At 42.8% G+C, this 72,089-nt stretch overlaps 2 protein-coding genes and 3 pseudogenes across 2 annotated transcripts; 2 read left to right on the top strand and 3 right to left on the bottom strand.

The window, feature by feature from the left end:
* Window positions 1-29,498: 29,498 nt before the first annotated feature.
* Window positions 29,499-31,153, bottom strand: LOC128588358 (tripartite motif-containing protein 43B-like). Its single transcript, XM_053595109.1, has 2 exons — window positions 31,091-31,153; window positions 29,499-30,067 (listed from the first exon to the last, which is right to left on the bottom strand). The coding sequence occupies exons 1-2, from the start codon at window positions 31,113-31,115 to the stop codon at window positions 29,574-29,576; spliced, it is 519 nt and encodes a 172-aa protein (XP_053451084.1). The 5' UTR covers window positions 31,116-31,153; the 3' UTR covers window positions 29,499-29,573.
* On the bottom strand, window positions 31,119-36,609 carry LOC128588773 (tripartite motif-containing protein 43-like; the record flags this gene model as incomplete). The annotated part of the gene is made up of 5 exons (XM_053595587.1): window positions 36,156-36,609; window positions 35,421-35,516; window positions 32,620-32,850; window positions 31,708-31,730; window positions 31,119-31,188 (listed from the first exon to the last, which is right to left on the bottom strand). Coding segments are annotated over exons 1-5 (831 nt in total), but the record flags the coding sequence as incomplete, so codon positions are not given.
* Window positions 36,610-40,519: 3,910 nt separating this feature from the next.
* LOC128588772 (forkhead box protein K2-like) lies at window positions 40,520-42,613 on the top strand (annotated as a pseudogene).
* A 9,884-nt stretch (window positions 42,614-52,497) lies between these two features.
* LOC128588353 (serine/threonine-protein kinase RIO2-like) lies at window positions 52,498-54,118 on the bottom strand (annotated as a pseudogene).
* A 4,068-nt stretch (window positions 54,119-58,186) lies between these two features.
* On the top strand, window positions 58,187-59,604 carry LOC128588771 (cyclin-dependent kinase 16-like; annotated as a pseudogene).
* Window positions 59,605-72,089: the final 12,485 nt, after the last annotated feature.

The following is a 72,089-nucleotide window of genomic DNA, read 5'->3' as shown; positions in this document are numbered from 1 at the left end:
TAACCTGGTAAGCCAAAGTTGGCATCTAGCTGTGCTTCTGATGTCCATTTTCCGGATTATTAATAAGGCTTAGGATCTGTATATATTTCTGGGCAATTTATGTTTTGTGTGAAATGTCTGTCCTATACTTTGCCCCCTTTTCTATTGGATTATTTTTCTTGCTGATCTGTAGGAACTCCTCACATATCTGGCTACAATTCTTTGACAGTTCTGCCAGAAGGTAGAACATTGTTCTAATGTTTTCTCCTACCAATGTTTTCTCCCAGTTGGAGATTTTTCACTGTAAGGTATTTTGATAAACAGAAGTTGATTTTAAAGTAGTGAAAAAATATCAGTATTTTTTCTTTATGGGAAATAATTTTTGTATTTTAAGAAATCTCATCCCCTAAGTCATATATTCTCCTATATTTTCCAAGTATTGTGATATTTGTCTTTTGCATTTAAGTCTTTTACCCAACCAGAACTGATTGTGTGTGTGTGAGGTAGGGGTCCAATCCAATTGAATAACTATTTTTCCCCCCCACAATACATGCAACAGAATTTCCTTTCCCTTTTGTTGTACCATTGCTACTTCCTATACACGTGACTGTCTTCCTGGGCTTTGTTTTGTTTACTATCTCCAGAACAATGACGATCTTAATTACTAAAGCTTTATAAGTTTTTTTTTTTTTTTTTTTGTAGAGACAGAGTCTCACTGTACTGCCCTCGGGTAAAGTGCCGTGGCGTCACACGGCTCACAGCAACCTCTAACTCTTGGGCTTACGCGATTCTCTTGCCTCGGCCTCCCAAGCAGCTGGGACTACCCGCCACAACGCCCGGCTATTTTTTTTGTTGTTGCAGTTTGGCCGGGGCTGGGTTTGAACCCGCCACCCTCGGCATATGGGGCCGGCGCCCTACTCACTGAGCCACAGGCGCCGCCCGCTTTATAAGTTTTAATATGCAGTAGAGCAAGTTCCCTAAATCTCTGCCGGAGTGCCTTTGTTATTCTTGGCCTTTTATCCTCTACATAAATTGAGAATCAGCTTCCCAAGTTCAACATCCATCTACAAACACTCTATTGGAATTGCATTGAATGTACAAGTTGACTTGTAAAAAATCAACATCTTTGAGTCCTTATCCAAGAACATGACATGTCACTTCATGTAAACAGATTTGGTATCTTTCAATAAAATTGCATAGATTTTTCCATAAAGAGCTTTCATATATTTTGTTAGATTTGTCCCAACATTCCTTATACAGAGGGTACCAAAAATATATACACATGTTAAGAAAAGAAAATCTTGTATTAAAATTGTAATGTTCAGGGTGGCGCCTGTGGCTCAAAGGAGTAGGGCACCAACCAGCCCCATATGCCAGAGGTGGGGGGTTCAAACCCAGCCCCGGCCAAAAACTGCAAAAAATAAATAAATAAAATAAAATTGTAATGTTCAATATGTACCAATGACAAGATAACTACAAGTCATGTTTGAACACCTCCTATAGTTGCAGATGTCAAATGTGACTTGAATGTAACAATTTTAATACAGTTTTTTCCTTTCTTAAAAGCTGTATCCTTTTCTTTTATAATATCCGGTATATATTTTCTGTATTATATTCTTTTATAATATCCTGTATGTATTTTCTGTTGCTAGTGTAAATGGTATCTTTTACTTCTTAATTATATTTTTTGGCTCAATGTTCCTTTATGGACTTTTTTTAGAGAGAGTCTCACTTTGTCACCCCTGGACTTTTTAATTTTTTTGAGACAAAGTCGCTCTCTTTCCCTAGGCTAGAGTACAGAGGTGTGATCACAGCTCACTACAATCTCGAACTCCTGGGCTCAAATAATCCTCCCACCTCAGCCTCCTGAGTAGCTGGGACTACAGGCACACACCATTGTACTTGGCTAATTTTTGTATTTTTGGTAGAGATAGGATCTCACTATTGCCCAGGCTGGTCTTGAACTCCTGAGCTCAAGCAATCCTCCTGCCTTGAAAGGTGTAAACGATGGCACCCGGAGATGCTTCAGGGGAGATGTTCAGGCCAGGTTTATTAAAAGGGGAGGGTGACCCACCTGGGCAGTGCAAAGGTGGTATCTACACTCAGGGGCAGTTAGAGACCCCTTTTATATGGGGCCCTAGGGAGTGGGCAAATTAAAGTGAAGGTCTTTTGGCTAGAACTTCTCAGGGGGTGGCCAGATCCTTTGTGTCTTTGTCTTAAGAGGAAAGGAGGAGGGGAAGGGGAAAAGGTTTGTGTGTTGCTGTCCACAGTGCTAGGGTTACAGGAGTGAGCCACTAAGCCCAGCTGACACTTTTTATTATGAAAATCCTGATCTCTACTTTGCCTCATACTACAGCCATATCAACTTCCCTATGATTTGTGGGGTTTTAAGATCTTATTTATTTATTGAGACAGCCTTACTCTGCCACCCAGGCTGGAATACAGTGGCATCATCATAGCTCACAGCAACCTCAAACTCCTGGGCTCAAGGGATCCTCCTGCTTATGCCTCCTGTGTAGCTGGGACTACCATCATGCACCACCACACCCAGCTAATAATCTTCAACAATCTGTGTCATTAAAGTATCTTTCATATACAGCATATTTGTATCTTGCATTTTTATCACAGTCTAATAATCTCTGCCTCCTTTAGTTGGAGTTCTTGGACATTTATATTGAATATAATTATCAATACATGTGTGCCTAAATCTATGGCTTCACTTTTTCCCCCCATTTGTCCCAAATTTGTTATTCTTCCTGCATTCCTTTAGATTAATGTAGTATATTTCAGTATTCTATTGTTATATATCTTTGTTGCTTTATTTTTTGGTGGTAGCTCATGGTTTACACCATGTATCTTTAGCTTATCTTTGTCTACTTGCAAATAATAAACCACTTAACTTACATTGTTGGAAACTTAAAAAGGTACACTTCAACTTCCTCTCCATTCTTTTCACAATTACTGTCATCAATTCTCTTCTACACGTATTATAAACACATGATACTTAGCCATTGGTTTTTGCTATTTAAAGCGTACTTTTTTGTTGTTTTTTACTTACCACTATACAACTAAAGATAGCAGACTATCTTTTAAATTGTCAAATGTTAAATTTTGTTTGGAAGACAAAAAAAAAGTCTTTTATATCTGCCCACATATTTACCATTCCCATTTTTCTTTATTCTAGTTAGTTTTCTGCACTGGTCCCCCTCCACGTCTCCTCTCCTGTGATTCCAGTCACACGCACGTTAGACTGTGGATATTGTCTGAAGGCTCACAGCTCACTGAAGCTTTGTTGCCTTTTTTTTGTTTGTGTGCTCCAGTAGGGATGGCTTCCATTACTATGGTTGCAAGTCCTGTTTTTTCCCCTTATTGACATGTGTAGTAATTTCTTTTTTTTTTTTTTTTTTTGTAGAGACAGAGTCTCACTTTATGGCCCTCGGTAGAGTGCCGTGGCCTCACACAGCTCACAGCAACCTCCAACTCCTGGGCTTAAGCGATTCTCTTGCCTCAGCCTCCCGAGTAGCTGGGACTACAGGCGCCCACCACAACGCCCGGCTATTTTTTGGTTGCAGTTTGGCCGGGGCCGGGTTTGAATCCGCCACCCTCGGTATATGGGGCCGGCACCCTACCGACTGAGCCACAGGCGCCGCCCCTGTGTAGTAATTTCTTAATTGGATGCTACATACTTCAAATGTTACACTGCAGAGTGTCTGGATTTTAAAAATATAATGGGCTCCCCAATGATGTTCAGACCACAAGCAGCAGTACAGACCGTAATAAAAGGAGGGAGTTTGTGGGAAAAAAAAAATAAAAATAAAAAAATGGGGTTTTCTTCTGGTTTTCAGTTAAATTAGTTGCAGATCAGCTTGATCTTTCCGAAGCTTATTTGTAAGCTTTAAGGTAACTGCAAGTAGCCTTTGCTCCAGGGATGGGTTAGCCCTGCTCTTAAGGTGTGACCCTTGAACTGCTACTGAGTAACTCATGGGACCTAAGAGGCCTGTCTAGTCAGAGCTTGAACATCTCTGTCCTGTGGAGCTCTGGAAATAGTTCAGCTTAAAGCTGCCAGGTCACCCTGTACTCAGACTCACCAAGTCTCACCCTATCCTTTCAGAGCTGAGTAGTGAACAAAATTTCTTTTTTTTTTGTAGAGACAGAGTCTCACTTTCTGGCCCTCGGTAGACTGCTGTGGCCTCACACAGCTCACAGTAACCTCCAACTCCTGGGCTCAAGTGACTCTCCTGCCTCAGCCTCCCAAGTAGCTGGGACTACAGGCGCCCACCACAACGCCCAGCTATTTTTTGGTTGCAGTTCAGCTGAGGCCGGGTTTGAACCCGTCACCCTCGGTATATGGGGCCGGCGCCCTACCGACTGAGCCACAGGTGCCGCCCTAGTCAACAAAATTTCAAGGGGATCCCTAACGGGAATGCTAGAGCTCTTTCTATATAGCTCGCTCTCCTCTGCGGGGCCCCGCCCTACAATTTGCAGCCTCCTGTCTTTCTGAACGTGGATCTCTCTCATCAACGTAGTGGCACCGCTGTTCTCAGCTGAGGTCTGTCTCTTGCACGTGGTCTAGAAAGCGCCTCTGGGCAGCAAGCCAAGACAACTGTAGGGTTTACCCACTTGTTGCTTCCCCTCTCTCAGCAATCACAGTCCTGCACCACCCATTGTCTGAGTATGTTCAGTTCTTTATAGCAAGGGAACAAGTCAGGACCCTATTATTCCCATCATGGCCAGAATCAGAAGTCTCTTTTTATCTCTTAATATGGTAAATGACATTCATTGACTTTCTAAATAATTTTCAACTTTGCATTCCCTGCATACTGGCATAAACCCAATTATCAACTTGGTCATATCTTTTAACATACTGCTGGGATTTAACACAGCAAAGAGATAGTCTAAGATTCGTAGTAAAAGTTGGTTGGCCTGTAATTTTCCTTTCTTGAAATGTCCTTGTCTGATTTTGAATTTAAGCTTGTGCTGCCTTATAAAAGGAATCAAGGAGTTTGTGTAGGATTAGAATGATGTGTTCCTTAAATGTTCTGTAGAACTAGGCTGTCAAACTGACCGGGCCTGATGATTTCTTTGTGGTCATATTTTTAAACACTGATGAAATTACATTAATAGTTACAAGATTATTCAGATAGTCATCTCAAGTATTTTATAAGTTGTATGCTACAGAATTTATCCATTTTATCTTATTTTTCAAATATATCGCATTAAAAATTTGTTCATAATATTCTTTTGCTACCACTTTAACTTCTGTTAGATATGTAGTTATGTCCTCTTTTTCATTATTCATTTTTTTATCTGTTTTTCTCTCCCTCGCTCTCTGACAGAATTGTGTCTGTTCTGGTAAGGTTTTTTTAATGATCAAATTTGCATTTTATTATACTCTACAGCAGTATTTTTCAACCTTTTTTTTTTTTTTATCTCACAGCACACTTGAACCTATAATTAAACTTCTATGGCACACTTAAATTATGTTCATTAAAAAATATGTACTATGCTTTGAAATTCTTTTGAAAATAAATTAATGATCTTTAAACATTTTCACTGCACAACTAAGATCCTCTCATGGCACATTGGTTGAATAATCACTGCTCTGTGGGGTGATTAACTTCTGTCATTAATTTCTAGTTTTAACTTTATTTTTCTTTCTTTGTTTTGAGACAGAATCTCACTTTGTCACCCTCTGTAGAGTGAGTGGCGTCACAGCTCACAGCAACCTCAAACTCTTGGGCTCAAGCTATTTTCTTGCCTCAGCCTCCTACATAGCAGGGACTGCAGGTGCCCAGCCATTTTTAGAGACAGGATCTCACTCATGCTTAGGCTGGTCTCAAACCTGTGAGCTCAGGGAATCCACACGCCTCAGCCTCCCAGAGTGCTAGGATAACAAGTGTGAGCCACTAAGCCCAGTCCTATTTTTTTAAAGATCTTTTTAAGCAATTTACCAGAAATGTCGCCATGGACAAGATTCCTGATGGCCACCTGGGTCCCCTTCCCCACCTGGACCACAAGAGCCCCAGAATTCATACTTCATCAGCTGTGATGACAGCCCCATTTGGTAGTAAACTGGAAGAAGACAGGAACTGTTTCCTGCAGTCTCAGACCTGGACAAGTTTGCTTCCCCTAAGTTCATGTTTCCTCCTTTGTAAAAGGAGCTCCTGTTGGTCCCTATGGTCACTTGCTACTGATCCTCTGCAGAGATGCCCTAGCAGCTCGCAGGGTTTTGGCATAGCCTTGGGGAGAAGTCCCACCTGGCCCAGGAGGTAGACCTGCAAGAGACAAGCTTGCCAGTGGTCCATTGAGGCTTTTCTCCCATAACTCCTCCCCCTCTGAGATACTCCCCCAGCTGTGTGCCTGAGAATTATGAGGGAAGCTTCTTAAAACACACATTCTCTTAGCCGGGCGTTGTGGCAGGCGCCTGAAGTCCCAGCTACTTGGGAGGCTGAGGCAAGAGAATCGCTTAAGCCCAGGAGTTGGAGGTTGCTGTGAGCTGTGTGAGGCCACGACACTCTACCGAGGGCCATAAAGTGAGACTCTGTCTCTACAAAAAAAAAAAAAAAAAAAAACACATTCTCATAGGCACCTCCACCTGATGGCCAGAGTCAGAGGCCTGGGTGGAGCCCAGGAATATGCATTTCTAACCAAGACCCTGGGCAATTCTCACTCAGATGGCTGGAAGAAACATAAGGAAGACTGGAGAGGAAGGGCTTTGTGAGCAGACACTGGAAACTTCCTCCTCTGGACACACTTACATCTCTATTTGGGTTCGTTCTTTTCTTTTTCTGAAAAAGTCTCACTGTCGCCCACAGTACAGTGCCGTGACATCAAACTCCTGGGCTTAAGCAATTCTCTTGCCTCAGCCTCCCAAGTAGCTCGGACTACAGGCACCTACCACAACACCCAGCTGTTATTGTTGTTTAGCAGGCCAAGGCTGGGTTCGAACCTGCCAGCCCCAGTGTATGTGGCTGATGCCCTAACCACTGAACTACAGGTGCCGAGCCAAATAACTCTCCTGCAATCAAATATCCCACAAGATGCAAGCATCATACACACCCTGGTGTATATGGCCCCACTCTGTCATTTCTTCACAGGCTGCCTTACTCTCTGGCTGGTTGTATTCACTGTCCCCAAGGCTGCATGTCACAGCCTGGCAAAAAGCACAACTCCCTACTTCCCACTGTCTGACGTGGCTGCACTGCCCTGCCAGGGAGTAGAAATTGGTCAGGAGATTCTCCTACCACCAGTGGATCTGATACTCACTGGCACAACACCATTAGCAAGTGGACAGTTGCTAACAGGTGACATGGGTGTGTGCCAGGGACCTACTAGACTGGAGATCTCAGTTGTATCATTCCAATTTTATGGAACTTTGTCATTTATCTTTCCACAGTGCTTACTAAATTCATCCCCAATCCCTCTGTCAGGCAGTCTATAAAAATGTTTGGCTTGAATGAAATTAAACCAATCAAGATCATTCTTATAGGTTCAAGTTGGTGTTTGAATAAAAAACAAAGATTTGGGCAGCGCCTGTGACTCAGTCGGTGAGGCGCTGGCCCCATATACCGAGGGTGGCGGGTTCAAACCCAGCCCCCGCCAAACTGCAACCAAAAAATAGCCGGGCGTTGTGGCGGGCGCCTGTAGTCCCAGCTGCTTGGGAGGCTGAGGCAAGAGAGTCGCGCAAGCCCAGGAGTTAAGAGGTTGCTGTGAGCCGTGTGATGCCACGGCACTCTACCCGAGGGCGGTACAGTGAGACTCTGTCTCTACAAAAAAAAAAAAAAAAAAAAAAAAAAACAGGCACGTAGATCAATGGGATAGCAGAGAACCCAGAAATAAAGCTATATACCTACTCATCTTCAACAAAGTCAACAAAAACATACACTGGGGAAAGGACACCCTATCGAATACATGGTGCTAGAAAGACTGAATAGCCATATGCAAAAGAATGAAAACAGATACTTACCTCTCACTACATACAAAAATCAACTCAAGATAGATTAAAGACTTAAATGTAAGACCTAAAACTATAAACACTCTACAAAAAAACCTATGAAAAACTCTTCTGGACATTGGCCTAGGCAAAAAATTAATGGCTAAAACCTCAAAAGCAAATGCAACAAAAACAGAAAAAAGGGACTAATTAAACTAAAAAGTATCTGTATAGCAAAAGAACTCATGAATAGAGTGAATAGACAACTTACAGAAAGGGAGAAATCATTTGCAGATTATGTATACAACAAAGGACTAATATCCAGAATCTATAAGGAACTCAACAAAAAAACCCAAACAGCCCCACTAAAAAGTGGGCAAAGGACATGAACATTTTTTAAAAGATGACATATAAATCACCAAATAAGTATATAAAAAAATGTTCAACATCACTAATCAGAGAAATACAAACTACCCTGTTTCCTAAGACAGTGTTTTATTTTAAGGTGTACTCCCAAAGATGCGCTAGGTCTTATTTTCAGGGGACGTCTTATCTTTCCTGTAAGTAGGTCTTATTTTCGGAGGATGTCTTATTTTCAGGGAAACAGGGTAAAAGCACAATGAGATACTGTCTTACATAAGTCAGAATGTCTATTATAAAAAAATCAAAAACTGTAATCCTAGCACTCTGGAAGGCCTAAAATAATGGATTGCCTGAGCTCATAAGTTCAAGATCAGCCTGAGCCAGACTGAGACCTCATCTCTAAAGATAGCCACTCGTTGTGGCAGGCACCTGTAGCCCCAGCTATTTGGGAGACTGAGGGAAAAGAATCGCTTAAGCCCAAGAGTTTGAGGTTGCTGTGAACTGTGATGCCATAGCACTGTACAGAGGGGGACAAAAATCAGACTCTAAATAGCAGACGTTGGTAAGAATGTGGAGAAAAGGGACTACTTGTATACTGCTGGTAGGAATATAAATTAATACAGCCTCTGTAGAAAACGTGTGGAGATTTCTCAAAGAACTAAAAATAGAACCACCATTCCATCCAGTGATCCTGCTACTGAATATCTATCCAAAGGAAAAGAAATTAGTATATCAAAAAGATACCTTCAGGCCAGGTGCAGTGGCTCACACCTAGCACTCTGGGAGACTGAGGTGCACGGATCACCTGAGCTCAGGAGATCAAGACCAGCCTAAGCAAGAGTGAGACCCTGTCTCTACTAAATATAGAAAAACTAGTTGGGCATTGTGGTGGGTGCCTGTAGTCCCAGCTACTTGTGAGGTTGAGGTATGAGGATGGCTTAAGCCCAGGAGTTAGAGGTTGTTGTGAGCTATGATGTCACAGCACTCTCTCCAGGGTGACAATGTGAGACTCTGTCTCAAAAAAAAAAAAAAATACCTGCACTTGAATGTTTATCACAGCACAATTCACATAGCAAAGATAACCAACCTAATTGTCTATCAATAGATGACTGAATAAAGAAAATATGTTCTGGGCACAGTATTTCATGCCCGTAAACTTAGTGCTTTAAGAGGCCAAGGCAGGAGGATTACCTGATGCTATGAGTTTGAGATCAACCTGGGAAAGATAGACTCCTATGTCAGTAAAAGTCTGGGGTTTTTTTAATTGAATGAGCATGATGGCATATAGCTGTAGTCCCAGCTACTCAAGAGGCTGAGGCAGAGACACAGCTTGAGCCCAGGAATTCAAGGTTACAGAGCAAGACCCTATCTCTTAAAGAAAGAAAAAAAAATATGGTGTATATCTGGAATACTACTCAGCCATATAAAAGAATGAAATCATGTCTTAAGGATGAACTGGAAGCCATTATTTTAAGTGAAATAACTCAGAAACAGAAAGTCAAATACTACGTGTTCTCTAAGTGGGAGCTAAATAATGTGCACACATGAACTTAAAGAGTAGAATAGTAGACACGGAGACACAAAAGGGTGAGAGGGAGAGAGGACGGGATGAAAAAATTAGCACAATGTAAACTATTTGGGTAATAGTTACACTAAAAGCCCAGACTTCATCACCACACAAAAGAGCCACACAAAACATCCATGTAACAAAACTGCACCTGTACCTCCTATATCTACAGAAACAAAGTTTTTTCTTAAGAATGGGCATTGAGGGCGGCACCTGTGGCTCAGTCGATGAGGCACCAGCCCCATATACGAAGGGTGGCGGGTTCAAACCCGGCCCTGGCCAAACTGCAACCAAAAAATAGCTGGGCGTTGTGGCAGGCGCCTGTGGTCCCAGCTACTCGGGAGGCTGAGGCAAGAGAATCACTTAAGCCCAGGAGTTGGAGGTTGCTGTGAGCTGTGTGATGCCACGGAATTCTACCGAGGGCCATAAAGTGAGACTATGTCTCTACAAAAAAAAAAAAAAAAAAAAAAAAAAAAGAATGGGCATCGAATAGATGTTCTTCTGAGAACACAGACAAATGACCAATAAGCACACGAAAAGATTTTCAACATCAGGAATCATCAGGGAAGTGTAAAACCCGTAATACGATACCATCTCACACCCATTAGGATGGCTACTAAAAAAAAAATAATAATAATGATAAGTGTTGAAAATACCAAGTGTTCGTGAGGATATGGACATACTAGAACCTTTGAGCCCTGTTGGTGGGAATGTAAAATGGTGCAGTGTGGAGAGTGGGCTGTGAGACTGACAGAGCCCTCACAGCCTGGGGAACATTCAGAGAATGAACCCCCAACTGCTTTGCTTCTGTTCCCAAAACAGCCATATTCCTTCCTTCATGCTCCCTCTGCCAGAAGTCACATAGCCCTTTCTTTGTGTAGTTAACTACGCAGAGATCTTTGAGATCTCTCCTTTCTTTCTCTTGTCATATGCTAACAAAGTTAAGTAGTAAACACTAAGTCACATAGTTCTTTTTTTGTTAACTATGCTGGGATCCTAGTGATCTTTCCCTTCTTGCTTCTTGTCATATGTTAACAAAGTTGAGTAGAAACCATTAACAAGATGGTTTGTCTTTGTTAAAATTATTTACATTTTCCTATTGTACTGTAAGACCAAAACTATGTCTTTTGTTTATGCTATTTCCCCTTGTTGTCTATGCTACCTCCCGCTGGACAACCCTGTAGAGATTCTATAAAATAAAGCTGATTTTGTGCTTTGGTGCTGGCTGCAGCCATCAGCTCAGTCAGACCTTCTGATCCCTTCCTTTGATTCTGTCTCTTCTCTTATGCTGTATTTTTCTCAGTCCCCACCAATTCCATTCCGGTTCGCTCCCTTTCACTACACTAGTTCACAACAGTGCAGCTTCTATGGAAAACAGTTTAGCAATTTCTCAAAAAATTTAAAAATGGCATTACCACATGCTCTGGCAATCCCACTTCTGGGTATACACCCAAAAGCAAGCAAGGTCTGTACACACGCCCATGTTTATAGTGGCATTATTTACACAAGTCCAAAGGTAGAAGAAACTCAGGTGTCCAATAGTGGATTAAAAGATGAACAAAATTTGGCATATACATATTGTGGAATACTATCAAAGGAAATTCTGGCACATGCTACAGCATGAACCTTGAGGACGTTATGACAAATTAAGTAAGGCTGTCACAAGAAGTAGCATACTATAGGATCCCACTCGTAGGAAGTACCCAGAGCAGTCACATTCATGGGGACTGAAAGTAGAATGATGGCTGATGGGGGTAGAGAAGAGGGAACCAGGAAATTATTGTTTAATGGGCACGGACTTTCAGTTTGGGAAGACGAGTTCGAGAGATGGAGTGTGGGGATAGTTGCACAACAGTGTGAATTACTTTCTGTCCCCATGAATGTGACTGTATGTAATGCCACTGAACCACACACTTAAAAATGGCTAAAATTACAAATTTTCTTATGTGTATTTTACAATTAAAAATTTTATTTAAAAAATCATTCAATATAGGAATATAGATTTGTATAAAATTTTTAAGAAAACTTTGGCTATCTTAAATCTTCATGCTTTCCCCTGGGGGCAGAAGACTGCCTCACCACTTGGATCTAGCCCTAAGGACATACCTCTCCACGCACCAGCAGTAACCCAGATGTACTGCCCCCCTCCCCTTCTCTTTCAGATGGTGGGGCCCTAACCCACTAGCGAGGCAATGTATCTCTTGAATTTTCTTCTCAAAATGAAGCCCCCAGCATCACGCACCTTCCCCACCACGCCCACCCCCCTCTGCTGGCAGTCACCCACCACCCAGATCTCAGAGTACTAGCCTGCACCAATGTCACTGCTCAAAGCTGACATCCCTCCCCATGGAGACACTGGTGGGTTAAGGTGGGACAGGTTTCCCTGTTCCTCACCAGCATCTTCATCCAGGCCCCTGGCCCATGGTCAGCACAGAGCCGGAATCCCGCTGGTCAGAGCTTCTCTATTTATCCTCAGCCACAGGCTCACCAGATTTATTTCATTAAGTTTTTCTCTTCCTTCAAGATCAGTTTAAACCATATTGAGAAGGGAAATAATTCCCCTTATAACAGTTTGCCTCATTCTCTTGTCTGTGGAGTCCATAGGCTCCGCAAATTGTGAAGAAGCCTTTGGTATCTTCCCTGCTCTACATGGTATAGAACGAAAGCTGCCTTCACGGGGCACGGTGGTGAGTGCCGGTAATCCCAGCTAGTTGGAGGCTAAGGCAGGAAGATTGAGCTCAGGAGTTTGAGACTAGCCTGAATGACACTGAGACCCTGTCTCATTAAAGAAAAAAAAGAAAGAAAAAAAACTGCCTTCAATGTCAGATCTGTTATTTGAGGAAAAGCTCTGAAGTTGATAACATTCTAACTTTGGAAAGAGATTATCCACAGGAAAGAAGGTTTAGCATTTTCCCTAAGGTTCTTTTGTTTAGTTCATTCACTTAATAAGCATATCTACTATGTACCAGAAATATACAATTTTCTATTTATAAAGCCCCTTCAACATCACAGCATTTCAGATCTACAAACTGCACTGGACTTGAAATAAGAAATACCTTCAAATCCTTGTTTTGCTGTTAGAAGTTAATACAATCTCTCTGAGCCTCATAGTTCGTATTTTAAAATGCAGTAAGACTCCCTGCCAAGTTTACAAGACTATACTGATCACCTGAGAACTACAGAAGTGGGGAGTAGGGTGGCGCCTGTGGCTCAGTCGGTAAGGCGCAGGCCCCATATACCGAGGGTGGCGGGTTCAAACCCGGCCCCGGCTGAATTGCAACCAAAAAAATAGCTGGGCATTGTGGCAGGCGCCTGTAGTCCCAGCTACTCGGGAGACTGAGGTAAGAGAATCACTTAAGCCCAGGAGTTGGAGGTTGCTGTGAGCTGTGCGATGCCACAGCACTCTACCCAGGGCCATAAAGTGAGACTGTCTCTACAAAAAAAAAAAAAAAAGAAGTGGGGAGTAATTTTGTCATTGTTATAGTTAGGGTGGGGTAAAAGATCTACTGTTAAGAAGATGGAAAGGTTAAGCCACCTGTCAGGGCAGAAGCAGTTCTAGAAACCTGTTCTCATAGAATCCTGGGTACAGAATTGGTGCAGACATCCTTCCTCTCCTCCTCTCTGGGTCCTCCCTAAGAGATTAAACACAATGCCAGCCACAAGTTTCATTAACTCAAATTGAACCGTCAATTTTAGTGCCTGCCTTACCAAAAAGTTTAGTCTAATGATAACTATGCAGTCCCGGGTGGCACCCGTGACTCAGTGAGTAGGGTGCCGGCCCCATATACAGGGAGTGGCGGGTTCAAACCCAGCCCCGGCCAAACTGCAACAAAAAAATAGCTGGGCATTGTGACGGGTGCCTGTAGCCCCACCTACTCAGGAGGCTGAGGCAAGAGAATCGCCTAAGCCCAAGAGCTGGAGGTTGCTGTGAGCTGTGATGTCACAGTACTCTACCATGGGCAACAAAGTGAGACTCTGTCTCTAAAAAAAAAAAAAAAAAAAAAAAAAAACATGCAGTCCCTAGCCCACCTTCACTGCCTTTTCGGAGAAGCAATTCTTGGCTTAACTAGGTGTTTGGAACAGGGGTAGGGCCTCCTATCCAAAGATAGCTAGACCCCAGGCTAGCTGTCCACTCACAAAGTAGCCTGGCATCACTAAATGGCAATGATGGTTATTTCTGAAGTCGATCAGACCACATCCCTCATATCTGGCTGGGAGGATACTGAGCCATTGCCTATCACATGAATGGTGATTGAGAAAAAGGACCTATGGGTGGGGATTGGGAGAGGTTCAGCAGAGGTAGAGGGAGGAGCCTGCCCCAGCGCTGCCTCAAGGCCTATGGTCTAGCTCCCCTTCCTGAGTTTCCTAACAACAAACGTTTCTCCCCTTGAATTAGTCTGAGGTAGAGTTACCTTAAAGGGAATATGACGCTAGATAGAAACGCCTCTAAAAGGCTGGGCACAGTTGCTCACACCTGTATGATCCTAGCACTCCAAGAGGCCGAGGTGGGTGAATTGCTTTAGATCACAGATTCGAGACCAGCCTAAGCAAAGCAAGACCCCTGTCTCTACTAAAAACAGAAAAACTGAGGCAAGAGGATCATTTGAGCCCCAAGAGTTGGAGATTGCTGTGAGCTATGATGCCACAGCACTCTAGCCAGGGCAAAAGCTTGTGGGAAAAAAGCCTCTAAAAGAGACAATTAGAAAAAGCTCCACCAACACAAAAACTCAACCTGACTTATGTGCCCAAGAGTCATGTTTCTGGAATACCTATACCAAAAACACTCGACAAAAAAATGGCTGAACAATGAGGCACCAAAAAAAAAAAAAAAAAAAAAAAAAGATAGATATAGGAGAAGAAACCAGTTGCATGTTGGTGCTACTCTAGGCCAGGATGATCAGAGATAAAAGTTGTCAACATGAAATACTGTAAAATTTGTAGCTTTGAGGTGGGGGTTGGGGAGTTGGGGAGAACAGCAGGGGAGGCCGCCACCAGCAGGTACTCACTCCCAGCACTCTGACAGTGTCTGCACCCAAGGATCACGCTTCTGCTGGATCCGGACACTAGTGGGACACATTTGTTGGTGTATCTCCCACCAAATCTAGTAGAAGCTACCACTCTCTTCTTGGCCTGGGAGGGATCCTTTATAATCAATAAGCAAGACAAACCAATCAAAACCTGGCAGCAGTGCTAAAAATAGCCGGGATACAAAAGTGAAACTAGGAAGACAGAAAACACACATTAAACCACTTCATAAATCCCCTAAGTTAAGCATTTCCATGAGGTCATGTGCTCATACATGTGATGACACAGAGGTGGGTCCACGCAGACCAACACATAATCTTAGGCCCATTTCCTTAGCCTAGTGAACAGAAGTTTTGTGGACACAAGGCTAAGCTACATTCAAATTAAGGGTCAGAGAATTAATTGTGCTTTAGTTCGGCTCTTTAATTTGTGAAAGAAACCAACCCAAGAAACATTGAATAGTTGGAATCTTTTTAGGCATTATTGAACACACCTCTATTCTAGAATTTAAATATTCAGCAATTTGGTATTCTACTGGTGTCTTTCCTTTTGGCCTCTTACCTCCAACCTCTCCAGGCAGAGAGGATTCAACTGGGGCTACAGCTTTTAATCCAGGCATCACAAGATCCCTGGCCCAATTATCTATAGGCACATTTGGTTTATGAAGATAGGGCTAGCTATGAGATTTAACGGCTTTTCTGGCAAAACTGCCTTCCTCTGTCAGAGACCTACAGAATAATTTAATCTACCTGGGCAATGGCAAGAATAAAGCAGTTTAGTGAAAATACATCTAACCAACCCTAAGTCACGGAGTTACAGAGAATTCTGCCCTGTAGGGCTTCCATTCTGGCCCCAGCTTTCTAGCCTTGCCTTTGTTCTGCTTTTCTTACCTTCCTAGGTTCTTGCCCCGGGATCAGTCATCACTCGCACGCCATGCACTGAACCTTGCTTAACTTCCTTCCCTGGTGATTGACTGGAAGGCATCGGGAAGCCAAGGCCACTTCAGTAGCAGCAGCGCCAAGCGGAGACCTAGAGCTAGGCCCAAGTTCAGCGTCCCTGCCTTGCTGGTGCGAAGGGCACCATCTCGGGCAGTAAGGGGAAGCCGCAGGTGTGGCCTGGGAATCGCCTGAGGAAAGACTCTTGAAATAGTTCAATAACTACCTCTCAGGTGCACAGCTCTTTCAGAGTACTTAGGGCACTTTCACTTCTATTTTTCTTTACTTTCATCCTCAGGAGTCTGTAGAGGCTGTGTGTCATTTGCCTGCCAGGTTTACTGGATGAGGAAAGCGAAGTTAAGGACCCACCCAGGAGTCCCTTAGAGTCCTCTCCCTTTGTTAACTGATACTAGTTTTCAAACTCCTCATAGGTGTCCCTTTTAAACCACAAGATTCATAAACACCAGAAAACAAGCTAAAAATACCCCGTTCTCTTCGACGTGGGAGAGTTCAGCGTCCTGCTTTGACATTTTTAGAAGTTTGAGCGAGCGCGCTGCACAGATCGAAGACCCCTGCGGCGCCCACCTTCTTCCTCAGGGAGCGACACGCGGCCAGACTCGGCCGCCGCCGGCTGCCCCTCCCCACCGCCGGAGCGGGTTCCTTCCCTACCGCCCACAGCGCGCCACCCCGGCTCCCTGCGCGTCCCCCACATCGGTGTTCTTTCACTCATGCAGTGCTGGGTTTATTTTCAATTTTTTACCTTTCTTTACAAAACAGAACCCCAAAGCGCAGCGCGCAGGGGGCGTGTAGGTCCGGCTCCGCGCGGCGGCCGAGGCGGCCTAGTCTCCGGCCCGCGCACGGTCCAGCACGAGTAGCGGGATCTCCTCCAGCCTCTCCGGCTGCTCCCCGCGCCGCAGATAGCGGCGCCGCAACGTCGCCAGCCTCTGCAGCAGCCGCCGCAGGCTCGAGCGGCCCCACAGGCCCCGCTCCTCTGCAGCCTTGCACGGCCGCGCGAACTTGGCCTTCTTCCTGCGCGAGCCGCGCGCCGCGCTCCACCGGAAGAGCCGCCGCCAGCACCAGCAGCCAGAGCAGGAGCGTCCGTCGGGGGCGCCCGCGCACCGCCACGCCGCGTCCGCCTCCGCGCGCTGCGCGCCGCCGCGCCGGGGGCCGCTGGGCCGCGCGTCCGCCATGCTGGGCCTGGGCCTCGTCTCGGGCCGCGCCGGGCGAAGGGCCGTGGCCCAAGTCTAAGGAACTGCGGGGCTCGGGAAGCCCGCGGCGGCCTCCAGGATTCAGAAAGGCCCTGGCGACCTCCCCCGGGGATGTGCCTGAAGGCCGCCCTCACAGGTTTAGGCTGCCAGGGAAACCCGAACGGTGACCCCACAGTGCCCAACAGAACCTCCCACCCTGTGCCACTGACAAGAGTCACCAGCATCCAGGGACGCCGGACTTGCTGAGTGATTTCAGACGTGGCCTTAGGAGGACAAGAAAGGGCCTTACCTGGTTTACTGAATACCAGGCTTCTAGCCGGGAGAGGCTACGCGGCCTCCCCGGATTAAGGTGCGGCTTTGGGCCTCAGGCTTGTGTTGCCCGGGCGATTTATATATTTTATGAAGTGGTTGCAGGTGTTCCGTGCTTTTCTGCCTATAGGGAACCAGAGTTTTGGGAAGACTCTCAAAACCTGATTTTCTTCATCCGCCTTCACCCAAACCTCTCTTGTCTTCTTGTGGGATTATGAGTGATACTTTTCCCAACATTTTTTGTCTTGATTGCAAATGTAAGATTTGTGGAGAAAAATGGAAAATACAAATACAGTAAAAAAAGATAACACCTTTTTTCCTGCTTTCTGTTTTTGCACCTGTAGATTTTCTCAAGTTCAAGTAAAGTTAAAATAATAATAGCTGCTATGAGTAGACCTTCCATTTGATCTTCTGTCCCATTACTAGGTATCTACCCAAAAGAACCAGAAGTATGTGTGCACTACAATGTTTAGCAGCCCAATTTACAATCGCAAAGACGTGGAAACAACCCAAATACTTTTCCACACATGAATGGATTAATAAACTGTGGCATATGTATACCATAATACTATTCAGCCATTTAAAAAAAAAAGAGATTTTTTATTTTTTTGTGAGATCCTAGATGGATTTGGAGAACACTCTCCTAAGTATCACAGGAATGGAAAAATAAGCATGCCTGTGCTCAATACTAAATGGAAACTAGATTAACAACTACGTGCTCACTTGAGAGAAAAACTCAATTAAATCCAAGAAGGGAGTAGAGTTCAAGTTCCCACCACCGGGGATGGAACACTTTCTGGGTGAAAGGAAACAAGTAGAACTGGACTTAATCTTACAAATGCAAACAATGTAACCTAATTGTGCATACCCTCATATTAATCTGAAATTTAAAAAATAATTGTAAAAAGTAGCTGTTATGTATCATACCTATTATGCACTGTGCATTCTACTTAACATTTTGCTTAACGTCTATAATTTTGTAGCCCTCTGACAAGTGAGCAGGCTATGAAGTGTGTCACCTTGAATTTGAATTCTGACTCCACCGTTTACTAGTTATAAATTTGGGCAAATTACTTAACCTCTTAGTGTCTGTTTATCCATCTGTAAAATTGAGATTACAGCCTACCTCAGAGGCTTCTTGTGAAAATTAGATAACGTATGCAAAGCCTTGAGCATGTGATTGGCACATAGTAAGTGGCCAATGAATAAATTATTGCACAATCTTTACAACAACTTGGATAAAGTGGTTCCTAAGAAAAGTGATAGTCTCATTTTGCTGACTGAGAAAACAACCCCACGGGTAAAATCATTTACCTGAGCTAACATAGCTTTTAAAAGTTAATGAAAGGTGGGCGGTGCCTGTGGCTCACTGGGTAGGGTACTAGTCCCATGTACCGAGGGTGGCGGGTTCAAACCCAGCCCTGGCCAAACTGCAACAAAAAAATGGCCAGGCACTGTGGTGGGAGCCTGCGGCCCCGGCTACTCCAGAGGCTGGGGCAGGAGAATCACCTAAGCCCAAGAACTGGCGGTTGCTGTGAGCTATGATGCTACAGCACTCTACCGAGGGTGATAATGTGAAATTCTATCTCTACAAAAAAAAAAAAAAAAGTTCACGAAAGGGTTCAAAATGTCACCTCAAAATATGCCATTTTGGTATGCTGACTATTTGGTACTAAAAGAAATTAAGAACCATCCAATTCAAGAAAAGCTCTTTGCCTCCCTCCCAGTTTCCTAAAATAAAGTACAAATTCCCTCTTTTATAAAGGAAATTTACATTTATAAAGGAAGTTTTCATTAGCGAAGTATCTGCACCAGGAAGAAAGCTACTCCAAGATTTTAATCACCTGAAAAACTTTTTTTTTTAGACAGAGCCTCAAGCCGTCACCCTGGGTAGAGTGCCTGGCATCACAGCTCACAACAACCTCCAACTCCTGGGCTCCAGTGATTCTCCTGCCTCCGCCTCCCAAGTAGCTGGGACTACAGGTGCCCACCACAACTCCCAGCTCCTTTTTTTTTTTTGGTTGCAGCCATCATTGTTTGGCCAGCCTGGGCTGGATTCGAACCCACCAGCTCAGGTGTATGTGGCTGGTGCCTTAGCTGCTTGAGCCAGCTTTTATCTGCATACCTTTGTTCACCATAAAGTTTCTCCTCTCACCTTCCCATAACTGTCTCCTCTTCCACCTCCTAGAAATCCCAATCCTCTACGGACCAAAAAAGAAGAGGCTGAGGCACAAAGTCTAATTTAAAGGGTTTACTTGAGACAAAGTGAGGTCAACTGCCAGGACGACTCAGACCCGGGTATTGTCAATTAAAACTGAGGCCTTATGAGCAGATTTTTAAAGGTCACAAGGGGTGGCGGAAGAAGTGGACTTAATACAAAGTTGTTTGTTTAGAGCAGTGATTTGCAACCAGTGTGCCATCAGAGGATCTTGGTTGTGCCAGGAAATTTTTTAAAGATCATTAACTAAATTATTTTTGAAAGAAGTTCAATGCACAGTAAGTATATTCTTTCTGATACTCTTTTTGTATTTGATCAACATTATTTATTTATTTATTTTTTATTTTTGCAGTTTTGGGCTGGGGCTGGGTTTCAACCCGCAATTTCCGGCATATGGGGCCGGCACCCTATTCTGTTGAGCCTCCCTGATCAACATAATTTAAGTGTGCCTCAGAAGTTTAACTATACGTTCAAGTGTGCTGTGAGATTTAAAAAAGGTTGAAAAACACTGGTTTAGAGTAATAACATTGATTAGTGATTGGCTAAACATTGCTAAGCTCTAGGATATAGGTTATGGTGTCCAGGTATGGCATTGGTAGGTTAATTTTAGGTTAGTGAGGCAGTTGTCCTCACTCTGTCTCATGTAAACCCTTTAAATTAAACATTGAGCCTCAGCCTCTTCCTTTTAGGTCCACAGATTATTGGATTTCTAGCAGTCATGGTGGAGACAATTATGGGAAGGTGAGGGGAGAAACTTTATGGCGAACAAAGGTATGCAGATAAAAGTCTTCCAATTGATTAAAGTCTTGGAGGCTACTTGTGGCAATAGCAGTTTCAAAACATGATTGCGTACTCAAGGGAGAAGTAAGACCAGATTGCTACCTAGGTTTTTTTTTTTTAAGACAGAGTCTCACTTTGTGGCCCTCAGTAGAGTGCTGTGGCATCACAGCTCACAGCAACCTCCAACTCTTGGGCTTAAGTGATTCTCTTGCCTCAGCCTCCCAGGTAGCTGGGCCTGCAGATGCCTACCACAACACCTGGCTATTTTTTTTTTTGTGTGTGTGTGTGTGTGTGTGGTTTTTGGCCGGGGCTGGGTTTGAACCCGCCACCTCCAGCATATGGGACCAGCACCCTACTCCTTGAGCCACAGGCCCCGCCCAACACCTGGCTATTTTTAAAGATGAGGTCTCGCTGTGGCTCAGGCTGGTCTCCAACCTGTGAGCTTAGTCAATACCCCCGCCTCAGCCTCTCAGACGGCTAGAATTACAGGTGAGATTGCTATCTCATTTTAATGTCTCTCTGGGCCTGATAATTTAAAAGGATTCATTCATTAGATAAAAGCTTCCCCCCTCTTATGCCTATTTCTTTCTGTAACCCAGGATGATATTGAAGTCTCAATCATCTGGCCCCTTCCTAGAAACTCACATTTTTGTGGGGTTCCCATGGGTACTTATATATTAAAATTGGTTTTCTCCTCTTAACCTGTCTTAGGTCCATTTAATTCATAGGCCAGCCAAAGAACCGAGATGAGTAGAGGCAATTTTTCCTGTCATACATTAAGGACACATGATTGGAACCCCAGATTCTTTAAAACTGAGGATATCAGGGCAGGGCCTGTGGCTCAAAAGAGTAGGGCGCCGGCCCTGTACGCCGTAGGTGACGGGTTCAAACCCAGCCCTGGCCAGAAATTGCAAAAAAAAAAAAAAAAAACCTGAGACTATCAAATACTATACTGCTGTTGAGCTTTTTTTTTTTTTTTATTGTTGGGGATTCATTGAGGGTACAATAAGCCAGGTTGCTGTTGAGCTTTTAGTTATCCACTTCACCAGTATAGTGTCCCTTCTAGGAGTTTTTATTTTCTGTAATTCTCTTGTGATTCAAGTTCCTAGCCCTGTAACAATTGCTGACCAGAACTTTGTAACTTTCTGTTGTGCTGCTGCGTTTTGAGTTTCTTTCCCAGGAACAGTGGAACCTCCTTGCAGCCCTGAGATAACTACGGAGCCCTGTATCACCTGTTTGTCTAGAAAAGCCAAGATAAACAATATGCCATGACAGATTATGCTCAAGGATCCAAGGACTCACTGAGCCTGTGCACAAGACTGAAAAGAATGACCAATATTAACCCTTGGCTCCTTATAATACTAAAATCCCCTCTCTGGTCAGCAGTTGTTAACTGGAATAGTAACAGGAATGTATCAAACCAAACTGTAACCTGGTTAGCTCAGGCACATTTTCTCAAGCCATTTTTCCCTGGGCTGTGGTCACATACACTTGGCATGGAATGAACTTTATTTTATGGAGTTGGGTTTTTTTTCCATTAATGGTCTTATACATCACCAGAACCTGTCAACCTAGAGGGAAGAGGCTGGAACACAAAATATTAGAGTTTATTTGAGCTAAAGTAAAGAAAGGTGCCTGAGACACACTTAGAAGTTGCTCTGGGGGAGTCCTGTCAGCCTTTGTTACAAGCAGGTTTTTAAGGCAATGGGTCCAAAGAGTGAGCTGATACAATGTTGTTTCACAAGAATTCTCACTGGTTTATAGAGATAACAATGGATTAGCGACTGGCTACACATTCTTGAACTATAGGGTATGAGTTACAGTGTCCAGCAGATGGTGTTTTATAGCTACTTGATGTCAGTCTTGAGCCCACATAGCAAGTGGCTTCCAAAGATAATTATTTAGATCTAGGGGATGTGAGGGTTACTGCTGTGAACATTTTAAATGCTTCTCTGGGACTGATCATTTAAATGAGTTCACATTCCTTAGATAAAAAGTATGTTTTCTCTTTCTCAAAACTGACTAACTCAGGAAAATAGAGACAAGTGGAAAATGATCTTATAGCGCCTCACAAGCTTTCTGGGCCCTCATGTTCCCAGGGGATTGGAAGGTGATTAAGTTACATCCAGACTTAGATTCAGCTGCAATTCAAGCCTGGCCTATGTGGGTTTGTACAAGGTCCCCAGGGTTCTATTTTCCTGCACAAACCACTTCACCTGTTCCACAAATCTTTCTCTAGCTATTGTCGGCTAACTTGTACCCTCCTTCTCCAATTCCTATATATATAAATAGATAGTTTATATATATATATATATATATATATATATATATATATATGAGGAAGGGCTTTATTCACCAGCCGGGAGCTTACAGCATAGAAGAATTCCAAATGGTCATGCTCTCCGACTGGCTTGGTCTTTCCCATTTTATCGACAGTCAAAAAGTTCCACCCCACAGGTACCCTTCTCATTGGCCAGTTTGAATCAAGCGGGAGATGCTTTTCCCGCCCCTACAGAACTACAGGATTTCACAGAATTTGGAAATTTCCAAGTTCCAGGAAGTTAAATTTATAAATTCCCAAGAGCTGAGTCACCATGGAGAGGACCCTGCAGGTGTATCCTTGTGGTCTCCTTGGGAAGACCTTTCCAATTCATATATTGACCCCAAGAACCTCAGTATTTGGCTGTATTTGGAAATAGGGCCTTTAAAGAGGTAATTAAGTTAAAATGAGGTTTTGCCAGGCGTTGTGGTGGGCACCTGTAGACTCAGCTACTCAGGAGGCTGAGGCAAGAGAATCGCCTAAGCCCAGGAGTTGGAGGTTGCTGTGAGCTGTGACACCACAGCACTCTACCGAGGGTGATAAAGTAAGACTCTCTCTCTCTAAAAAAAAAAAAAAAAAAAAGTTAAAATGAGGGTGTGAGGGTGAGCCCTAATTCGGTATTACTAATCTTATAAGAGGTGATTAGTATATAAACACAGAGTGGGAGAGTATAAGAGAACACCGTGAAAAGATAGCTATTTACACATCAAGGCTTCAGAAAAAACCCACCCTGTTGACACCTTGATCTTGAACTTCCAGCCGCCAGAATTGTGAGCAAATAAAATGTCAGTTGTTTCAGACACCTATTCTGTGGTATTTTACGGTGCTGGCCCTAGAAATTAAATACCCTGACTGACTGGCATTTGCCATTTTGTTTTGCCTCAAGCCCCTCTTTTGTTCCATCCTAAAGATCTCAGGAGACAGTTCCTTCTACCCCCGTGCTCAGGCTCTTCCGTGCAAAGTTCCATCCGTGGATCCTCCCTGTGCAACTCCTGATGGGCCTGGGCATCGGCTGCTCCTCTGGGGGGAGGAGTGGGGCCACCCACTGTCCCCACCAGTGAAGGCCTGTGAAGCTTCATTCATAGCCTCAGGACTGACTCAGAGATTTGAGCTTTCAGACACCTGTCACCATCCACAGCAGCTCAGCCTAGTGCCAGAGGACCTTGAGTCTAAGACTGCCAGAAAAATACAGGATTCTCTGCTGAAATCAAATATTAGATAAACAAGAAGTGATCTTTTAATGTAACTACATCCCAACTATTGCATAGGCATACTAAAAAGGAATATTTGTTTACCTGAAATTCAAATTTAACTAGGCATCTTATATTTTTATTTGTTACCCTACCAGGGTCATGGGGAGAGTCCGGTGCGCACCCTATAAATGCCCTTTGGGAGAATTTTCCTTCACTTTCCTCAGAAGATATCCTGGGCCAAAAGCTGCCTAGATGGTGGAGACCTCTCTACGTTCTCTAACCTCAGGCCAGGGGCAGACTCCTTAGGCCCGTGGTGTCTTAACTCGAGTGCCTAGAATAGCACCAGAGATCCAACATCGAGAAGAACGACTCACTCTACAAGGGTATAGGAACCCCATTCCTCCTCCCCAGGGTCTTAAAGAAGTGACAGCAGATTTGGACACAGCTCATGATACCCCAAAATCCAGAAAAAAGAGGCAGAATAGTACATTTTAAAGGTGTAAATTTTGAAGTTATACAGACCTGATTCCATATTACCAGTATGGCCTTGCAATCAATTATAGACCTTGTCTAAACCCCGGTTGTCTCATCAGAATATGGTGCTACTGTTCCTACCTTTCTTTTTTTTTTGGCCGAGGCTGGGTTTGAACCCGCCACCTCTGGCATATGGGGCCGGTGCCCTACCCCTTTGAGCCACAGGCTTTTCCTACCTTTCTTACAGTGTTGCTGTGAGGAGCAAATAAGACAAGGCACAGAGGGCTGAAGACAGTGGCTGACACAAGGGAAGTGCTCAGTGACAGTGGCCTCTGCAGCTCTGGAATCCTCTCCATTTTTCCCTGTTCTCATAACACGAGTTCCAGCAGTGCCTTTGTTTCTGAAGGCTAATGCCAAGCTCTGTGAGCTCAAACTCCTGGAAACTCTCCCAGGAAAACATGGGCCATGGAGATATGTTCTGGAAAAGAACAGATGGCTTCTGTATTTTCAGTAGCATGGACTGCAAAAGGTCAGTGAGCTCTGCAGGGGGGAGCATGGTGCCAAGGGGACCCAGCTCATGGGACAGTGTTCCTCCCCTCTGCACCCTGACCCTGCCCTGTCTCAGCCTCCTACTGACCTCCACCAGGAACAAGTGGAACAGGGCCAGCCAAGCCGTGGGGTTAGGGGATTAAACAACCATGCTCCGTCCCAGCAAGGCTGGGTCAGTGACATGTCGATATGTGAACAGGGACACAAAGTGAGAGAATGAGATCACCCACAGTGACACCTGCCATTACCCAGAGAACTGGGCCAGAAGTGGGCTGTGGAATTGGAACCAAAAAGGACATATTTTGCTGCTTCTCTTTATAGATTTTGCCCTCCTTCTATTGTATAGACTTAGCAAGATTAACATTTTAAAATTGCTCTTTATCATAAGAACCAAATATTTCCTCTGGATATCTTGACATTAAATTTTGATGAAATGAATGCATCACAGGGAAGGCCTGTTTCCCATAATAGGAAAGTCAATTCTACACCCGAGGATGTTGGGTAACTACACCCTTGAATGCTGGTACGCTATAATGACTATTATGAGCAAAACTGATTCTCTCACGCTTACTGCGTGAGGTGTGGGTAGATGTTTTCATCAGTCTATCAAGCCTATTGAAAGGTTCGTGTAACCTTGATGTCAGACCTGGTCTTTGGAAGCCTCCCAAAGCCTTGGCCTATGGACATCCAAAGCATTCCCCCCAAGATTTCTACAAATCCTGTCTCTTGATTCCTCCTTCTATACATACTCTTCTTTCTCTCTGCCCACCTCTCTTTCACAAACCACCCTCCAATGTGAAGCATAAAGTGTTCTGAAATTCATAAATTTTCATGGAAGGGGAATGGATACGATTTCCCAGGTAACAATTTACAGTGCTAAAGGTGCCCTTGATTTCAGTGGCTAAACCCCAGCCTCTCTCTCTCCTCCTTGCTCTTCTTAACCTGCCTCTTCCCACTATTCTTCTCTTCCCTCTTTTCACGAAGAAGGAAAAAAACCACCATTTCTTTCCCTCGTCCATGGTCAAGCAGTTTCCCCTTGCCACGGTGATCTTGACAACTGGTGATGGCTGACTTCAGTTTATAAGCCTCAAGTATGACTGATGTTTTGTTAGAGATAAATATTTCTATCTAAGAAGAGTTCTTTTTCGTCCCCACCCTTACATTAAGTCTGCTTCTATTGTGATCATATAGACCTTGGCAAGGTTACTTACTTTCCTGTAAGACTGGAGAAGGTGGGGTGAGTGAGAGAGGGAGAAATATTCCTGACTCGGCATCAGTGGCATCATCACCACCACTCCCACCGTCACCATCATCGCTACCTCCATTAACTTGCTCTTTTATGTGATACGAGGGCATCACATGCATGATCTCATTTCAGCCTCACAGCAGGCCCAGGAGGTGGATAGAAACAGACTCTCATTTCACAGGTGAAGATACTAACACTTCAATTGCAAAGGTAAATTGACACTGAATTCTCTACAGCTAAGCAGAGATGATGGCTCAGCTTGGAAAGGCTGGTGGATTTCATCCCTCCCAGATGTACCACCAGGAACTACCAGGGTGGGGTAAAGAGAGATCTATAAGATTTGAATCAGGCAAAAATGTGAAATTTGTATGAGAGAAGCAGCTTTGATATGGTTCTTAGGGAAAGACATTTGCACAATGAGATGCTGTCTTATCTCAGAACGTAGAAGGCCCTGACCTTGTGGAGATAGGGACCTGGGAGCAAAGGGACCCAGACCAAACTGTACTAGGTTCCTGGGAATAGAACCTAGTTCTGTTAAACCAGGGCACACAAGGGTACCAGCTCTATTTGCTTGTTAATGACGTAAGCCATTATAGGGTCATTAACCCCTAGTTTGTAAACAATGTTATTCTCTTGAGTTCTTTCTGTGCCTTATTAACTTCAATTTTTCTCTTGCTGTCTTTGTAATATTCTCTTAGATGATGCCAGCCTTCCTCATTTGTGATTAGGTAGATACAGAAAGAGTGAATTTTTTTCAGATTAATATGAGGGTAGAAACAATTAGGTTACATTGTGTTTATCAGGAAAAGTCCAAGTTGTAGTTAAGCCCTTTACCCAGAAGGTGTGCTATGTACCCTTACATTGTGCCATTAGATGAGAGTTTACTAATCCCTCTTCCTCTTCCCCTCTCTGTTCTTTCCCCTCCCCCTACTTAAATTTAATTGTGTATTTCTCTCATGTGGGAGAGAGACAAATACATGTGTATTTCTCTCATGTGGGAGAGAGACAAATACAAATACAAATACAAATACAAATACATGTATTTGTCTACTGGCTTCATATTAGTATTGAATACACTGGATTCTTGCTTTTCCATTCTTGTGATACTTTACAAAGAAGAATAGACTTCAACTCCATTCAGGTTAATACAAAAGATACAACGTCTCCATGTTTTTTTGTGGCTGAAGCGTATTCCATGGTATACATACACCACAGTTTATTCATTCATTCATGTGTTGATAGGCACTTGGGGTGATTCCACCACATCTTTGCAATTGTAAATTGAGCTGTGATAAATGTTCCAGTGCAAATGTCCTTATGATAAAATGATTTTTTGTCTTCTGGGTAGATACCTAGTAATGGGATTGAGGGATCAAATGAAAGGTCTACCTTTAGCTTTTTGAGGATTCTCCGTACTTCTCTCCAAAGAGGCTGTATTAGTTTGCACCCCACCAACAGTGTAAAAGTGTTCCCTTCTCTCCACATTCACACCAAGGGGGAATTTTTTTTAATAGTCACTGGGACAAAGTTTTAAATAGGACCTGTGAATTTGTATCCAGGTAAGGTAGTAGCAGAGGGAATCCAGAGAGTATCTCTAAAAGAAAGGTGAAGTTCAGAGGGGAGGAGGCTGGGATATGAAGGCAACCGCACTCCTCTGCCCTGATTCTCTGCCCAGACTTTGAGATACGACAAGCCTTATAAGGTTATTGATTTAAGTAAATCAGCTGTGAAAGGGGGAATTTGAATACAGACTTGGTATTACATGGTACTAAGGAATTATTAATAATTTTGTTAGATATGATAGTGGAATTATAATTTTCCAATAAAACACATCACCCTCAGTAGAGTGCTGTGGCATCACAGCTCACTGCAATTTCAAATTTTTGGGCTTAAGCCACTGGTTCTCAACCTTCCTAATGCTGTGACCCTTTAATACAGTTCCTCATGTTGTGGTGACCCCCAATCATAAAATTATTTTCATTGCTACTTCAAAATTACTTTGTAATTTTGCTACTGTTATGAATCATAATGTAAATATCTGATATGCATGAGACCCCCAAAGGGGTCATGACCCACAGGTTGAGAACTGCTGGCTTAAGCAATTCTCTTGCCTCAGCCTCCCAAGTAGCTGGGACTACAGGCGCCCACCAGAAGGCCCGGCTATTTTTTGGTTGCAGTTTGGCTGGGCCAGGTTTGAACCCGCCACCCTCAGCTATATGGGGCTGGTGCCCTACTCACTGAGCCACAGGTGCCACCCCTCCTATTATATTCTTTTCACTGAGAAATACACGATCACTTATGTAGAATCAAATCGACTCGATGGATACCTAGGTCCTCAGGTGGAAGAAACGTACTGAGATTTGGCTCTGTACATCAGCCAAATCAGTGTTTTTCAAATCACTATCATTCATTACAATCCTCTGGAAGATTTGGTAAACCATGGATGGCTGTCCTCACCTATTGAGTGTCTCATTCAAGTGGTCTTGGGAGGAGCCCCGAATTTCCATTGCCAACAAGTTCCAGGTGATACCGATTCTGCTGGAGCTGGCAGCAAACCACTAGCCACAAACATTTATTCAATCCAGGTTGTCCTTAGCATTTTCTAACTGACTGGTTACACTGTATTTTAGCACTGCATGTGCTTTATAGCAATTTTTAATTTACTTTTGGTTTTGATTAATATTCTTGATCAGTATCTACAAATTTTGGGAAGCACATTTTGTTTGAAATAACCTTTTCTTGTAATGATGTAATTCCCTGAGAAATTGTATTCTATGTGACCACTAGCAGAGATGATGGAACAGCACACTGGGAACTCACACTGTTGGAGGCAGCTTGCTTATACCTTTATTCACCTACACCTATTCACTCATCAAATATTTGTAAGTACCACTATGTCCTGCACAGTATGTTACCTGCTGAGAATGGGGTCTGTATAGGAGATACAACCTGTGTGTCTTCTAATTTACACTATTGAAAAACGACCAGCTGTTCTGTGTTTATATACAGAAAGACTGTCCTCCTTCTGAGGGTCAGTCGAAGTTTCACTGTGAAATAATTTTTTCTCCTAAGGTGGACTGATGTATAGAATTTGTTAGACTGACAGGAGTTAATATCAGGCTGGTAGGAGCAGTGTGGCTAACCAGGTCTGTCCAGAGTATAGAAACTGTGTTCATTAAGGTGGAATCACACACCCAAAGATTTTCAGAACCGCAGGGAGCTCACAAAGCACGTGAGCAAGCTGAGTACAGTGTACGTTTAGGTAGCAGATCACAAGAGATGATTTTCTTGAAAGAAAATGGGACAACAGAATTTTGTGTTTTATACTGTTTTACCGAATAACAATAAAATGAGATTCCATGACAGTACAAAACCTTCAAGACAATAAAGTAGGGTTGATTTTCTTCAGCGGAGAAGGGCTCCCCAGCACATGGAGGTCCCAGACCTGCAGTCAGGTTCCTGCCTCATCCCTGCTCATTTGTGTCCAGTGATAACGAAAGGCCTGACAGGGAAACACAAGGAGCCAGCGCGGCACTTCCATATGAGGGAACTCTTGGCAACGTTCACAAAACTCACACTCCCACTCCGCAAATCAAGATACATACCAACCCGGCCCACAGGTTTCTCTACAAACTGAGGAATCGCTGGGGAGGTTGTCCAGAGAGTGTACTGATTATCCTGCCTCACACATGCAAGAAGAAACATGTCCCCAGATACAAGCATTGTGCCAAGTCTGAGTATTGGGTAATCTCTAGAGACCCCTAGAGCCCAGTCCCAAGAGTCGTCCACATCCAGCTCCCAGCAATACTTCCCAGCAGTGAAGACTTGGTCTCCCCAAGCAGCAAAATAGTTAGATTTCTCAGGATTCAAAGACTGATCTTGACTGTGAGATCTAAATGTGAAGTCTCTCAAATCGTCAAACAGCCTGATGTGCTGATTGCTTACTTCATTGTGGAAAGAAATCTCCACTGTGGAAAGAAGACAATAGTTCAGTCAACATCTATTTTACAAATAAATTATCTCTGAGATATGAATGTCTACCTGGATGGTCAGTGGAATAAATAGGCCAAGACAACCAAGAAGGCAGTTCTGGCAGAACTGTATCAATTCACAAGCTACCCATAAAAATGAAGCAGAAAGAAGGATCTAATCACAGTGGGCAGATTCCTTCAACTTCAGAGACTGTAGAGAAGGAGGCCATGCCTACCGCTCCCTGGTTACATTTCATGGCACATGGAATTCTGGAGCTATAATTCCATAGCAATAAACTTCCCTACATTTCCCTTCCTGCTTCCTGCTTTCTCAGAAGGATCTGAGACCTAGAGAAATGGTGATCACCCTGCCCATGTTACTGTAGGCTAGCTCCTGAACACTTAAGCTAAATATGCCTGTGAGAACGTGACTTCCTACTAGGAATTCTGTGCCTTTCACTCCTAGTTTCCTGTTACACCTAATCTGCCACTCTGCCTCAGGCTTAGCACACCTGCCTTAGCCTTAGATGTGCCGCTGGGCTCTAGGTCCTGCCTCCTTAACCACTGACTTTCTTTCTGTTTATAAAATGCGGTCTGCATTTACTTAATTTATTCATGCATTTTTATGATAATTTCAATTGAAATTCCCATTATATGAAGTCCAATGTTTCAAAATTTTACAGGAAATATATTTTAAAATGAAACATCAGCATCACTAATTGCATTTAATAAGAACCCAGAGGTACTGAACACATTCACAGTTATGCATGATTCCATGCATTGACAAGCTCCCTAAGAATGATTCCAATTCTAATGGAAACCTTTGGCTTGATATTTTTTTCTCATTCTAGTTTTGCACCAGCTTCCTTTTACTGTAGTGCAATAAACACATGTCTATCCTGTTCACGGCATTACTTTCTCTCCTAAAGGAAAGACCAATGAAGAAGGAAACGCTGGCTATAGGAAACATGATCAGAGTGGACTTGGGCATTTCCAGTCACACCACAGGCTGACACTCACCCCGGTAGCGGCTGTATCTGTCCATCAGTCCAGTGATGGCTCTGACGCTGAGCTCTGGACGCACAGGCCAGGGCATGTGCAGCTGCACAGACTCACTCCTGGAAGAAGAAAGATTCAGATGATACTTTGGCTCCCAACACTTCATCATGATGCTTAAGACAGACATAAGTACACAACAGAAAAGACTTTCTCAAAGACTACTTCCGAATTATGCTTACCTCCACAAACGCCTTACAGGATTCTACTATTCATGGGGTACCTTTCTTACTTTTCTCTTTGCTTAAATACTTTTACCTCATGACTCTCAGAGACACTTGCTTTTAACTACAATCCTGGGGAAATCTAGTCCACACCCCGGAAGATTTCTCTGAGTTTGATGCCTTCTGGCCACTTGTGAATTCAGCCCTTCAACATACCCCTCTGAGGCACCAGGCAGAGATCAAGACTAACTTGTGGTAAAGGGAGTACAGGACATGGTATTCAGAACAGCACACAAATGCTTGGTCACATAAACAATGTAATAGCTATAATCTAGTATATAATGGCTTCAATTGCTACAGACAGCTTGATCTCTGTCCTAACCAGGTACCCCAGTTCACATTGAAGGTCCAACTTACCTCATCAGTAGGGCTCCCAAATCCTGTAAAGAGGGAAAAAAGGACAAGTTAGATTCCTCAGACATTGGATGTTGTGCCTATCCAGGCTTAGGGTTTGGGAAAGTAAAGAAAATTACTCATCACAAACATTCCCTAAACCTTCTTATCAACCATGTCTCTTTTTCCTCTTAAAGGATGAGCCCAGTACAACCTGTTAACAGACTGAACTCTTGATGAATTCATAACCCTGAGGGTGACATGAAGAGAGAGAAGCTAATGGATAGGAACCACAGTCACCAGCCTCCTGCCACCATCCAATGTCTGCCAGGGGTTCTTGCTAGGGGTTATCCCCCAAGGCCAATGAATTAGGACAATTCAAATCTAGGACATCCACAGAGAATGAGGAAATCAGTGGGAGCTTGTGCCAGATATTTCTGTATTTTCCCTTACAGATAAAAATGGAGGGTGGCGCCTGTGGCTCAGTGAGTAAGGCGCCAGCCCCATATACCGAGGGTGGTGGATTCAAACCCGACCCTGGCCGAACTACAACAACAAAAAAAAATAGCCGAGTGTTATGGCAGGCACCTGTGGTCCCAGCTACTCGGGAGGCTGAGGGAAGAGAATTGTCTAAGCCCAGGAACTGGAGGTTGCTGAGAGGTGTGATGCCCTGGCACTCTACCAAAGGCAAAGTAGTGAGACTCTGTCTAAACAAAAATAAACAAAAAATGACTCCCAACAAAGATGTGGAAATAAGGAGAAATATTTTGGGGACCAAAGTAATAATGGAGATAGTAGCAAGGTGGCGCCTGTGGCTCAAGGAGTAGGGCGCTGGCCCCGTATACCAGAGGTGGTGGGTTCAAACCTGTCCCGGGCCAAAAACTGCAACAACAACAACAAAAAGATGTAGCCAGTGAGCGGAGGGCAAGTCCTGACCTGCAGCAGCTCCTCATCTGGTTTGTGGCACATGCCCACCAGTTCCTCGTGCATTTCCTTTAGTTGTTTCCGCTTTTGATTTATTTGGGCCACACTTCTCTTGAGTTGCTGAAGGATATTCCAGCTCTCCCTTTCCAGTTCCTCCAAATGTTGTTCTTCTTCCTTATAGAGAACTGGGTGAAGTTCTGCATATTCGGTCCTGGTCATTTTTCTCACTAGAAGCACATATTCCTGTAAGGAGATAGAAATGGGTTACCCATATCACATTCCAGGCCACCTTAACTTGCACGCACACCTCGCCTGTTTCTCTTTGGCTCTTGCCCTTCACCCATTAGCAGTGCACAGCTTAAAGTCATATGGTCCAGCTGTCACAATCCACAATTCTTCTCTTTATTTCCTTTCTTCCTTCCTTTTTTTTTTTTCTTTGTTAATCGTGACCAGTTTATAAGCCCACAGCCTAAATAAATCATTTTTAAATCCACCATGTGCTCCTTGGTCACGAGCACTCAGGAAGCATCATTTCTCATAGTAACCTTAGTTATGCTTTCTTTAAAGATGGAGGCTATTTGGAGCACATTGATTTTCATTGTTATGTGACCCTTTCACAGGAGTCATCTTTACTCACCTCTGATATTGGTAAAGATATGGGCGTTATTTTTATTTTTCTCTCCTATCTATAAAGGTGTTTTTATTTCTGCTCCTATTACATCAATTACCATTCAAGATTTCTATGTCCTCTATCATATCAAATATTATTCAAGGCTTTTATTCATTTTACTATAAAGATATGTCAGTATTATTTACACTGTCCTGTTTTTTGCTATCTAAGAAACAATTGGTGAAGTAATATATTTTAAAAATTTAGAATGTTTTTCTCTTCAATACACAAGATAAGTGCCCTGATTACACAACGTGTGCCTAGATGTAGCATTGTCTTATGATTCAAACCACCACCCTCGACAAAGTATTTCTTTAGATTTTCTTAGTGGAGTTTACATTTAGTACTAAACATTCTTGGATAAAATTGATACTAATCATATTTACAATCATACTAAATAGCCTGTCATAGGCTTGAGGCAGATCACATATTTTTCAAGTAAACATTACGAATAAAAGTATAGCATCCAGTAATTTGAGAACTGAATTACATCAATATTCACTTTTGAATAAATTAAAATACTTTCAATAGAAAGCATCCATGAGTATATTAACAATTATACCTTTTAACATAAATGTCTAGTTAATTATTCAGTGTAAAATTCTGGGAAAAAGATACCAAAATTTTATTGGATATCCAATCTTTTTCCAATTATTTATTCCTTGGTATTTGATTAAGCAATGATTATTAGATAAACATTTTACCATACTGATCCCGGTTGTAGATTTTGGCATGTAAAGGTAATATTGGTTGGAGGAAATATAACAAAGTTTTAATGAATAATTCCTAAAATTGATGCCATTCATAGCTATGCTCTTTGATTTTATATCTCTGGTTGTCAGAAACACTGAGGCTGGGTGTGTGGCTTACACCTGTAATCCCAGCACTCTGAGTGGGTGGATTTCTGGAGGTCTCCAGTTCAAGACCTGCCTGAGGCAGAGCAAGACCTCATCTCTAAAAATAGACAGGCACTGGAGAGTCACCTTCCCCAGTTACTTTGTTTAATACATATCCTCTCAAATCTGAAATCCGACATTCAAACAGTTGAAATTTAAGATGTCTTATTAAAACTTTGTATGAGCTATTGTGATCTGTTTAACTCATTAGTCTCCCCACTCTGCAACCTGATTGTTTAAATTAGAAGAAATATTGTATATTACATATAGGATTAGAAGCCATCAGACAAGAACAACATATCTAAAATTTCTGAACCTAACCCCTTAAAAAGATTTCTATTCTCCTAATTTCCATTGTGCTCCTAAATATGACCTTGGGCCTCATATGGCCAGCCATTTTAAAAACAGGAATTCTAATTTCATTGCGTCTCCTCCCAATAATCACGTATTTGTTTTCTAAGTCCGCTGAGTATTTTTGCTTTGTTCTGTCCTTCTTTGTCAATCTCTCCACATGTTCTATGTTCTCCTACCAGTATCACTGTCTAGCTTCTGTGCAAACCGTTTTAACCATGGCAGGCACACTTCTAAAATTGCTGTTCATGCTTTTCCATCCCCAATGAAAGGCTTACAATACGCAATTACATACTCTCTATTTTCTAGAATTCATCTCCCACATAAATCTTTGCCTGAGGCACCCATGGAATTTTTATCACCTATTTTCCTCTCTGAAATCGGATTGATTTTAAATCAACATTGGGGAATTTGGGAAAGCTTGGTGGTTACTGAATTTCCTTAAACCCTGTGTGTGTGCCTTCTCCACCTCTCTTTGGGTAATTTTTGTGGTTGTTCTTAACTTAGGGTCTAGAAATCCTCAGAAAAATGTGACCCTCCATTGAAAAGCCCAACAGCAGGGTGTCCCAAAGGTCATCATATAAGTAAAATTCATATATTCATGTTATATTTTATATTTTTATATTTTATATAACTTATATTTATACATATATGTATCTACACATAGAGAAATGTATTATCAAATTTTGTAACAAATATTTTGCATATGAAGCTACATTTGGCTAAAATTTCTCATCTTCCCTATGTATGTGTCTTTAAGACAACCTGCATTTTTCCCATAAACCTATCAATTCATTGAATGTAAGAACTCATGGTTTCAGGTCAGGCATTTAATGGCTAATGTTGTAGCATGTCTGTCCCAAGCCAAATCTGATGGAAACATTTCCTGTACTTACCATCCAATGGTTAATCATTATTTGTTCCTCTCTCAGGTTTCTCTGATTTTCCTGGATCTTGTCCCATAAAGATCTCATTTGCTTTTCGAGTTTAGCCTGCCAGAAAGATACAAATGTGAGCAGTAGAAAAACAAACAGTATAGAATTCTGACCCGACTGATGCAGAGAGTCAAGGGATGTTCAATAAAAGTATGTTGGGAAGAGCAGCAGGATTATTTTGTACTTTTACTCTGCATAACTTTCTATATTAGAAGATTTCAGACTGTGGCCCACATGTAATGTAACCACTATCAAGGCAAAACAAATAAATATTTGATATATTTGGGGAAGTTTCAGGTAAGCATCCTGCCGCATGATGTCCATCTACAACTGCTTCTCGAATGCCCCTTCCAATGTACTTAAAGCTAACATGTTTGTCAAGTTTTGGTAAATGTGTTTCCAATACAAAATTTTCTTTACGTTGTTTTCATAGTCAATGATCTCTGAACATGAGAGCTTTCTGTTGATGTTTGCATAATCCTCTTAATGAAAACAATAATCAATTCACATTATCATCCTTCTATTGGAATGCTAACCTCATGGAGGCGGTTATAAGTATAGCTGTTAGGCATATACCAGTACATGTTAGGCATGGTAAAGAACGGAAAACTCTTCCTCATGATCTTCATCTTCCTTCTACCCTCTTTAATTCTACCACCCTCCAGCTCTCAACGTGATCTCAGAAGCATCCCTTACCCGCTGGTCCGCAGCTGCCCCTTCAACAGGACAGTGTCTGTGAGCCCCGTGCTCCTGGGAGTTAGAGCAGAGCGAACACAGCAGGCTCCTGTCCACTTCACAGAACATCTTGTTCTTCTCCTTGTGGGTTCCACACATTTGTTCCTCAGAGCTCAGGAATTGCCAGAGACTGGCTTTTCTGGCAATGGACACCAGATTCTTCAGAACAATATTGGTTTTGAACTTTCTCTGCTGTGATGGTTCTCTGCACTCTGGGCAGTGGGCAGGATTTGGGTCTCCTTCCCAGGAGAGAGAAAGGCAGGGCCTGCAAAAGCTGTGTCCACAGCCTATGGTGACTGGGTCTATAAGGTAGTGCACGCAGATGGCACAGGTGATTTCCCTCTGGAAGGCTTGCAGTATATCTAGGTCCATGTTACTAAAGAAAGAAAATTAGAATTTATTCTTCTGCCCTAAAGAAGCAAAAGTCTAACCAAAAATACACTCACATGTTGACTGAATAATAAACTCCTATCTAGAGCAGAATAGGCTTCCCTTTGCATGACACAAATGGGAAACTGAGGCACAAACACATTTCTCAAGCTTTGTAGATAAGTGGTTGGGTACTTATCTAACATGTATCTACCTTACCAAACCGTTTCTCCTCTAGAAATGTACCAGTTTTCAGCTGGGCGCCGATAACTTAGTGATTAGGGCACCAGCCACATGCACCAGGGCTGGTGAATCGAATCCAGCCTGGGTCTGTTAAAGTTGAATCTGGCCCATGCTTGGTAAAAGAAGAAAAAAAAAATAGCTGGGCATTGTAGCAGGCACATGTAGTCCCAGCAACTCAGGAGGCTGAGGCAAGAGAATCACTTCAGCTCAAGAGTTGGAGGTTGCTGTAAGCTATGATGCCCATAGTTTTATCACCTATTTTCCTCTCTGACATCAGATTGATTTTGAATCAATGTTGAGAAATTTGGCAAAGCCCCGTGGTTACTGAATTTCCAAAGTGAGACTCTGTCTCAATTTAAAAAAAAAAAAGAAAGAAAAAAGAAAAGAAATGTGCATGTTTTGTGCTGTATTATTTTCCTTTAAGTTGCTCAAACTACAGGAGCTTAACCCAATCTGGACCTCCAGGAGTTTGGTCTGCAGGGATCTGAAAATCAGTTAATTCTCATTGCCAGTCATTGACTTGACAATGGAAGGAGGGGCTGAGATTTGATCTCAATTAATTGTTAGAATCCCCCTACCATGACACGTCTCCAACATCACTCTAAAGTAAGTGTTAAGGTTTCAGATCTAAATTAAAATCAGCTAACCAATTACTTGTTATTCTCTAAACAACAATTTAATTCAATCAACAATTATTTTCAGGGACATTTCCTCTTCCAAGCCCTATGTCTCAATCAATTCAAAGATATGCTGCTGACTACAACATCCTTATCAATAGACAAGAAATGTTTCGCAAAAAGAAAAAAATATATAAAATGCAGTAATGTACAGAATGCCACTGTGTCTTGTGTGTCTCCCTCATGAGGTAGAAAATACCTTGCAGCTAACCAATTGATAAAAATGAATAAGAAAAATGTATATACAACATGTTTATAAAACAAATTTTCTCCATTGATGTCTTTTTTTGTCTCTAACAGATTCCCTCCCAAAATCAACTTTTGAATACAGGAGACAAACTTAACTTTGTAAAATTGGATCATATTTTGACCAGTCTCTTTTTATATAAATACCCTAAGTTGTTGAATCTGTTCTATCTTTATTATCTATATCTTGCATACAAATTGAATATCTAGAGCCTGCTTGATGGAGAAAAACCAAAGTGATAATGGTAGGCAACTAAGAATAACAAGAGAAACATAAATACAGGATTGGGAGGAGTGGTGCAGCCATGCTCATCACCAGCCTCAAGCAAAGAAATCAGCTTTAGTATATAGGGAAAGTTAAAGTTGTTTGTGCAGAGACAGTGTAACCAAGGAAAAATATCTTCAACTTTATGGGCTTCTGTAGGTGCTAAGGAAAAGGTTACAAAGAAGGTAATGAAAATCAATCTAGTCCATTACAATTGTTTCATCACAAGACTTCCGTAGAGTGAAGTAAAAGGTAAAAGCTTCCTGGGAGAGGATGAAAAACAAGGTGAGGAAAAACATGTTGTTCTTGAAGGAAGAGAGCAGCTGGAGGTTATTCTTAGAATGTTTCCAAGTTGGGGGGGGCCCCACCACCTCATGACTGTTCTCCACCACAGACCAGTAAATACACCATTGACATTAGATCTTCCAGATCTTTGAAAAACACCAGGCATACTTTCACATTGAGAAGAAATAATAAATATCATGTAATAAAATTCATTGTACAATAAAACAGGGGTTCTCTTTTCTATAGTAGATAAATACAGATAGCATTCTCATTACTGAGGTTCCTTCATGATCACTAATATCATCTTTTTCAGTGCCTAAACATTTACTCATTGTTTAGTATTTAAGTTTATAAATGGAAGCTTCTAAAGTGACAATATTGCCACCGTCAAGAGCAATATTTTCCTAAGAAAGTTATCAGTTATTTGAATATCTCTTCTATGTGTACATGAAGCACCACTTATAAAGTAGTATGTAATGTATGTATGCATGTATAACATATTTGTAGAACAAAATGTTCCTGGCCAGTCTCCGCGAACATAGCTCAGAGTTTAGGGTACTGGCCACATGCACCTGGGCAAGTGGGTTTAAACAAGCCCCGAGCCTACTAAAACAAAAATGACAACAGCAGCGGGGGGGGAAAAAAAAAAAGAAAAGAAAAAAAAGGCAGGTGCCTGTAGTCCCAGCTACTTGGGAGGCTGAAGCAAGAGAATCGCTTAAGCCGAAGAGTTTGAGGTTGCTGTGAGCTGCAACACCACAGAACTCTACCAAGGGCGACATAGTGAGAGTCTATCTCAAAAAAAAAAAAAAAAGAAAGAAAAAGAAAAAAGAAAAAAATATTCCTAGCCAATTTGTAGAATCTACAAAAAGCACAAAATTATAAGTCATCTGGCAACCTATCTTTGAGTATTACCAGGTAAACAATGAAGACATACCTAAAATAATACAGAAAAATCATCATATGAATTAAATTACTTAATTAGTAAGATGACTTTATAAAATAGTTTATCTTTCAACTAGAGTATAGGAGTCATTTTTACTAACTGAGCAAAATCACTCCATAAAAACAATTTCAATTGACTGATCTGCAAATTAAAATTACACTATTTATTTCAGTGATAGAAAGTAGTAGGGACTCATGCAGATCCGGTACTCATGTAATGACTCTATCTGTGACCTCACCAGTGCTTGCTGGAGCAGTATGAAGTCAGGTTAGGATCAGGACCTCACAGGGTAAGGGTAGTAGCTTTCAGAAGTGTGCGAGGCCAAGTGAGCTCCCAACTCAACTCTGCCTGTTATGGAGAAGAATGAGCTTGACTCCTTGACAGTCTCTCATTTATAGGACCTCTGAGGACCACACCCATAATGTCAAAGTGATTATCAAAGTGATTACTACTCATCAGATGGGTGGGTGTTAGTATGGGCGATTAGGTTTCCCAGAGACAAAATGAAAGATTGATTTATCACCTTGGATATCTCCGGAAACAAATTTCTACCAACATCATCTCATCAAGAATCACATATTTTTGCAACAAATAAACTCCCTACTGGTGATTTAGTATCTAAAAAACGATTTATGGATTGGTAGCTTTAATTATTAACTTATAACAAAAATCGGTAAAAAAAAATTTCAACAGTTAGTAATTTTGTCAAATGTCTAAGAAACGTTGGCGATGATGTGCCTGAGGGTGACTTCACATGTATTTGTTACTGTAGGAAGTGTTTTATTTTTTATATTGATTTATTTTTGTATTGTAATGTAAAAATGTAATGTGAGAACAATTTTGGCCCTTACTTCAGAACACAGATTTCTCCTGCTCCTGAAACCCCAGACAATGTTGCCTAAGGGTTTCTCCCCAGAGCATAATACAGAATTCTTTGCCAGGCGCCCCCCAACCCCATGGGGGGGAATGCCAGGAAATTGCTGGGAAGCCAGAAGCAGGGTGCCCCTGGGTCTGAGCAGGGAAGAGAACTTATGTGGAGGTTAAACAGAATTTATTTCTACCCCAGAATATAATATGATGGGAGCCTTTTCCCCAACTCATTTAGTTCACTGCTTATGGGGCGGGAAGAGATGACACATTGGAGCCTTAAGGAAAACCCTTCTCCTGACAATTCCCTCCAAACATCTTCCATGTTGTCTGAGAGAGCCAAACTGGATTCTGAAGCAGCATCTCAGATCTGTGCACAAGAGTTTTTAGGCAACTACCTTGGCTTCACAGAGAAAATTGGGACAGTGGGATGATACACCAAGGCTCTGAGGACCTAGAGGAAGGAAGGCCTGGCTCTGCCTCGCTGACCAGAGGCCTCGCTGTGGAGCTCGGCCGGGTGCCTGGGCCTCCGCCTCCTACCCGCACCCGCGCCAAGCAGCAGTGGGCCCTCACAAAGGCCGATGGCTGCGGCAGCGGTGGCGCTCTCGGCGTGGGTCCCCCAATGGCGGGCAGCGCGGCTGGGGCAGCGGGTCCCCACAGGCGGCTGGGCCGTGGCATGACTGGAGGGCCGTGAGTTCGAGTATCTGATGAAGGAGCGCTCCGTGACCCTCCGGTGCAACTCGTGGCAGGGCTCCATGGACGTGAGTATGGGGCGTTAGAGCTGCATCTCCCTGTGCCACCTCGAGATCTTCACGCCCTGAGTTGCTGGCCGCACAGCCCAGGCTGGGCACTGGCGGCTACTTCTACCTGCACTGCCTCTGCAAGAACAGCCTGTGCGTGGACTGCTGTTCCAGAGACACAGGGCGCCTGGCGGCAGCTGCCTCATGTATGCAGGTTCAGGTTGCCGAGCACAAACGTCAAGATCACATTCACCGCCCTGTGCAGCGACAAGAGGGAGAAGCAGGAAGTGCTGAGTCCCCAGTGAAGGCCGGTCAGCCGCCCATCTTGCCCCTGACCATCAACATTCCAGACACTGTGGTCCCTCCCCTCCCCCACGGGGGCCATCGTTGCTGCCAACTCCTGCCCATCCAGCCCACGGAGCAGGGTGTTCAGGGTACAAAGTGGGCCAAGTGATGCCACCTGACCTCAATTTAATGGCCGAAAACTCGCAGCCAGAACATGAGAAGGAAGCTTCCGGAGGAGAAAGCCCGAAGGGTGGCTCAAAGCCACCTTATTCCTGTGCACAGTTAATAGTACAAGCAATTAGGATGGCTCCTGATAAACAACTTACCCTAAATGGAATTACACGCACCTCACAAAAAATTATTGCCAGTACAGGACTGCGGACAAGGGCTGCCAGAATTCAATTCGCTACAATCTCTCTCTGAATCCTTACTTCATCAAAGTAGCACGTTCCCAGGAAGAACCAGGCAAAAGCTGGTTCTGGAGGATAGATCCTGTCTCTGAAAGCAAATAAATACAGCAGGCTTTTAGGAAAAGACGGCCTAGGGGCGTGCCTTGCTTTAGAACCCCCCGGCACCACTCTCTTCTAGGAGCGCCCGGCTTTTCCCAGTTACACTGGGGCCCCTGTGCTCACTCCAGCAGCACCCAGACCCCCGCAGCCTGTCCAGGGAAGGTTCGCCCACACCCTGGAGCCTGAGCCTGGTGCATCACAGCCCAAACTCGCTGACATCCAGGAAGCTCGGTGTGCCCAGAGCCACCATGGTCACCTCTGCCCAGCCAGCCAGTCCTCATTGCTGTTCAGTGACAGCTGCCACAGACCATTTAAGGCCGCCCCTTACACGGTTGCAGCCCCAGTGACCACTCCGACCTCCCAGCCGCCCGTTGTGCGGACAGTTCACGTGGTCCACCAGTTACCAGCAGTGTTGGTCACCAGTGTGGCTGGACTAGCCCCAGCAAACACTTACATTCTTGCGGGGCAAGCTGTGGTCACTCAGGTGGCTGTGCTGCCCCCCCACGACGTCCGAGCTGGGGGGAGAACGGCCATGACAGGGAAGTGAAAGTAGAACCTATAACCGCAACTAGCCATGCCACACTAGGCGCTGCCAGCCAGATCATTCAGCCCTCACAGACCACCCGTGTCCAGCCAGATCATTCAGCCCTCACAGACCACCCGTGTCCAGATGGTCAACATAGTACAACAGGAGCCTCTAGGTCAACACCAACAACCAATAAAATCTGTAACACAAAATGGTACTCACGTGGTACCAATCCCCAGCGCAGTGCACAGTCAGGTGGACCATGGGGCAGTGAGCCCTCCGCATGCTGGCAGCCCATGGTCAGCATCAGCCTCCCCGCCCCGTCCACAAAGTGCCAGAATGGCGACCAGCCAGAGCAGCCAGAGCAGCAGCAGCTGAAAACGGAGGATAGCGAGAGTATGGTCATGGCCCTGAGCATGGCCACGCCACTGGCAGCTGCGAGGGAGAAGGGCATCCAAAACTAGCCTCTGGGAGAGTTTTCTGACTTCTAAGATACCAACTTTGTGGTGCCAGAAGGAGAAATTACCTCTCACCTACGCTCAGAGCGCATCCCCTAGCCTAGCCAGCTCATGGAATGATTTACTTTTGTCTGTCTTGTTAAAGTTCAGAGGGAACTACTCTGTGACAGCTGCAGATGTCCCCTGGTGGAGTGGTTGCCTGAAGGATTTCAGCACCTCGGTCTCCGTGGGTGGGACAGACCAGCGGTGCCACAGCCACACGTGCAGGCCCAGGGATGAGCCTGTTGTGCAAAAGAGCTGCTGGGACTCATGAGCTGCACTTAATTGTTCTCTTTCTTGGTATTTTTTATTGTTTGTTTCTTTGTGTTAACTTTGTCCCTGGCAAAATATTTTCACTCTAAATAAAACCAGTCTCCTAAAAAAAGAAAATAATAATGATAGCAAGGAAGGAAAATGAAGTTGAGGAAGCCCCTGTCTTCTAGGATGCCTCATTTTGAGCATGAGTAACATGGATGATTTCACCCTGAGGTCTTTCCTGGTCTCCTCTGAGATCTGGGTTTTCTTCTGGATGAGGCCATCCAGGGTTGTGACAAGAGGTTTGATTCTAGGTGCCTAAAGCAGGGACTTGGGATGGAGAACCCCTAAGGGAAGGGGACCCTGCTGAGCAGATCCCTGGATGCTTGGGGCACAGTGGAGGTAGAGTAGGGATAACTTTGCAGAACCTGAAAGTTCCAGAACCCCCCTGTCCCCATCACCAGTGGATGGATCCCGTGATAGTGGAAGCCTGGGGAAACATGGGAGAATGTGTGATAAAGAGCAGCCCCCTAAAAGACCCAGGTTTGTCTCAGCCTGTTTCAGCCTTAGTCCCCAGCATGTTCCCCCGTTTAATCTGAAAGGCAAGTTTCAGAATAAAACTGAATTTCTCCCAGTTCCTCCAACCCCCTAGCAACAGCTAAACAATGGTGGAAAAATCACCTACACGAAGTTCCCAAGCTACTGTATCTCCCACGCTGTCTCCGTGCCAACCATCACGATGTAGGCCATGCAGTCACCAGGCTATGGCCCCCTGACTGTAACTCTGCCTCTAGCTAACTGCCACGTTCTGCTTTTGTTTCTGCTTGCTTCTATGGCGCAAATGGTATAAAAGTCCACCTTCCCCTCACTTCGGGCCCTTTGCTATCCCAGCAACAGCCCCCTGCACAGGTGTAATAAATCACCATCTGATTTATACCTGAAGTGGGGTCCAAGTCTTTCTAACAGGTGGCTGTGGGTCCTACACTGCTTACAACAAAGGGAAGTGAAATACTATTGTAGTTTTTACTGTTCACTGGACTGAGCATCCTCTTAGTTTCAGAAACAAGGACTGCAGGTGCTCTGGGGCCTACAGAGCAGAGCACTTTTCTCTGGTTCCTCCAAGACCACCCAGCGTCACCCAACTGACAGAGACGTCTGTGAGGACTTCTGGTTCCTAGAGTCTCTCTAGGATTTCTAAATCCAAAATTGACTGTGTGAACCAGGAGCTGCTCTGATCATTCTCCTGGTTTGTTTTTCCAGAGCAGACAGCACAACATTGGCTCCATACATAGGTCTGACCATTCTAAATTCCAATCCAGCCTTCTATGTTATGAAAGTATAAAATATTTCTCAGATCAGAAGGATAGAAGATGTGTATTGACAGTTTGATAGCTATAGTTACACATTTTGAACATTTGGGCATTTGGTATGTGTGCCTCAATTTGTTTTCTTGCTCCAGTTTCACAAATATGAGAAGATATCTGTGAAAAAGTCTCACTGAGAGGTTCTTTTAACACCCACCTCTTCCCAGCCTGGGGCTTGTTCCCAAGCCAGTTTCCTTGAAAATTGCTTTCTATGTCTTCTTTTACTACTTCGTTCATAAATCATTGTAACAGAAAATCTACTATAGTGGAAAAGTGATAGAGCTCATTTTTTTATTAATATTAAATCATAGCTGTGTACATCAATGCCATCATGGGGTACCATACACTAGTTTTTAGACCGTTTGACACATTTTCATCACACTGGTTAACATAGCCTTCCTGGCATTGTCTTAGTTATTGTGTTAAGACAATTATATTCTACATTTACTAAGTTTCACAAGTACCCTTGTAAGATGCACCGCAGGTGTAATCCCACCAATCACCCTCCCTCTGCCCATCCTCCCTTTTCTCTCCCCTCCCTCTCCCTCTTTCCCATATTCTTAGGTTATAACTGGGTTATAGCTTTCATATGAAAGCCATACATTAGTTTCATAGTAGGACTGAGTACATTGGATACTTTTTCTTCCTTTCTTGAGATACTTTACTAAGAACAAGGATAGACCTTATTTTTAATGAATTATTTCTATCCAAACTCCAGTAAAAGTTAATAATTGAATCTGCATGTCTCCCTTTCCTGAAGCATTCCCCACCTAAGGATTCAGGTGATCATAAAGAGTTGATGATAGGTTTGGGATGTTTTGCTTAAAGAAAAAAATTGTCTTTAAAGGAACAAGAATTATTACCTGGTCTTAGACCTCCCATAGCACACTCATATAGGTAGGTTGAAACTTTTGAGAGACACAATAATCACAACACATACAATCCATGCAGACAAAAACAGATGAAGCCCTCCCCGCAACACCAATGAACCTAGCAAGTTGAAACTGGCAGGGTGAATGTGAAAAGACACTGTCGACTGTGTTACGTTGACATGAAATCATGGACCATAACACAGTCTGTCTCAAAACTTCTATAGTGATCCATGTATAGTTTATGTTCAGAAGGTGATTAAGCTTCAGTCATCGTGTTCTGAGAAATGATCTTGAATTTCAAAAGCATGACTATTCTATCCTGAGACCCATGATTTTACAAAGACTCCCAAGGCTTTTGTTCATTCCTTGGTTTACAATAATTTTAGGAGCATCTCTTCCTAAATGAGAAATAAATACTTGTTAATAAAGCAATATGTATTATTCAGAACTAATCAGAAGTATCCTCCAGGAGGATGGGTAGAATACACAGAAAAGATTTGCATCAGCAGTGGGGAATAATTATCTTCACATTGAATCTTTCTCCAGTTTATTCTATTCTATCTTAAAAGGAAGATCTTAAAACATTCAACTATTTCCAAACTATTTAACAGTGATTCCAAATAGCACTGAAAAATATGACTAAGAATATAAAACTATGCAATACCCCCCACAAGGTTCACAATATCTGGAACACAATAAAAAGTATCAATAATGCAAAGGGTCAGAAAAAGAAGGCCTGTCAAAAGGAGGAAAAGTGATCATTCAAAACCAGAACTGACACAGGTATTAGAACTAGCAGATAAGGACATTAGAGCATTTAAACTAACCATACTTCATCTGTTCAGATAAAGTAAGTAGGGATATGGAAAGCAAAAAAAACAAATTTAAATTACAGAGATAAAATCTACAACTTCTGAAAGGAAAAATGCATTGACTGGGATTAATGAGAGATTAGACACTCCAGAAGATTAGATCAGTAAATGTTAACACTACAAAATGAAACAGAACGAAGAATTTTGTTAATAATAATCCTATTCCTATACTCTTATTGTCTGTCTGCTCTGTTGTGATGTTAAATTTTATGTATTAATTTGGCTAGGTCACATGTTTTAGTCTGTTTAAAGATGCCATAACAGAACACAAGAGTCTCAACAATTTATAAGGAAATTAATTGGCTCCCAATTCTAATGGCTTTAAAGTCCACGATTGGGCAGCGGCATCTCGTGAGGCCACCAGGCTGCTTCTACTCACACAGGCAGTGAGCATGTCCTAAGACATCACGTGGCCACGGAGGAAGCAAGAGAGGGAAACCTAGGGAACTAGCCTCTTCTTAACAACCCACTTTCTCTGGAGGGAGTCCATTCTCAAAAGAGCTACACCTCACTCACCCCTGATGGAGGTACTAATCTATTGATGTGGGTTTCACTCGAGGATCAGAGCACCCAGCACTAGCTTCACCTTCCAACTTTGCCTCCTATTTTGACATAGTGTTGCCAGGGATGAGCCATACCAGAGCTCCACAGCACCCAGGTTTTCATCGAAAGCCAGTCTAAATGTCCCTGTGCAGACAATTTTTAAGATGCAATTAACATTTCAATAGACTTGAGCTAATCGGATTCTTTTCCATGAGGTGGTTGGGCTTTGTCCAATGAACTAAATGTTTTCTAGTGAAGACTACCCTACCTTGAGGAGCAATTATTTCTGCCTCCAGTCAGCCTTCACACTAGAGACTGCAACATCAGCTCATCCCTGAGTCGACAGCCTACTAGTCTACCTTTCAGATTTTAGAATTGTCAGTCTCTAAAATCATGTAAGTCAATTCCTAATACTCCAGTTTGATAGATCAAGATATATATGTGTTTGGATGTAGATTTATGCCTATAGGGTCATGCCTTGCTCAATGATGAAACTACATTCTGAGAAAAGCATTCCTAGGTAATGGTATCATTGTGAGACTGCTACTGAGTATGCTTACAGAAACCTAGTATGAAAGCCTGTTAGCTCCCAAAACCTCAGCTCGTCCCCCCAACCCCCATAGATTCCAAGAAAGGGCTTCAGAACGAGAAAGCACAAAGTCCCCAAATTCCCGAAATCTCCCCTAGTTCCCAGTGAACAAACAATAGTGAAAACTTGCTCAAGCTGTGTTTCTCAAGCTATAGGTCCTCGTGAACAAACAATAGTAGAAACTTACTCAACCTGTGTTTCTCAAGCTCTAACCCCGCCCTGAGCTAGCCGCAATATTCTGCTTCTGTGCTAACTTGCTTGCCACGTGGCACAAAAAAGGTATAAAAGTCAACCTGCCTTCCACTTCAGGGCCACCTGCCTTTGAGAGCAGCGGTCCCCTGCACAGGTGTAATAAAATCACCATCCGATTTTACCAAAGTGGGGTCTGAGTCTATTTTTACAGGCTGTGACGGATACAACACTAGACGGGTTAGCCTATTATATACCTAGGCTATGTGGTATAGCCTATTGCTTCTAGGCTACAAATTTGTACAGTATGTTACTGTACTGAACACTCTAGGAAATCATAGCACAGAGGTAAGTATTTGTATATCTAGATATAGAAAAAATGCCATGAAATTACAGTAGAGAAGATTTTAAAAATTAGCTGGACATAGAGTTTCATGACTATAATCCCAGCATTTTGGGAGTCCAAGACAGGAGAATTGCTTTGAGTCCAAGAGTTTGAGAACAGCCTGGGAAACATAGGGAGGACCTGTCTCTACAAAAACAAAAACAAAAACAAACAAAAGATTATCTGCACATGGTGGTGGGTATCTGTAGTCCCAGTTTCTTGGGAAGCTAACCAGGAGGATTACTTGAACTCAGGAGTTCAAGGTTACAATGATCTGTGATCATGCCACCGAACTGCTGCCTGTACAACATAATGAGAACTTGCCTTAAAAAAAAAAAAAAAAAAAAAGAATAAAAGAATTGCATGTCCAGTTCAGTCTTTTGAGACCATCCTTTTATATTTGGACCGTTGTTAACTGAAACACCATTATTCAGCACATAGACGGCCCCAAAGATTACAGTTGAACTATTATATACAGGTAAACTGTTTTTCCCACCCCTAGAGAACCTGACTAGTACACCCATTTCACAGTCAGAGCATTCAGAAAAAGTTGGCCAGTTTTTCCTGTTCGTTTGTTCATTATTGATTTCCTTTGATTCACTAATGCACAAAACAGTTCCTGAGACATAGAGTGCTACCTTCCCTGAGAAATTTAAACCATATAATTTCCCAGGTGTCTCTGGAAGGAAAATATCAATGTAATGAAAGTGATTTTCTCTTGAATTTTGCTTTCTTTTGACATGTTTTTCCAAATATCAATAGTACTATTTGGCAGACTACAACGTGGCCTGCCCCTCATCTTGGCATCATTCATAATAAACCTCTGAATTTTTTTTTTCATTTTTTATTTGTTTGTTTTTTGCAGTTTTAGGCTGGGGCTGGGTTTGAAGCCTCCACCTCTGTGATATGGGGCTGGTGCCCTACCCCTTTGAGATCCAGGCACCACCCTCTGAACTGTTATTTTTAAACGAGATTCTACTCAAGTACATTTGTGTCTTGAAAATGGTTGAAGATATCTGTTCCTGCATTATGTTTGCAAGAGTGCTCAAAGTAAATAACTCTTGGTAGCAAAGAAAATCTTCCCTTTTGATCACAATGAAGGGTAAGCCTATGCTGAGTTGGCAGTATCAGTTAATTCATCCAAATAGTTGATTAACATATATATTTGCTTTTGCCTTATGCTTTGATTTCTGCAATACAACCTTTCATGTCTCTCCCTCTAATTTAAGATACTTGTGGTCTTTATGAGTATTATGATGCTGACAAACAATGAATTTCTTTGAAAGTTGCCATCATCACGTAAACCAGTAACTGTGAACAGTTTGCAACATCTGTAGATTCATTAAGCTGGATACTAAATATTGGAAGTGGAGCAGATTTAATTTCCTGGATTAGCTGATCAAGAACATCAGCAGACCTGTCGTCTATTCTTCTGCCGACAGTGTCGTTAGATAAGGAATTTGCACTCAATTTCATAGCAAATTCTCCTCTGATCATAACTTGAACAACGCCTTTGGCTACTGGCAATAATAAATCCTCAGCAGTGGTGTGAGGTTTCATAGCTCTGGTGATTCTGAGTGCCACCCAATGTGAAGCTTCAATGGCTGCTATGTTTTGTTTGTGGTACTTGCCACCAGTGTCAAGCCTGGCTTGAATCCATCAGGTTTGCTTCTAAAATACTTGGTATCCTTGCTGGCAAAGCTAGGATGCTTGCTATCAAAATGGCATTTGAGTTTGTTCGGTTTCATAGATTCAGCTGATACAACTTCACAACAAATAACACATTGTGGTTTCTCAATTCCTGCTATAATCATTGAGGTAAAATCATATTGTAAAAAATCCTCACTATATTTTCTTCTCTTAATATTCTTCTCTACAGAATCCATTGTCATGGGATGGTTTGCTAATGAAAGTAATATATGACAATAGCTTTAATAATACAAAAGATGATACATGGCATAGTTCAGTCAATACAGTTCATTAAAGTTTCCTATGATTTACATTCTCTGTGTTTTTTTTTTTTAACATACATGTTATTATCACAAAGGGGTAGTCTTCACATCAACCACAGCGGAATATAAAAAGACGGATCAGCATCTAGATTTAAGTTCCCATGGTACAGACATATATATTTTTTGCAGTAGTTGATGATTTTACAGTACATGATTTTACATTTACCCAATGATCATAATTCATGAAGTGTCATTTTACCTCCAAAACTGTTGTTTTCTTTCTTTCTTTCTTTTCTTTTTCTTTTTAGAGACAGAGTCTTACTTTATTGCTCTCGCTAGAGTGCTGTGGTGTCACAGCTCACAGCAATCTCCAACTCCTGGGCTTAGACAATTCTCTTGCCTCAGCCTCCCAAGTAGCTGGGACTACAGGCACCCACAACAATGCCTGGCTATTTTTTTGTTGCATTAAGTATTTGATAGAGTTTCTCAGTGAATTAGCTTGCATCTGGGCTGTGTATATGGAAAAGTTTCAAATGAATTTAATATTTTAATTTTTGCCTGAGTTTATTATATTAATTTGTAGAGAGTGTATAGGGATTTATTTCTAATGTATCGTATTGCAAATTTCTAGATTTTAAGGCAGTTGAGATCAAAATTTTAAAAAGTAATATGCAAAAATAAAGGTTTTTAGCAAAGTTTCCTCAATGTGTCAAGGTCTCCTGTGGGCAGGAGGAGCCATTATTGTACTTCTTGTATTTAATTCCTATATTTACTACATGGAATAAATGGAATCTATAGAAATATGAAGAATGTTCTAATTCTACTCAAAATAAAAATCCGAGCAATGGGCGGTGCCTGTGTCTCAAGGGAGTAGGGCACCAGCCCCATATAACGAAGGTGGTGGGTTTAAACGCGACCGCGGCCAAAAAAAAAAAAAAAAACAATATATATATATATATATATATATATATATATATATATCCAAGCCTATCTATCCCCATCAATATTTAGGTGGACAAATATAAATTTGAATAAAAATAGAAAATGACACAGAAAATAAAGAACGGTACAAAGAGATAAAACTCTGACAAAGTAGATTTGTTAATACCTAGATTATACCTGTTTTTTGACACAACTCCTATGTGTTTATGTATATATATTTAATGATAATAAGTTTGGCCTATAGCTCAGAGTGAGGACATATTTATAATCATTTGGGTGATTTAAAAGCATCATAGAAATCAACTGTTCTGGTACAAAACAAATTAATGAACACAAAAAGTGTTAAGTAATTTTGTTAAAGAGTTTGATTTGGTAATTAGGTACACACATAAACATCATTTTTGATACTAAACAGAAGATAAAATACTTTTTAAACCCTATGGAAAGATTTTTATAAGTACCATGAAATGACAGTAGAAACCATCAATTACAGCATAACCCATAAGTAATATGTAAATAACCTCATGCACATTTCCTCTAAGATAATTTTAAATAACTACTGGAGAAAATTTAAACCAACATCACTTTAGGAGACTTCAAGTATTATTTTTTCTTATTTTGAGACAGCCTCACTTTGTCACTCTTGGTAGAGTGCCGTGGCGTAACAGCAACCTCAAACTCTTGGGCTCAAACGATTCTGTTGCCTCAGCTGCCCTAGTAGCTGGGACGATAGGTGCCCATCACAATGCTCGGCTACATTATTTTGGTTCAGCAGGCCCGGGTGGCTTCCAAACCACCCACCCCGGAGCATGTGGCTGGTGCCCTAACCACTGAGGTACAGGCAACCCCAGAGTTCAAGTATTGATAAGAAGAAAGCATTTTCACTGGAGCCAAAGGGCCTACATTTACATAATTAATTCTATCAATACTGAATTTATGGGACTGAAAAACATAAGTCTGGCTGTAATCAGGTCTCATACATTAAAGTGGAAGATTGCCACTTTATAGTTCATGTTTTGGGCAAAGGGATATTCATAAATACTATTTGGTGAAGACATCTAAAAATACTCAAATGTTACCATTATTCATACATTACTTAACAAATTGAATCGGAAAATATGGGCACTTTCGAAGAGCACAAGTAAATTGAAAGAAGAATTCATAGGAACAATCAAACGAACAAGTCAGTTTTCCTTCAGAAACTTTATAACCATATGGACCTCAAGGCTTTGGGGACTTCTTAACTTATCCTTTTTGACTAAATGAGGAAAATTGCTAAATGAACTTATCCCAAATGTAAATTTTTTCAAATGTGCAAACCAAATTATTTTCAAATTGTAATTTCTTATGGAGTATGAAGCAAGGTGAGAAGGTCATCTCTAGAGCCTGCATAGTACAGAAAACAGGGAAATAAAGAGTGCTGAGAGAAATAGTGTCCATGCTATAATTGGATACCTAACTAAAATGTCTTTACAAAATAAGGGTAACATTTTTTTTGGGGGAAATAAAAAATAAATAAATAATGTAAAACATTGATAAATTTAATTACTAATAGGAGCTTCCTTAGATAGAGAAGTTTTCTGATATGAAGTTCAGGGAAGCAAATTAAAAGATAACAAATTTCTTGTTTTTTTGTATGATGAAAAGTTATATATTTAGAATGAGCCACCTCGACTTGGTTTAAATGATCCCAATTTTGTTGGCAACATACAGAGCATCATAATCAGAAGCCAGTGGAACATAGGCCTTCTACTCACCATCATTTCATTTTTTTATAAATGAAATCGGATTTATTCATCTTTTTATATATTGGCCTTGAAGCAAAAGAAGACTAAAAGTGACTTAAAAGGTGAGTAGAGTAACTTTAAAAAAATATCAAAAATATATATTATTCTCCCCAAAAGCTAGCTGCTTCCAACTTGATTTAATACTTTGCATGTTTTCCCTTCATTGCTTGGTAAACACATTTGCTTCTGTTTTCTGTAATCACCGACTGCTGATTTTTGCTGTTTTGTCAACTGACGTTTCACCTTCTGTTTCACGAGTTCGGGAAGAATTGTTGAACAGCTCACAACACTGCCCGTAGAAGAAGTAATACTCAGAGTTCTTGTTCTACGCCAATTAATGTCTCCCATATGTTTTTCATTTCTGAGAGGCCTGGATTCTTTACTCAGTGACACAAGGCAGTTAGATGAGAGCATTCGTCCACACACTCCTCAGAGCCAGCAGAGGCTTCTCCTTGATGTGTCTGACCACCCTGTCTCAGGTAATTTTCATTTCTGTTTTTCTCCTCAGAAAATTCAGGTTTGGAATTTTTGTCAACAACCTGCCCTTTCATTTCTTCTAAACCTGGCTGAAGTCAGTCATTTCAAAGTGGTGTGCGCCAGCACTCTGCTCTGATGAACTGTCCTCCCTGATGTGTTCCAGGTCTTCGAATGATCTGTAGCCACCCGACTGGTCCACACAGTTCTGTTCTCTTTCATCTTTGAAACTATAAACATCTGATTTTTCTGACACTTCTCCATCAGAAAATGAAAACTGAGGTCCCTCTTCTGTCTCAGTGGCCCTCTCATCTGGGCCCACTGGCTGCAGCAGGTGGTCACCAGCCTGTAGCTCCTTTCTGTAGCTGCTGGAAGAAACCTCCACATCAAGAGAGCCTTCCGTCCTGACATCACTAAAGGTTGGATAAAGCTCACTTTCATAGCCAAAACACTTCATGAAGAAATCTCTGATGCATGTCTGTCGAAATACCCTTCAGCACAGGGATGAGAAGTTGAGATCATTTGTGGGAAATCGATGCATGGTGATACGATCATTTCCATCCAAAATGCGATTTAATTCATTGAAATCTCCGTGAATCAGCCCATGATTCCCAAGTCTTACAATTAGTTCCATAGCTTCATCATAGACTGAGGCAGGATCTTCAACATGGTGTATCTAACATAGAGGATAACCATTTATGATCTCCATGACCACGGCATGGCGATTGTAATCAACTAGCTTTGGAACTGGAAATTTCCTCCCATATAACACCTTCATATAAGCAAATTCCTTCACCGCAGAGAGAGGAGATAAATAAAGCTAAGACACATCATGCCCGTGTTTATGGTAATCAGGCTTGTTTTTTAGATTTCAAAAGGAGGTTCTTCCTAGTCTATGAAGTGTTAATGCAAATTGCTGTCCTTCATTTGCAACAATGTAAATATCTTTCTTTGCCAACACCCATCTGGTTTCCAACAGACTCAACTACTTGTCTGGAACAAAATGTTTTCAAAGCCATAATCATAGCCTGCATTTGTCAATAAATAGCCCCGGACAGTCTTGGGATGCTCCCAAGCTATGAGTGTATGTTTCACTAATTCTCTTAAAACTTTATTACAGCCAGCTATAGAGGTCATCAAACTGCAGGGAACTATCTCATGGTTCTTCATGGTCATTTCAACACCGGTCAAAACCCTGAAGCCATCCTGGCTCAGGTAGCGCAACTTGGCCACATTCACCTTCCACATGGAGGCAGCGGACAAAAGTCCAACCATGAAGCTTTTAAGTAGCATCAGTTCTTAAATAACTGATATATAATAAGAGTATAATTTTTATACATGGTAATTAAATCAAACAAATTATCTTCTACGTGAAAAGGTAACTGAGGAGAGAAAAACCTACTCTTCAGAGAATTAATTTTATTTTATGCCACTTATTTTGTATATTTTGGAGAACATTATTCTTTTGTTTGAACTGAGTAGCACCAAAGGATCAAATGTGGCATCTTCTGGACATTCCGATGACTGAGCCATATGCCCAAAACAAGGTTGAGGAAAATGAAATAATAAAATCCACCCACTACATGACCACAAAGCAACTCACTAGCAGCAGGATGGTCTGGGTGGCCATCTTCTCCGGGGAGGCGTTAGAAGAGAGTCTGGCGCTGTGAAGGTGCTGGGATCGTCTCTGCTCCCTGAGCAGGAGGATCACCACGTAAGCACTTGAGAGCAGCATGATTCCTACAGAGGAGACACGCCTGGATAATGACAGAGCAAAAAGAAGTTCCCTGATGATGGGATTCATGGAGGAAAGTGAGAAGTGTTTATCTTCAGTAGATTTGTCTGATCAAATTATAAGTAGCTACGGTGTAGAAGATCATGCTATGATTAAAAGACAAGGTGCAGGACCACAAAAAGAATAAAACATGGATAATGTAATCTGTGGACTTACGTTTAAATCTGGCCAACCAGGAGGTGCTGGGGCTGACAGTGATGGCCTGGAGCATAATCAGGAGGCTGGTGGTGCATATGGAGAGATCCTTGATCCCTCTGCTCAAGTAGAAAAATGCCTTGCATGTAAGTTCATTCTGAAAGTTCAATGACCCAAAGAGTTCTGGAGACCCCAATAATAGTATGGTTAAGAACTTCACACATGAACGAAGGCCAAGTGTCAGATGGTCAGGTCCGTGGGTTTCACCCTGTGATCAGAGGAAGTATGAAAATGCAGAAGAGGAGGAGAAAGGTGTTGGCTGAGATTCCAATACCAGTTTGTAAAATTATGCAGTTTTAGACGGTAGCATAAATGAAAAATAAGTTCATTGTTGTACTAAAAGTGAAATAGTTGTATATCTGAAAACATCAACAGACATTATCAGTGTTTTTTTATAGTCAAAATTATCACCACCATAAGGCTTTTTTCTCCCCATGATTAACTCTTCCTATGTGATAGAAAAGATTAAAAATATAGCTGCACAGGGAAGGCTGGATGTGGTATGTACATTTTTATCTCACTTGCACAATTTATTTGCTTTCATTAATGGAATTTTCAGTTCCAAAAAATAATTTTATATTTCTATAAATATCCAGTGTGTGATTGCATGAAATAGAAAAATTATTTTGAAGTATTATTTGGGGTTAGGGACTTATGAAATTTAAAACCAGCTGTTTTCAATTATGAAATAAAAAAGAATATAAAAAAATACGGTTTTAATTAAGGGATTCAAGTTTGAATTCTTTTCCATACATTACGATGGAAATGAGGACCATAAATGATATGTATATTTTGACACAAAATGTGTCATTTTAAAATTATTACCCAGACGTGAAAATAGTCATCAAATAGAATTTTCCTAATGTATTAATTTTTATTTTTCTATTTCAAATTTAAAATCCTTATTATCACAGAGGTTTATTTCACTTGTTTAAATAAATATTCAATAACATTGTTTTAAAAATATACAGTTTTAGCATTATATATTTATTTATTCATATGATGCCTCAGTATACAGGGTGTCTATAAATTTTGTGCGCAATTACAGCCAAACTTTATGGACACCCGATATAATGCGTCAGTGTATATACTCAGTGTATGCAGGCATGTGCACACACACATATACACTGCATCAGCATTATTTAAGCCAAATAACAAATATAATGTGTATGCATATATATTAAATTCTTCTATGCATATATACACACATGTAGTAAGTCCTCATTTAATGTCATTGATACGTTCAAAGCAACTGTGACTTCAATCAAAATGATGTACTTATTAAGGAAAGCAATTTTACTATAGGTGAATTGAAAACAAGTGCTAAATTTCTATGGAATAGAGAATGTCATTTCGCTTAAAGTTGCAGTTTCCAAGGACCTATCAATGGTAAGTGAGAACTGATGTGCACAAAACACCAGCACCTCCACTGTCACGTTGGTAAGACCAACCACCACGTCTGCTCCTAGAGTTCCTGTCCTTACTCTTTCAACAGCGCTGCTTTACTGCTCTGCGTTCCCTCTTCCATATGCAGCACAGAAAATGCTAATGAGAATGGAAATGACTCCATAGCATTTGTAGGGCTGAGCAAAAGTCAATTTCACACTAATGGTGAGAGAAACACCAAAACACCTTCCTGGAGAACCAATAATGTGAAGGTGTGTCTTTCTACCATTACATCTCCTATAGTCACACTGTTTCTGTCCCCTCAAAATTTATATTATAACCTTATCAATGCTGGGTGTGGTGGCTATTGACAAGGTTATAACATAAACAACGTAGTGATGCTAGCCTGCAGTCCACCTTCCAAGGAGAAAGAATACCTCAGAGGAGGAGGCACAAGTTCATGGGGAAGTCGACCTGGGCTAGGGACAGGCCTCTTGTCTCAGCCGCATCAGAGGCCGCAGAAACCCATGATGTTGGGTCCCAGGGAAAAAGACCCATTTTGTTGAGGGGTATCTTTCACTTCAACTGAGAAAAAGGCATGCTGCAGAGTAAAGTGCTTGCCTGTGCTTCCAGTCCATGGCCAGTCCACTCCAGGCAATGACTGGTGGCCCCACATCCTGGTTCTTCCTGGACTTGTAATGGGGCTACCGCCACCAACGCAGCCTGCGAAGTGGGCAGTGTGCACGTGGCGAGGGTTACCTGGCTGGTCGCTCTGGGGCAATTCTGTTGGATCTCCAGCAGAAGAGGGACCGAAGACAATTGCAGGTGGGCAGGGGCTCGGGACTTGGAGAGGGCTGTGGTGGGGCATTGCCCTCCAAGAACAGGGGGCTGGGAGGAGGCTGTGGAGGGGGGTGACCAGGCAGGAACAGGGGGCTGGGAGGGGAGTGGGGAGGGGAGTGACCAGGCAGGAACAGAGGGCTCGGAGGGGAGTGGGGAGGGGGGTTATCAGGCAGGAACAGGGGGCTGGGAGGGGGCTGTGGAGGGGGGTGACCAGGAAGGAACAGGGGGCTGGGAGAGGGTTGTGGACGGAGGTCACCAGGCAGGAACAGGAGGCTGGGAGGGGGTTGTGGACGGAGGTGACCAGGCAGGAACAGGGGGCTGGGAGGGGGTTGTGGACGGAGGTGACCAGGCAGGAAGAAGGGGCTGGGAGGGGGTTGTGGACGGAGGTGACCAGGCAGGAACAAGGGGCTGGGAGGGGTTGTGGACGGAGGTGACCAGGCAGGAACAGGGGGCTGGGAGGGGGTTGTGGACGGAGGTGACCAGGCAGGAACAGGGGGCTGGGAGGGGACTGTGGATGGAGGTGCCCAGGCAAAAACAGGGGGCTGGGGAGGGACCGTGTAACAGTGAGGGTGGGCAGGGACCGGGGGCGAGAAAGGGTAGAAGAAGTGGCAGGGGCAGGCAGGGACCGTGTTTGAGAAGGGGTTGATGACCTAAATAGGTCCAGGGGGCACCAGAGGCGAGGGGGTGGCATGAGTGGGGTCAGGGGAACAGGCTGGGGATAGAGAGGGATGGGTGGGAGACGTGGGACGACTGAAGGGCAGCAGGAGCGGGAGAAACATTGCTTTGCTGAAACAAAGGAGATAAAAAGCCAGATGAAATGTTAGATCTACACAAGCCATGACAGAGAGATGAAGGAACATTCAATATCTATGGATGAGTGAAATGTTAGTCTAAAACAACTCCATTCTCAAGTCCTCGTGCACAATCTCTGGTGAGAGCTGAGTGGGCCGCATATAGATCGAAGTTCCCCAAGGGCACTACCACCACCACAGCCACTCTCATCCAGGCCTATCTGCTCAGAGGCACCTGTGGTCTTATCTATGCCTCCGCCACTTCCGAGTGTCATGGACAGCTGCCCTTTCATCTTCTGCATCCGATCCATGGCCAACAGCGGGGGCGCGAGCAGCCTCAGAGCCGCGGGGCAGGAGCGGCGGTGCCTGGGCCACTGCCCGGGCTCAGGCTGCGCGACCTCCTTCTCCTCCTACCGGTCCCAGCAGTCCTTGAAGATTGGGTCTGATGGGGAGAGTGACCAGGCTTCGCCACATCCTAGGATGAGGTGCAGTCTCCAGTGAGGGTGCTCATGCGCAACCATCCCCCACTCCAGATCTCCACTGAGGACATTAACAAGCGCCTGTCACTACCAGCTGACATCCGGCTGCCTGAGGGTTACCTTGAGAAGCTGACTCTAAATAGTCCCATTTTTGACAAGCCCCTCAGCCGCTGCCTCCGTCGTGTCAGCCTGTCGGAGATTGGCTTTGGAAAACTAGAGACCTACATCAAGCTGGACAAACTGGGCGACGATACCTATGCCACGGTATACAAAGGCAAAAGCAAGCTTACAGACAACCTTGTAGCACTCAAGGAGATCAGACTTGAACACGAAGAGGAGGCGCCCTGCACCGCCATCCGGGAAGTGTCTCTGCTCAAGGACCTCAAACATGCCAACATTGTTAGGCTACGTGACATTATCCACAAGGAAAAATCCCTCACCCTTGTCTTTGAGTACCTGGACAAGGACCTGAAGCAGTACCTGGATGACTGTGGGAACCTAATCAACATGCACAAGGTGAAACTGTTCCTGTTCCAGCTGCTCCATGGCCTGGCCTACTGCCATGGCAGAAGGTGCTACACCGAGACCTCAAGCCCCAGAACCTGCTTATCAACGAGAGGGGAGAGCTCAAGCTAGCTGACTTTGGTCTGGCCCGGGCCACGTCAATCCCAACAAATACATACTCTAATGAGGTGGTGACACTGTGGTACCGGCCACCTGACATCCTGCTTGGGTCCACAGACTACTCCACTCAGATTGACATGTGGGGTGTGGGCTGCATCTTCTATGAGATGGCCGACCCCTCTTCACTGCCTCGCAGTGGAAGAACAGCTGCACTTCATCTTCGGCATCTTAGGAACCCCAACTGAGGACACGTGGCCAGGCATCCCGTCCAATGAGGAGTTTAAGACATACAACTATCCCCAGTACCAAGCCGAGGCCCTTTTAAGCCATGCACCCCGACTTGATAGCGACGGGGCTGACCTCCTTTCTAAGCTGCTATAGTTTGAGGGTCGAAATCGCATCTCTGCAGAGGATGCCATGAAACATCGATTCTTCTTCAGTCTGGGGGAGCGGATCCACAAACTTCCTGGCACTACTTCCATATTTGCACTAAAGGAGATTCAACTACAAAAGGAGGCCAGCCTTCAGTCTTCATCAATGCCTGACTCAGGCAGGCCAGCTTTCCACGTGGTGGACACCGAGTTCTGAGTTCTAAGCCACAGACCGAGGCCCCAGCAGGCAGCAGCTGGAGGGATGCCACACCCCTCACAGGGCAGCCCCCAACTGCATCCTTCTGTTTGCTACCTGCCTACCTGCCTGAGCCATGTTCACCTGCCCACTGGTCCCCTGCTGCCCACCTGAACACCCCACCATTGGCCTGTCAACCCACCCATTGACCTGTCTGCTGGGTGCTAACAAAGTTCTCATCAATCCTTCAAAAAAAAAAGTAATAATAAAACAACTCCATTATTTATCATTCCAATTACATGACATTCTGGAAACGCAAAAATATAAAAACAGTGCAAATCTCAATAGTTGCCAGGGTTTGTGGACCAACAAAGGGTAAGGGGCCTTTGAGGGCAGGGAGAGGGCACCGCATGAGGACACAATGGGCAACGGGGCTTTGAAGGTGTCACAACTGACAGAAATGCCCAGTAGAAAGAGTGAACCTGAATGGAAATGATTAACTTTAGAGAATCAGATGTCAGGTTTTAGATTAATTGTAACAAATGTATCCCAGTAAGTGAAGATGTCATTGATCATTGCCAATAGAAAATGGGGGAGAGAGGAAAGATTGATAGGGGAACATGGATCCATTTTTATGTCAATCCCAAACTCTTCTAGATGAGATGATGCCTTTATTAGAAATCATCATTTAGCACCATTCTTTCAGGCAGATATTTTCAGGGGTCAGGGCAGGACAGGGTTTCACTCTGCCTCCCTGGATTGAAAGCTAGAGTGTGGGTGGTGTCATCATAGCTCACTGCAACCTCAAAGTCCTGGGCTCCAGTGATCCTCCTGCCTCAGCCTCCCAAAGGGCAAGGATGACAGGCCTCACCCACCAAGCATGGTCCAGTGAGATGTTTTTATGTCAATGGTCAATAACCAGGTAGTATCTAGACACAAGCTTCAATTATTGTCTGCCATCAAATGTGAACCAATCTTGACTTGAAAATGTATATTGAATTCTGTGGTTGCAGCAGCACTTATGACTTGGAAAATTAAAATATTGCTGCATGAACAACACAGCTTACACTCTTCATAGGTTTGTATTACATCTGGGACACCAAGTAATACCCAGTCTCTATTCTAAATAACCTTCATGGTCACAGTAAGTTTTTCAGGTGACCAAAACTGATGCAGTACAATGCTCTGCTCTTGGGGGTGGTGTGGGGGGTCAGTGCTGTCAGCAAAGAACATAGTGCCTTCCCAATAGGGACGACTGTAAGCATCTTCCTGACAGAAATCCAGCGAGAACTAGTAAAAGTGGATTCTGAGTTTGAACATCTGATCCCATTGTTTACTGAGTTCCAAGCAGAGCCATCTGATGAAAGCTGGGTTTCAGGGAGATCGTGGGGTTCAGGGAGCCTGTGTGGGCCAAGACTTCATGGAGATGAGACCACACAGAAAGGCAGCAGAGCAGAGAGACAGAGAGCAGGGCGCTGGTGGTGCAGAGTTAGGGATGGGGTCCAAGCCCATTGACAGGCACCTACACCTGAGAAGGTCATGAGGTCCCTCTGTCCTCAGTTCTCTGCACTGTCATATGACAATGGTAATAGGCTTATTTGTTGTTATGACATGAGGCGGCTGAAATGACTCAATCCAGGTGAATCGTGAGGAAGAGGACTGGTCTGTTAGTCATCTTCCATGTTTCCTAAATGGCAGGGGGAACAAACCGGACACCAGGTAGGGTGCTCGCACCACTGCAGGGCAGTGGGGGTGGAGGGTGATTTCTCATCCCTTCTGTGGGTATGATGCTCTGCAGCTGTCAGGGAACGTCTGGCATTATGGCCTGTGATTCCCCACATCAGACCGTGGGTGGGCAGAGCAGGTGCTGTACCTCCTGTTCTCTACTGAGTGGTTGTGACATTGAGGGAAGCTAAGTGGCTTTTAGCATCACATCATGAATGAATGATGGATCTGGCATGGGAAGTGTACATGGTCCCATGGGAGGCGCAGACCTCTGATGACTGGGACTCTCCACCATAGCCTGGACTCCTGATTCAAGAGCTCCCCTGACTCTTTCTCCAACATTCCTACCCGTTGTTCAGGGGGAATCCAAGTTGATGCCCCGGAGGACATGCCTGGATAAAGAGGTTGCCCTGATCACGACACATCCTCTCTCCTCTACCCTACACATCTTCCATCCCTAATGTGGCCCTGTTTCCACTGAAGGAAATGCTCTTAGGGTCTTGGCATCACATCTGTGGCCTTTCTCCCCCAGTACAGTCATGCTGTGAGCTGCCCCTCATGTGACCACACTGAATGACCAGTGTCTGCTTGTCCCCCAAGTGTGCTCAGACTGTTGGACATTGTGAAAAGCTGCCTCATAATGTTTTCACAAACAATAACCACTCATTAAACCCAAGTTAGCAGGTAGGGAGAATTCACTGGAAGAGTAGCCATCTGGGCTGGTGGTTTGGTAGTTTATTGAGATAACCTAGTAGCCTCCTTGTCTACATATCTGACCAGCCTCTATAGAATTAAAGTCAATGCATGTTTTGTTTTATATAGTGACACCAGGGAGCACACACTGAAATTTGTTTTTTTTTTTTTTTAAATTTACATATGAACAGAAATGACATGCCAAAAGTTGACTGAACTCAGCACACATTTCAGGAAAAAGAAAAGACGTGTGAAACAGAGTTTAACATGTGAAAACCCACAAAGTCATCTCCTGCTTTCTGGATTTCCTCCAAATTTTTAAAATGAATGGTTTTAGCAGGTACTCAGTTAAGTTAAAATGACACGGAAATAGATGTTCCCATATTTTCCAATTTAGGGGACATCTAATTGAGCAATGTTTGAGGATCACAGGACATAAGAAAAAAGAATATATTTTTGAAAGGAGGAGATAAACTTTAGGGCAAACTACTTGACAGGAGTATCAACTATAAATTAGGGAATCAAACAAAATCAGAAACACATTATAACCACCCATGGGAAAATGCAGAGGATAATTTTGTAAGTAAAGTATTGTGAGAAATACTCTAGTCACTGTGAAGGAGCAGAGCGTCCCACAGGTCAGTACGAACATACCTTTGAATCGGCTTTTCAGGTTTCCCATGTTGAATGGCAAGTGGCAGCAGGAGGGGCCAAGATATATACTCTCATGTCACCACGGTGATGGGTGTCACAGAACCTTCCCAGTGAAGGCACAATCCACACTGTGAGGTCCAACTGCTGCTCTGCAGGCAAGTGGGCTTTCAGTGTGCAAAAGTGTCATCGAAGTTGAAGTAGTTTATCTGAAAAACTAAACCCAATCCCCCACATTGTATTCTCTGTTTCTTAAAATAAGTCATAGCAGAGACACGGTGTACCCCCAAATAGAGTCCACAGTGAGGATTTGAAATGAAAAAGATACAAAACTGACCTGTTGACAACAAGCAGAGGTTCCATTCTTGATTTGAAATACATCCCTGGACATTTCTACTGTTCCTGCAGCATCAAATAGTTCTAGAATCAAGAAGGCCATATTCTTCAGGATTAGATAAAATACAGTATGGGCGGCGCCTGTGGCTCAGTGAGCAGGGCACCGGCCCCATATGCCGAGGGTGGCGGGTTCAAACACAGCCCTGGCCAAACTGCAACAAAAAAATAGCCAGGCGTTGTGGTGGGCGCCTGTAGTCCCAGCTACTCGGGAGGCTGAGACAGGAGAATCGCCTAAGCCCAGGAGTTGGAGGTTGCTGTGAGCTGTGTGATGCCACGACTCTCTACCGAGGGCAATAAAGTGAAACTCTGTCTCTACAAAAAAAAAAAACAAACAAACAAACAAATAAAAAAAAAACAAAATACAGTAGTTACAGATATTTAATTATAAAATGTCACAGTTAAGAATATACTTACCAAACTGCACTTTCATCATATTTACATGTATTACTGTGTCCTTAGTTCTAGCTCAAGCTCTGTGAATTCAAGGAGGAATTTCTCTTTCCAAGTGTATGTAAATAGCTGGGTGTTCATTGAGTAATTTAGTAGGGGTGAGAGGGGCCATATGTTCACCAGAGCATCTTCTGGAGAGTGAAAAGTCTCAATGGATACATGCCTGTAGTCCCAGCTACTTTGTGGGTTTTCTTTTTTTCTTTTTCTTTGAGACAGTCTTCCTTTGTCACTCACAGGAGGGTGCATTAGTGTCATAGCTCACAGCAATGTAAAACTCTTGGGCTCAAGTGATTCTCTTGCCTCAGCCTCCCAAGTAGCTGGGACTACAGGTGCCCTCCACAATGCCTGGCCATTTGTAGAGAGGGTGTCTCACTCTGTCTCTGGCTGATCTTGAACTCCTGAGGTCAGTCAGTCCACTCACCTCATCCTCCCAGAGTGCTGAGATTACAGGCACGAGCCACAGCGTCCAGGCAAAACCTATTATTTGTAAAGCCTTTTAAGTGCTATGCATTAAAATATTCTTACCTGAGGGTGGCGCCTGTGGCTCAAAAGGGTAGGGCGCCAGCCCTATATGCTGGAGGTGGTGGGTTCAAAACCAGCCCTGGCCAAAAACTGTAAAGAAAAAAAAAAATTCTTACCTGAGGTTCTTTATTACTGATTATAGTGTATTTTCTGTGAAATTGTATTTTCATACACCATGTGCCACTGATTGAAAATATCTGCTCTCTATAGATACATAGGGATCATAGGTCATAGTTGAACCTTCTAGTTATCTAGAAAAACATTCTTTTTTAATGTCATATTAATTTCCATACAGAATTTCATAAGCTAAAGTTTCTAATATTCTTGTTTTATAACATCTTATGACTGTGTTTTTTGGTAGGCCAGTTACCTTAACATCAGTTTATTGTGTGTTTGGTTTGTCTATGTCTTATATTCTTAGATAAGAGTGTGTAACTCTATATATACACTTTAAGTCAAGGTGAGGTTCAATCAAAATATCAGGCATATGTATATCACTAATAATATATGTATGTGTTTTTCTTAACAGACTTTCTTTATGATTATCTTATATATTTATTTTCTTGTTTAGTTTTTTTTTTTTTTTCTTTTCTGAGGAAGAGTCTCACATCGTCACCTTTGGTAGAGTGTCGTGTACTTATAGCTCACAGCAACTTCAAAGTCTTGGGCTCAGGCTATTGTTTTGTCTCAGCCACCCTAGTTGCCAGGACTACAGGCACACGTTACAATGTCCAGCTATGTTTTAGAGACGGGGTCCTGCACTTGCTCAGGCTGGTCTTGAACCTGTGAGCTCAGACAATTCACCTGCCTAGGCACCCAGACTACTGGGATTACAGGCATTAGCCACTGAGCCCCAGCTCTTCCTTAGTTTGTAATGTTTGTGTTATCTTATGTAGTTAAATGATCATAAAAATAGTCTTAATTTCACCAGGTGCTCAGTGATGGATCTATGTTTTTATGTGTGTGAGAGAAACACTTGTTATTTGAAGGTAATTTTTGGAAAGATTTATTGACTGTCTCTTTTTGTTATCTGTTTAAAATTGTATTATTAAAAGAACACATAACAAAAGGTATTATCATGCTGGATGATTCACACCTGAGATCCTACCTAGCACTCTGGGAGGCTGACGTGGATGGATTGCTCGAGCTCAGGAGTTCAAAACCAGCCTGAGCAAGAGGGAGAGAGAGACCCTAGCCAGCTGTGGTGGTTCACACCTAGAGTCCCAGCTACTCAGAAGACAGGCAACAGGATTTCTTTCTTTTTTTTTTTTTTTTAAATTTCGGATCAATGTGAGGTACAATTAGGTTACAATGTTTGCATTTGTAATAAGGACTCACAAGAGAGTACTTATTGTGATTGTGTCCCAAACTGAGGAGTCATGCCTTCTACCATTACATTGTGCCCATTTAGTGGGAGCACACTAATCCCCGCTTCCAAAGAGGATCTCTTGACCCCAAGAGTTTGAGGCTGCTGTGGGCAATTATGATGCCGTGGCACTCTACCCAACAGAGTGAGACTCTGTCTCACAACAAAACACAGCCAAAAGTATTCCTAAAAATACTTTATTTTCAATGTTGAATTTTTTCTTTATTAAAATGAACTTTTATCTTATAAAAAAATACCTTTTTTTTTGAGACAGAGTCTCACTTTGTCCACCTTGGCTCAGTAGAGTGCTATGGTATCATAGTTCACAGCAATCTCATACTCTTGGGCTCAAACAGTTTTCTTGCCTCATCCTCCCAAGTAGCTGGGACTGCAGGCAAACACCACAATGACCAGCTATTTTTAGAGATGAGGTCTCGCTCTGACTCAGACTGGTCTCAAACCTGTGAGCTCAAACTGTCCACCCACCTCGGCCTCCCAGAGTGGTAGGATTATAGGAGTGAACCACCACATCTGACCTTAAAAATCTTTTTAAGTTTACATTTCAGTAGTGTTAAGTATGTTTGTTACTGTTATACAGATGTCTAGAACTTTGAAATCATTCAGATCTACCACGCAATGCCCCCTAAGTAAAAACTCATTTTACCCTCTCTTCAACCCTTGAGTAACACCCTTGACAAACACCATTCTATTTTCTCTTTCTACGAGTTTGACTACTTAAGATAGCTTATGTAAGTGAAAGTAATGTAATATGCATCATTTTGTTGCCAGCGTATTTCAGTTAACATAATATTCTGAAGGTTTGCTCTTATCATACATTATGATGAGGCCTGCTTTCATATTTAATGGAAGACAGAGACTCAAATAAGAAAACAAAATTTTTTAAGGTGGCAAACCCAGGGAGGGGCAGGACTGGTTGGAAAACAGACACATCTGACTCCAGTGTCAATAAGGGCCTCCTAACGTTGGGAACATTCTCCCACTCCTATTCTGCTCAGTGAAGTGCGAGGTGACTACCCTCCCAGGAGACACTGCACTGTGCCTAAAGTACATTTTTGCATTGTATGTTTTTACACCACCTTGCTAGGTGGGTTTTCCTTGTCCTTTTAGAACGTATTTTTTTTTCCTTTACAAGTGTGAGGAATTCCAGAGGGCAAGACTCATTTCTCCCTTTCCCCCTCAATACTAGCATCCAAATAAGGGAGGGAATGAACATCTTAACAAGCAAAGAGGTTAGCTTTTTTAGGTGAAGGGATACCAGAGGACTACTCTCCACCCCAGAGCACGTAGCTACTCTCAAGAGAGACTTCACCTCTACCATCTCAGGCTGTTCTCTAGCAGATGACTCAGGGACACGTCTGCTAGATGGCTGCTGTAGGCATCTTGGTTAATTCTAGACAGTTATGAAATACAGAGCCATGAAAATACAGGAAGGTGGCTGAGAACACGTCACACTGCAAAGTTTCCAAAAGGGAATTATAGACAAAAATCCTATAAGTAAACCTTTCAATGGTTCCATTTTGTGAAGGCAAGTTTGAAGTCTTTTGTGAGTGGAAGGGAAAGAACCTGGATAGAATTCCACATGTGGCTTAGGGCCTAATCACGTAGAAGTGATTCAGGGCCGAGCTTCGTGGGGGCAGGCCTGCAGGCAGAGACCTGTATAGCTCAGCTGTTTACAGAAGTCACCCTAAAAGTGATTGACTGTCTCCAGATGGTCCATTAAAGGTCCAACATTCAAACATCTTATTTCCCCAGAACCTTGCTTTGTGGTTTTGTTTTTGATTATTTAGCACAAAAATAACTTTAGATTATGTTAGTGAAGTAGTAACCGGTTAATCCGGTTAAACCTTAGCACATAAGAATAGTTTGAGGTAATATTAGTGAAGTGGTTATCAGTAATCCAGTTAATCTGTAGGCCACTAGGTGCCAGGCAGTAAGAGGCCTGGGGCCAAGTTTTAAGCCACATGTTTATTGATTAAGTTATGTGCCTATATAAGCCTTGGTGGAAGAAATAAAATTGCTGTTTGCCTGAGCGAGCTTTCAGCCTTCCTTATTCTCCAACATTGAATCCCAGGCTTAAACTCTGTGGCATCGCCAATGCAAGAATCATTCACACAACAGAATTTAAATTCAAACACATTCTCTACCTGGGAAAAATAAAAGGGGAAGCAGCACAAAAATAATTTTATTATAGAGTGTCAGAGGATCATTGTCTGGTTTCCTCTCAAGGGAAATGTTCACAGTAGGAAAATATCATTTGAGCACACTGACTGCCACACCAGGAAAAAAAATTCCTTGGGGCCATGTTGTGTTATTAGATCAAGAAATGTGTGAGTTATATATGCTTCACAAGGCCCAGGCTCAGAAATAGCATATGCTAAATGCGAGTCACACAGTAGTTAATGTGTTACAAATGCCTTTCATGGGTGGCTGTGCATGATGGCGGGTGGGAAGGACCTTTAGTGGAGCCGTCCTAGAGCAAAGGGTAAAGGGAGAGGGCTGGATCAGACCCAGTGTGGCATATCGAGTACAGTGGTGGCTGGGAGTGTGCAGCGTGGAAGCAGACAGCAGGATTTGGCCAGAGGTGTGGAGAACTATCACATCTGGGCAAGTTTTGGCAGGTTCCCCCATGCTGCAGTGCCTCTGGGAGGGAAGACGCCCGGGACTGCAGTGGCCAGATTGGATTGCTGGCTGGAGCCACTCTGACGAGGGTGGCAACCCATGGGTCATACACAGGGGAGGTCTTCCCAGATAGAGGAGAGCCACAGAAGTGAGTGTGAGCTGACATGTTGCTGGGCAACATCGGGAAGTGAACATGTGCCCTTATCAGGCTCAGGAATTCTGAAAGGAATGAAGAAGTAGATACTCCCAAGCTGAATTTGGGGACCAGTTTGGGGTCCTGTCTGGTGCAGCCTCTCTGTGGTTTGGCAGTGGGGGAGACATTCGTAGGGGGAGAAAGTTTCCTATCAGGGTCATACCATTGTTGGAAACACTGTGCCATGGTGCTGGTGGGCTTCTTGCTGGGGATATAGGGCAAGGTGGACAGCATCCTGCCTGCGGGAGTGATCCTTCACTCAGGACAGGCACAGGGACCCCTGATCCCCATTGTAGAGGCCTGTTGCTGAGGAACTATTGAGAACTGTGGAATCCCAGGTCTGTGGGAGCTAAGTGTTGAGGTGGACGGTCAGCCACCAGGAGCAAGTAAGCTGGCATACTGCTCTAAGCCCGTAACCAGACAGAAGTTAATACCTGTGTTGTTTGTCCCCCAAATTCACAGCACCACTTGTTGTCCAGGAAGTATATTACAGCATAAATATGCTACAGAAATCTAATCCCTATGTCTTGTATATAATTTTTTTTCTTTTGGTTGCAGTTGCTTTTTTCTTTTCTCTTTTTTTCTCTTATGTTTTGTCTGTAATTTAGCTTCCTGAATTGGTTGCTGAGAGTGCTTATATCAGGTTATCTTAGCTTTTTAAAAAATTTACTTTGTTTTTCTTTTCTAATATTTTCTTTCAATGCGTGTTGCTTTTTAAGTTTGGATTTTTCTCCTAGATCCCATTTGTTACATTCAGCAAGAGCAAGGACATCTATATTCTTTTAATTTTTTCTTTTTTTCTGGCTTTGGTTGCAGAATTTTAGCTTGGACTACTCCCTCACCCTAGTACTCCCCATGGCATTCTCTCAGTTGATAGAGTCCCTTCTACTCACCCCATCTCTCCCACATAAAGTACTTCAGCATCAGCCAAGATATGAACCCCCACCCCATTTCTAGTATTGCCTTTCTCTTTTTCTTGGTTTGTTCCCTTTCTGTTTTCTTTCCTTATGACTCCTCCCTCCCTCCCCTTAATTTGATCCAAAAGTACATTTAATTTTCCTTGATCTATGCATATATATATATATATATAGTCTCCTCTTTTTTCTTTTTTCTTTCTCTTTTAACCCTTTTGTTGCTGAGGACAAGTGGGACACAGTGGTGGCCTAGAAGGTTGACCCCAGCAGTAGCATGGCTGAAAGAAGCCAGAAGAGCTTTCTAATCTTGGCCCTAGAAAGAGAGTAGTAGGAAGATCACAATACAGATCTTTTCTACTTTTTTCTCCCCCGCCCCCTTACATTCTTCCTTATCCAACTATTACTTCTTGGGTTTTATGTTTCCTTTTCTTCTTGTGTTCTTGTTTATTTATTTATTTGGCAAGGGAAGAGTCTGGCTGTGGTCAGAAAAGTAAGGTGGGCCCACACAGCTCAGCTTGTCACAACCCTCGAGCTATAGGAGTGGCCGTAGGACAGAGCTGAACAACAACATCTCTTCCATCACTCTCATCCTTCCTTCCTGCCCTCCATTTCACCTGCTCCTCAATTTTCTTCTATTAGCCTCCCTTCTCCCCTTGTTTTTCCCTTTCTTTTTCTTCTTTTTCTTCCTTTTGCTTTTCCCCTACACTTACCCCTTTTGTTTTTTATTTCCTTTTTCTCTTCTTCTCTTTCTCCTGTACCCTCACTTCTCCTTGCTTGCTGTACCCTTCTTTTCCTTCTGACCCTATACTAAGAGGCCTCTTCCTCACCTAAACTCTGAGACAAGGTAACTTGAAGCAAAGGAAGAATTGTGAAGGAGAAAAGTGCACAAAGAACGGAACCAGAAGAAAGCACACATCAGGAAGAACCAACAGAAAAACTCAGGCACCACAAATAACCAAATTAGAGAAACTCCTCTAAGGGACCATGAGGCAATTTATAAAGAAGTTTCTTCCTATTAAGAATTCATGGATTCAACAAAGAGAGAATGTAAATAAGATTGATTAAGATAATAAAGGGATTGGAAGAGAAAATGGAAGTACAGAATCAAAAGTCAGTTGAGAGATATATAGAATATAGAAAAGGGAAGGGTGGGGAAAGGAAGACCAGAGAGAGGGAAGGAGAGAGGGGGGTGGGGTCTTGGTGTGTGACACACCATTTGGGGGCAAGACACGATTGTAAGAGGGACTTTATGTAACAAATGGAATCAATGTAACCTGGTTTCCTGTTCCCTCAATGAATCCCCAACATTAAAAAATAATAATAATAATAACTTCAAAAAAAAAAAAGAATACAGAAAAGATATGGATGAGCTTAAAGAAATGAAAGAATCTAAACTCACTCAGAAATTTTTGATCAAATTCCAACTTCCACAGTGGTGAAAGGATTCAAAATGTCCACTGGACTTTTGAAAAACTCAGTACCCAAATCTGCAAGGCTTATCAATTTTCTAAAATAATGTGAATGGTTTAAATTGTCCTCTAAAGAGACACAAGTTGACTTACTGGATACAAAAACTCAGGCCAGATATCTGCTGCATAGAAGAATCTCATCTTACCTATTTAAAAATAGAAAAGATCTGTACTGTGATCTTCCTACTACATCTATTTAAAAGATAAATATAGACTCAGGGTGAAGGGATGGTCATCTATAATTCAGGCAAATTGAAATCAGAAAAAAGCAGGGTTGCAATTTTATTCACAGATACCATAGGCTTTAAACCAACAAAAGTAAGGAAAGATAAGAGTGGTCACTTCATATTTGTTAAGGGTACCACTCAACATGATAAGATTTCAATTATTAACATTTATGCACCCAACCAGAATGTGCCTCAATTTATAAAAGAGACTCTAACAGACGTGAGCAGCTTGATTTCCTCCAGCACCATAATAGTTGGAGATTTTAACTATTTAACACTTTGGCTGTGTTGAATAGATCCTCCAATCAGAAACTCAGAAAAGAAATGTTAGACTTAAACTTAACCATTCGACAACAGGACTTAACAGATATGTACAGAACATTTCATTCTAACAAAATTGAATGCACATTCTTTTCATCAGCCAATGGAACATCCTCCAAAATTGATCACATCTTAGGTCACAAGTCTAACCTCAGCAAATTTAAAAGAATTTTAATTTTATCTTCTCAGACTATTATAGAATAAAAGTTGAACTCAGTAACAACAGCAATCTATATACTCATACAAAAACATGGAAACTAAATAACCTTATGCTGAACAATAGCTGGGTTATAGACGAGATTAAGAAGGAAATTAAAATTTTTGGAACAAAAATGACGATGAAGACACAAATTACCAGAACCTCTGTGATACTGCAAAGGCAGTCCTAAGAGCTAAATTTATAGCACTGCAATCCTTCCTCAAGAGAATGGAAAGAGGGAAAGGAACAAGATGGTGGCCGAGTAACAGCTTCTTTGCAACTGGGCATGGTGAGACTGAGGCGAGAAGACTCCAGACATTTCTGATCGGCAGGATCTGCCCAGAAACACCCCCTTTGAAGACACAGGGAGTCAGTGAGAGACTTCTGGACCCCAGGAGGAGAACAAAAGCAATGGAGAACTGGCAAGTGGTTGCATGTGTTCATTTGGTCTAATCCACCCAGCAACTGTAAGTAAAGCAGCAGTGAGATTGCAAACTGGAAAGGCCTTACCTGTGAGCTGGTTTTGTTTTTTGTTATTGTTTTCTTCTTTTTTTAGGACTTAGCACTCAGTTGTACCATCTTGGGAGAACTTGGGCAAGATTGCAGAGGACTTTAGCATTGTTTTAGGGCCCCAGACTGAGCAATGAGCCAGACGGAGCTAATACTGTTCAGCTATGGGCCGCATGGAGCCATTGTGGGAGAACTGCACTGACAAGCTCTTCCCTCAGGGTCACAGAGCAAGGATCAGGCAGGAAACCTTAGGTGAGTAATCTAGT

The sequence above is a fragment of the Nycticebus coucang genome, chromosome 6, assembly GCF_027406575.1.
Source record: "Nycticebus coucang isolate mNycCou1 chromosome 6, mNycCou1.pri, whole genome shotgun sequence".
In the NCBI taxonomy this organism is placed as follows: Eukaryota; Metazoa; Chordata; class Mammalia; order Primates; family Lorisidae; genus Nycticebus; species Nycticebus coucang.
The sequence above is the reverse complement of the archived record's forward strand: the minus strand, read 5'-3'. Positions and strand labels throughout refer to the sequence as shown.

Excerpts from the sequence above, each read along its gene's own strand:
- LOC128588358 (XM_053595109.1), bottom strand. The coding sequence starts at position 31,115 with ATGGACAGATACAGCCGCTACCGGG. Across the intron at positions 30,068-31,090 it reads CAGATACAGCCGCTACCGGG|TGGAGATTTCTTTCCACAAT; the intron begins GTGAGTGTCAGC and ends TTCTTTCCACAG.